Source organism: Brassica napus, chromosome C6, assembly GCF_020379485.1.
Source record: "Brassica napus cultivar Da-Ae chromosome C6, Da-Ae, whole genome shotgun sequence".
Classification (NCBI taxonomy): Eukaryota; Viridiplantae; Streptophyta; class Magnoliopsida; order Brassicales; family Brassicaceae; genus Brassica; species Brassica napus.
The window spans coordinates 7,568,524-7,629,471 of record NC_063449.1 but is presented as its reverse complement, the minus strand read 5'-3'; the positions used below and the strand labels follow the sequence as shown (position 1 = coordinate 7,629,471).

Genomic DNA, 60,948 nt, shown 5'->3' with positions numbered 1-60,948 from the left:
CGATTTTGTCACTCTATTTGGGTCAGCAAATGATTCTGGCAGTTGATTAGCTAGCTTTTGAAGATATATAATCTTTTGGACTTCCATATCACATTCTTTAGTCCGAGGATCTTGCCAAGATATTGATGGTCGAGACCATTCAATTTCTTTGTTCAACCGGCCGTTATCTCCCCCTAAGGTCGGATATGTGGACTCATCAAACTGTGAGTCTGCGTATCTGGCCTTAAACAAATCACCGGTTGTTGGCTCTAGATACTTTATAATGCTTGGGGAGTCATATCCTACGTATATTCTCATCCTCCTTTGTGGTCCCATTTTCGTTCTCTGTGGTGGAGCAATTGGAACGTAGACGGCACATCCAAATGTTTTGATGTGGGACACGTCTGGCTCATGACCCGTGAGTAACTGGGATGGCGAATATCTATGCTCACTAGATGGCCTGATGCGAATCAGTTCTGCTGCATGTAATACGGCATGTCCCCACGCTGATACCGGGAGCTGAGACCGCATGAGCAATGGTCTGGCTATCAGCTGGATACGTTTAATGAATGACTCGGCCAAGCCGTTCTGCGTATGTACATGTGCCATGGAGTGTTCTACACTTACCCCCATGGACATACAATAGTCATTAAACGTCTGGGACGTAAACTCACCAGCATTGTCTAGACGTATAGTCTTTAAAAGAAAGTCTGGAAAGTGTGCTCTCAGTCTTATTATCTGAGAAAGCAGGCGTGTAAATGCCAAGTTCCGTGTGGACAGTAGACATACATGCGACCATCTGGTCGATGCATCAATCAGGACCATGAAATACCGAAACGTCCCACTAGGTGGGTGTATTGGTCCACATATGTCTCCCTGAATCCTTTCCAGAAAATTTATGATCTCTTTAGTAACTTTGGCTGGTGATGGCCTAGTTTTGAGTTTTCCTTGTGCACATGCTGCACATGTGAGATTGTATGGGACAACTCCTTTGAACGTGTGCCCTTGTGAATTTATCATCAACTTTCACATCATATTGGTACCGGGATGGCCAAGCCGGTTATCCCATAAAGTGAAATTGTCGCAGGCATTAGCCTCGATCATACTGACCTTTGCATAGTATAGGCCAGTAGACATTACAGGTAAGGTTTCTAGGATCCTTTTATAGCCTTTGGTGATCGAAATTATGTTAAGGAATTCTTTATTTCCTTCTTCCCATGTTTCAAGATGGAAACCATTCAATCTTATATCCTTGAAACTCAATAGGCTCCTTTTAGAGCTTGGGGAATACAAGGCATTTTTGATCTCTAGATGAGTGCCCTTAGGCATCAATACATAAGCCTGGCCGTGACCTTCAATCAGGCCGGCTACACCTGCAATGGTGTGTACGTTTGCACTTTGCATTGTGAGATTTAAGAAATATCTTTTGTCTCTAAGTATTGTATGATTTGTGCCACTATCCACCACGAGTATGCTCATCTCATCATTCATTTCTATAAATAAGATTTTATTTCTCAGAGACTTCAAAACTTTCATTTATTAAAGTTCGAAAGCACCAAAATTAAAAACACCAAAACAATCATAAAACACTCATAAAGAAATAAAATAAGTCGTATCAAAAATTTTAGTCTTTGAGACAATCAGAAGTCTCAAAATCCATCAGGTCGTCATTTGCAACATTGGATTCTTTATCAGCCTCATATCCGGAATCATGGACCATATGAGCCTCCGGGTTCTTGTCCTTAAGACTTTCTTGGTAGAGCTCACATAAGTGCTTTGGAGTTCTACAATTCTTGGCCCAATGGTTGCTCATCCCACATCTGTGACAAACGGATTTGGTCGAGTAAGACGGTTTGGATATACCGCCTCGGCCTCGGCCATAACCGCCTCGGCCACGGCCGGGATTGGAACCACGACCACGGTTATTGTGGTTTCCTTTCCGGCCGGCCAAGTACCTATCTCGGCCGTTCGAGTAATTGTCACGGTTCCTGTATCCACCACGGCCTTTGCCGTGTGATCTCTTATCATTCTGGATGTAATTGCACTCGTTGGGATTTTTCTTTTCAATTTCATTGGCCTCTGGTAATGGAGCTGTTCCGACAGGTCCAGCTTCACTGTTCTTATCAGGAGCTCATTGTTTGCCTCGGCCAGTAGCAGGCACAAAATCAGATCAGTGTATGTGGCAAAGCCTTTCATTCGGTACTGCTGCTGCAGAATTATGTTTGAGGAATGAAACGTAGAGAATGTTTTCTCGAGTAACTCTTCTTCGGTTACTACTTCACCACAAAGTCTCAGCATGGAGACCGTCTTAAACAAGACCGAATTGTACTCATCCACTGACTTATAATCCATGAATCTTAGATTCTTCCAGTCATTTCTAGCCTTTGGGAGTAACACCGTTTTCTGGTGATCATATCTATGCTGTAAAGCATCCCAAAGCTCTAGTGGATTTTCCATCGTAATTTACTGATCTTTTAGACCTTCAATGAGGTGATGGCGTATAATACTTATAGCCCTGTACCGATTCTTATCGGGCTCATTGTTGCCCTTGATGATTGTATCACCAAGTCCTTTTGACCTTAAGCTGATCTTTGTATCTAGCGCCCACTGCAAGTAGTTATCTCCGGAGAGATTAAGGGCTGCGTAGTCTCTATTTGAGATTTTTGACATCTGAATCACATCATCATTTCAATTTAGGTTCACAATGTGATCATGTGGCCGCATGGTATAACAAGCTCGGCCACAAACTTGTCTTACGCATCTATGAGAAAAACAATCAATCTAATCGACCATGGTGCGAACAATCAAGCCGCACGGCCATGTAGTCAAGCAATAGGATTGGACATGTAAAACTAATTGACCATGGTGCGAACAATCCTAATATATGATTCTACATGTGCTAGAGAGATTAAGGCCACACGACCATATGATATTTCAATGCAATCAGATTCGAATTCCTATGTTTCTACATGCTGGTCGATTTCATTAATCAATATGAATGCAATTCAATTCAGATTTATATGTAATGCAAACAACCTTAGCATTTTGATTTATGAATTTAGGGTTTCAACTTTAAACACTAAGGCTGCCGGTTTTAATTAAGGTTTCAAGGCCTTTAGGATTCAAGTTCTAGATCAGATTACTTCAATCAATCTAACAATCCTAAAACCTCAAATCAACAAACAATTCAATCAATTAAAATCGAATTCAGTCCTTTAGGGTTTAGGGTTTCGATTCCAAAACTTAGGGTTTCTTAAAATCAAAGGAATCGATTTCTATATTTCTAGTTAAGAGATTGCCGATTTTAACTTGTAGGTTTTTAGGGTTTTGATCAAGATCAAAGTTTCCATAATAATGGATTAGGGTTTCTGATCAATCTAGGTTCTCAGATTTAAGTTATACCTTTGCTTTGTAGAGGTTTAGAACCGGACCACCTTTAGAGAGAGAGAGAGGACCGATCGGATGCAATCGGGTCGCGGAACCGGGACGATCGCGGGCTGGAGGCGTCTCGGATGCGAGCTGCGCGAAGATCGGGTCGTCTCGGGTGCGATCGCGTCTTCGGGTTTGATCGCGAGCTGGACGGTTCTTCTGAGCTGAGGACGTGAGCTGAGAACGTCTAGGTTTGAAGAGGGATCAACTGAGTTCTTTGATGAACTAAGAACGTGATTAGGGTTTTAGGTGTGGTCGCCGGTTTTGGCTTTTAGGGTTGAGAGGTTTCGATTTTGTCTCAGGGATCTAGAGACGATCGTGCTGATAACGTGTTGTAAAAGAATGGAGAAACTGTCTGTGTATTATTAATGAACAATAGATGTTCCTTATATAGGAATTACAAAGTATAGGAAAAATAAAATTATCCAAAACCTAATACAACATGAAATAGGAAAAGATCTTAAAAAGAGAAAAATGGAAAACGTCCTAAGACTAAAGTCGGCCAAGAGCCGACTCTCTCTCCTCGGACGACCGTCTCTTTCTCTCCTCTTTTGGCCACGGATTAGATCTTGTCTTGGTCATTGGTTATGGCTCATCCACTTAATGATTTATAACAGTTTGGGTTTACTTCAAGTTTTCTGTTTTTTGGATTTTGGGTTTAAACCCGAACGAGATCTAATCGTAATTAATTCAATTATGTTTCAGATTTTACAAAAAAAAAAGCAAAGTAAAATTAAAAAAATGATAGTATGGAAAGAAGTTTGGCACTTTTATAGTTCATCCTGTTGTATGAATTATAAATACATAATAATGGTTAAAAAAATTCAAGAAATGTTAGATCAGATCAGCCTATAGAATTACATATCAATATTCAATAGTATATATAGTAAAAACATCAGAAGAGGAAGATCCCAAGTGAAAATGATTTGTTGAAGTGTCTTCTAATGGTCATAGCCAAAGGCTAGCTCGAAGATCTGCTCATATTCATCGACGAAATGAACATCGAGACCTTCTTTAACACTTTCCTCAAGATCCTCAAAATCTCTCCGGTTAGCCTCTGGGAATATTATCACCTTCACTTGACTCCGCCTTGCAGCCATAGTCTTCTCCTTAAGCTGAGAAATATAGATGTTTATCACTTAAAGAATCTGGCAGCTAAAAAAACCAAGTGACAAAAAAAAAAGTAATTCTAGTGTGTTAGTTGTTTACTTACGCCGCCAATTGGAAGAATCCTACCGGTCAGAGTGACCTCTCCGGTCATTGCAAGATCCTTTCTTACAGGCTTCTTCATGGCAAGTGAAAGCAAGGAAGTGATCATTGTGCAGCCTGCGCTTGGACCGTCTTTTGGCGTGGCTCCTTAGGAACATGTAAATGAAGCTTGGAGTTCGCAAAGAAGAGGTTGCCAGGATCTTTATCAAACATTATTCTTCTGGAAACTGTGTGAGCTATCTCTGCACTTTCTTTCATCACTCTCCCAAGGTGACCCGTTATGTGAAGACCACCTTTGCCTTCACCTTCTTCAACAAAGGTTGTCTCTATGTACAATGTTGAGCCGCCCATGGCTGTCCAAGCTAGACCCATTACAACCCCGACTGGCGTCTGCTCATAGATCTTTTCTCCGCAGAAAACCGGTTTGCCTACATAATCTGAAAGGTTTGATGCGTCAATAGTAAACTTTTCAGGTACTGCTCTACTCTTCTCGCTCACACCAAGTGTGTATTCTAATTCCTTTAATCGTAAATATTCATTGTAAGACTTTAAATCGGTCATAGCCGCTTTGGTGGATGCTTGTTGGCGTCCAAGTTTAAGAGCAATCTGTTAATAAACCAATATAATTTCAGATTGCGTGGTATCCAAGTTGAAAATACTTTTGGAATATATAGTGTAATTTTTCAGCTACCTCTCTGCTCTTCTCCCTCGTTGGACCCCCACCAACTGCGTATTCGAATACCTTAAGAACGTCAGCTAATCGTAAATATTCATTTGTCAACTCAATGGATCCTTCAGCAGCGGTTTCCGAGGACTTTAAATCGGTCATAGCCGCTTTGGCGAATGCTTGTTGGCGTACAAGTTTAAGAGCAATCTATTAATAAACCAAAATAATTTCAGATTGCTTGGCATCCAAGTTAAAAAAGTTTGGTAATATTTTAGTGAGCTTTACCTTACGAAAAATCTTCTCAATATGCTTCTGGAGATTTCGAACTCCTGCTTCTCCGCAGTAGTTCTCTATCAAGGAAAGAAGAGCCGTGTCGCTCACATCAACCTGTTCAGGCTTAATTCCACATTTTCTTTTTACATTTTTCAGCAAATAGTCTCTAGCAATATGCATTTTCTCATCGGTAGTGTACCCTGCGAGTTCAGTAACCTCCATTCTATCTAGCAGTGGACCCGAAATCTTATATGTATCGTTTGCTGTGCATACAAACAAAACCTGCAACAACAAAACTCATATGCTTAAACCAAATTTTGATCGTTAGAAATATTATTTGAGGAACAAACCTATCTTCAATAGTGTACAAAATGATAAATGAAAGTAAACAAAAATGGTGAATAATATAAAGAGAATACCTTTGATAAGTCGATAGTAACATCAAGAAAGTAATCTAGAAAATGTGTATTTTGCTGTGGATCCAGAAGCTCCAACAACGCACCCTCTGGATCGTCTCTACTACTCTTTCCAAGCTGCCAAAGAAACAAATGGCGATTGATGCAAATAATCTCAAAATTTAAAAATCTAATTCAAGTCCTAGCTTAACTACCTTATCAATCTCATCGAAAAGAACAAGAGGATTCTCTGTTCCCACTTCCTTTAGACATTGCACCATCTTTCCTGGAGCGGCACCAATGTATATTCCACGTTCCCCCTATAGGTGCCACACATTGTAGATGATGACATGTTATAAAATTATTTCACTTCTCTAGTTTTTTTGTAGGAATCCCTTAAAATATTTTACATATTACTTAGTTAGAAGTTTGCGATATGGAGTTCTTTTCTCTATTAGTTTTTGTCAATAATCTTATAAGTGAATTGGCCCAAATTTCTTATATATTAATTAGTTAAGAGTTTGCTATGTGAGATATTTTCTCCAATAGTTTTTGTCATGCAGTTGTATGTATACCTTGATCTCCGAACTATCAGATAGTCCTCCAACAGCGAGCCGAAAGAACTTGCGGTTAAGAGCACGTGCGACAGAACGAGCAATACTTGTTTTTCCTACCCCAGGAGGGCCAGAGAGACAAATAATCTTTCCTGTTTGACACACAAAAAAAACAGTTCAGTTTCACAATTTATAGAAAGAGAAAGTGAACCCGAAAAGGCAAAGACACGACCTTGTGGATTGCTCGTAAGTGTTCCGACAGCAATAAACTCTAGTATTCTTTCTTTTACATCATGTAAACCGTAGTGATCCTCGTCAAGAATCTTTTCTGCCCGTAAGACATCAAAACTATCATTACTGCAAAACAAATAAATCAAATTTTATATAACTCTCTTAAGAATAACCATCAACATATGAAGCAAAATGGCAAACCTGCATTCTCCCCAAGGCAACGCTGTCAACCAATCAAGGTAGTTATAGATACTATCGGTGCTACGGCAATCTTTTTCTCCCCTATCAAGTTTTTCGAACTTTTCTTCCATGACTTTTACTACATGTTTTGGAATTTCCTCCAAACTAAGTTTTATGTCAACCCTTTCCCTAAACTTGTCTGAAGAAAATAACAGACTTTATTAGCTTCAATTGCTTGATAAAAAAATACTCCTAGAATACTATAGTAGTAGACTAACCAGAAGGTCGAGTTTTTTTGACGTATTTAGCAGAACCAGACTCCTCCTGCAAAACATCATACGCTTAACATAAATGTAAAATGTTGAAAACCTTTGTGTCTTCAACAGTTTTTGCTGTGGATTCCTATATATGAATGAAAAGAGATGAGGATTCATTCTATATAAAACATATAATAATTTACTATAAAAAAATCTTGACCAGCTGAAAACCTGCTTGTCTTCAACAGTTTTTGCTGTGGATTCCTATATATTATGAATGAAAAGAGATGAGGATTCATCCTGTATAAGAACATATCATCTACAAAAAAATCTAGTAGCATGAGTCACCGGAAAAATGGAGGCATGAAACACTTGAATTTTGTTAACTTCCACTTGTTTTTTAACCAAGACCAGACGCTTATGAACCTAGATTGAAAGAAACCAATATGAGAAGCTTACTAAAAATAGAATACCATAGTAATTTCAGCATAAAATGGTAATAGTTAAACTACTTACATCCAATTCTTCAAGAACCTCCTGAATTTTATGTTTGTTAGCACCGGAGATCCCGGCCCCAAAATCGGCTAACTTTTTATAATTGAGGTCATTAGCGTCAAAGACCCCAGCTCCAAAACCGGTTAACTTTTTATAATTGAGGTCATTAGCGTCAAAGATCCCAGCTCCAAAACCGGTAAACTTTCTTCTTCTTTTTTGTAGTATAGTCTCGGCCAACTTTCGATAGTTGGAGCCACCAATATCCTATAGAATTCAAAAAAAATCTACTAAATATTCGATTCTGCATTACAACTATGTAGTTTAATGTGCGTTTGCAGCTGTGATATTCTCCGACATACATAATTTGTGCTCAGCATGCAGTACCATATTTGGAGAGAACATACCTGTGTATATGTCTGAACTTGATCCCTCCAGAGTGATGTTGTCTCTAAGACATCCCTAAGCATAGAAATAACTTCAAAGTATGTTGCCTTGATGATGACCTCATCGTCCTTGTCATATGGCTTATCCTGCAAACAAAGAACACAAACGCACATATGAAAAGGATTATAGATGCTTTTTTTTTTTTTGCATGTAAGGAAAGGCTTGAAAACAGAAACACACCTTTATATGATGAGTTTGGACAGTTAGAGGATCTTCACTCTGCTGTATAAAAGACAAAGCGCATGGTTACTTTTAATGAACTTTTAAATGAGTAAAGTTGAAGAATGTTTCTCCATTAACTTACCATCTCTGTTATTTGAAGTCGTTTGCGACCAATAAGGATGACTTGCTCACCTTGGATACTTAAAATCTGGAATTTTTTTGGCAAATGGTTAATATTATTTCAAATAGAGACAAAGAAAAAAAATACAGTGCTAACGTATGGTATGTAACCTGAGCAAGTGTGCCCACTTGGTGAATTTTGTTAAGCGACTCTTTGCCTTTCAACCTATCTAGGATATTCACTGTTTCAAAGCTAGAAGAAGATGAAGCAGTTGAAGAGTATTTGTCATCCTTCAAAAGGAAAGCTCCTGCATATGGAGCTTGTCCACTTTTGCTCTCTTGTAAAGCTGCAAGTACTTTAGGATCGTTGACAAAGAGTGGCATGTAAAAACCAGGAATAAGAGGCTTGCGAAGCAACGGCAATGCTACAACCTGCAAGTTAACCAACACAAAGATTAGAAAAGAGTTGTACCCAACAGTAATGTTATAGAAGTTTCTAGCTTTTAAGAGAACTTCTACAAACCGTTTGACAATCCTCGAGGCATGGTTTAGCAGAGACAGTGTCGGTAGGCTTGGAATCGGTTAGTGTCGAGAAGAAAGCTCGACGAGCCAATTTGTGGGAATTCCTGTTCCTACACCGGCTAGCTACGTGATGGGATGTGAAGAGCTTCAGCATGAGGAGAGAGGAAGATATTGAATTAAAAAAATAGGGAACTTTAGGGTTACGCTTCGCCTTAAGAAGCAAGGAACTCGAAGAATGTAGAGGAAGAAGACTAATGGTGTCAACAGTCAAAACACTGCAAAATAATTAAAAGAAAGGTATTTAAAAAGTATGAATTAATCGCCGGAAGTTAGTATGGTAAAAGTTGCTTCACAATGAAACCGGACGAAGCAGTTGAACGTAAGAAGAAGACTAATGGTGTCACAAGCAAACAATCCCTTTCATAAACACTTCCAAAAAAAGGGAAACAAAAATGGAAACAAAATTTAAGAGGAAAGTAGAAAAGCGTATTAAAGAAAGAAAGAACGATACAACATTATTTCCATTTATATCAGTCATTCTTAAAAAAAGAAACTTGAACCTGCTTTTATATAGGTCTAGCCGTCGGCAGCAAGGGAATTTTTTATTGTGTATGCCCTAGTGGCTTTCGTAACACCAACGCTTTGATTTCTTTTCTAATAATTTTTTTTCTATCATTATGGTTTTATTCTGGTTGTTTTTCTCAAAATTTCTAGAAATATTTTCGTTTTCTTCCAACTTTTGTAATAGGAAAACATACTCGTTTTATTCTGATTTTCGCTTGTAATGGTTATTCAAATTAATCGAGTGGTTTTACAGCAAACTTAGTTGAAGCGGCTTCATCTGAAACATATTTTAACCAGAACAACTTTTCAGGTATGCAATCAATCTTTAAATGGAGAACCGATCTCAAACCCTTCTATATATCTAAATTACACTAAGATATTATTGAGTACCTAATATAATTGTCTAGTACATGACTAACTAATTCAAATACTTAGGCTAATATATTATGTTTTAACAATTGTATGTGAAGTTCACTACAAATAAGTTTGACTTTAAAGTTAAAACAATAATTTTAAATAGTATTTCTTATATTTATAGAGTAAATAGTTGTTAATTTTAGTTTGTGTACATTTCATTCGCACAAATCTTTGGTTTGTCATGAATATATGTCTGATGTTTTCACATATAGTTCAAAGACGACGTTTGTGTGGTTGACAGACGAGTCTCCCAAAATTATTTAAAAGGACAACAATATGGTTCGAGGAAACCACGTACACAAATTTATTGAAAATATTAGAAATAGATTCAGTTTAATCAAGTACATGCAATTTAATATTTTTGAACCGACAACTTGATTTCTATCCACAATATATTGAAACTATTTCAAGCTCAACAAGTTCTTGGAAATGTAACTAAACCCAAACCAAACCCGATTAAATTCAAACAGAATCAGACAAACCTGAATGAGCCCCAAACCAAAATCCGCGAGTGCCCAATCCTGATTATCACAATAGAGATATTTCTAATTTCAACGCTACAATTTTTTTTTTGAGAATATTTAGTATAACTATATTTAAATTGTATGGTAGAGATCTCATATACACTAGATAATATAATAAAATAATATCAAACTCGAATTTATAAAAGGTAATAAATATATAAACTGTAAATCAACTATAAAATTTAATAAATCAAATTTACAATATATATATATGTGTATATATATATATATATATGTATATATATATATATATCTAAAATGTAGATATCTGAAAAATGATTTTTTTTATACTAATAACTCGATAAATTAATAAAATACCATAGTCCCATTATTATTAATATATAGTGTTTTTACTATAAACCATATAAAATATTGGATTTGATAAAGAAAGTCAATTAATAAAAAATTGTAAAATTCATATACTTTTTTTTTGTCATCAGTAAAATTCACGTACTTATATTTGTATGAGATTTTATTTTTTTTCTTGCAAGAAAGTCCATTTATACAAAATAGTAAAAAAGGTTGATGGCAAATAAGGAGTTGGGGGACCAACGACAGAGGATTATATTAAGTGAAGAGTATGGTAATCTTCCTGATAATATTCTACAAGCCAACTTTAGTTGTATATGCATCTATACGCCGCCTCTGCCAGTTCCTATAAGTGTTGATTAATCTGAGTTCATTAAGTAATAGTCTGGATGAGAAGATTAGGACAAAGACTATGGTTATGAGAGCAAAGTTTGATGAATATTGGGAAAGTCTAAAATATATTAATAAATTGTTGTTTGTGCCAGTGTCTTTGATTAGAGGAATAAAATGAAGTTTACCGGTCTTTGCTTTGATTAACTTTATGGAAAATATAGTATACTGTCGAAGGATCTCAATGACTCAATGGGTAATGTTACGAACATACATTTTGAAGAGTATAATGGCTTTAGAGCATCATCTAATGATCCAACAGTTGGGTCATCATCTTTGAGTGGACAAGAGTCATTCTGTGGCAAGTGATTTGTTTGATAGGATGGAAGTAGTAAATGAGTGTGGACATGAAAGAATGGACTCTGTGTACAAGGACATAGTTGCTGTGAAACTTAGGATTTAAAACTGTAAGTTTCTATCTTTTATTAATCATAAAGTGTTCCCTTTATATAGGGGATTATAAGATAGATAAAAAGGAAAGATTACAAATCATAAACATAAAGGAAAATGAAAATCCTAATCATACAAGGAAAAGGAAATTGGGTTTCCTTTTCTCCTAAACCATGTAGCCGCCTCTCTCTCTCTCTCCAAGTCTCGCGGCTGCCTCTCTCTCTCTAGGGTTGGGCCGTCTCTCTCTAAGTGTATGGGCAGGTTATGGACCGGAGCGGTTATGGACATCCATCAATTGATTTATAACCCTCCCCCTTGGATGCCATAACCATACATGGATTGTAATACGCTTAATGTTGCCTCATTAAAACCTTATCAGGAAAACCCAGTGAGACAAAACCATGATGAAAGAAAAAGAGTACAACACGTACTACTCCCCCTGATGTGAACCTCAGTGGAGGTCCTTCAGCCTACGCATCCCAATCTGATGCGTGAGCTTCCTGAACGTGCAAGTCGGAAGTGACTTAGTGAATAGGTCAGCTAAATTATCGTTGGACCTTACTTGGACGACCAGGACTTCGCCGGCTTTCCGAAGCTCGTGCGTGAAGAAGAACTTAGGTTATATGTGCTTCGTCCTGTCTCCTTTGATGTAACCGTCCTTGAGCTGAGCAATGCACACAGCATTGTCCTCATACATCACGGTTGGCTCTTTGTCCTCCGACATCCCGCAATCAGCTCGGACGTATTGGGTCATCGACCTCAACCAAACACACTCGCGGCTGGCCTCATGAATGGCCAAGATTTCCGAGTGATTAGACGATGTGGCCGCGATGGTTTGTTTCATGGAACGCCATGAAATAGCCGTACCTCCATGTGTATAGACATAACCTGTCTGTGATCGAGCTTGATGTGGATCTGATAGATAACCAGCATCAGCAAAACCAACTAAACCATCTTTGTTATGGTTAATATAATATAGACCCAAGTCTTTCGTTCCTTGCAGGTAACGAAGAACATGTTTAATCCCGTTCCAGTGCCTCTGGGTCGGACAGGAGCTAAACCTAGATAGTAGGTTCACGGCAAAGCTTATATCAGGCCGTGTGTGAGTTGTCAAGTACATTAAAGCTCCTATGGCACTGAGATATGACATTTCGGGACCTAGGACATCTTCATCGTCCATCTTGGGACGAAATGGGTCAGTGTCCAGACTGAGAGATCTCACGACCATGGGACTGGTCAGTGGATGGCAATCGGCCATATTAAACCTCTTGAGTACCTTTTCTGTATATGCCTTTTGATGCACAAGGATACCATCTTTTATGTACTCAAGTTGTAATCCCAAACAGAATTTTGTTTTCCCGAGATCTTTCATCTCGAATTCTTTCTTAAGGTATTCAACCGTTTGGGAAATCTCTCCAGAGGTTCGTAGGATATTCAGATCATCAACATACACTGCTATGATCACGAATCCTTTGTTTTCGAATTTCTTAATGAAAATACATGGACTGATAGGGTCATTTCTATATCCCTCTCTCACTAGGTACTCACTGAGTCTATTGTACCAAATTCGTCCGGATTGTTTCAGTCCATAAAGAGATTTATTTAACTTAATACAATGCTGTTCTCGAGAACTCTCTTTGTTTTTCAATTCGATACCTTCTGGAACTTTCATGTAAATTTCATTATCCAGTGGACCATATAGGTATGCGGTTACAACATCCATTAACCGTAAATCTAGACCTTCTCTCACGGCCAGACTCATTGGGAATCTGAAGGTCGTAGCATCCACCACAGGGGAGTATGTCTCCTCATAGTCTATTCCTGGTCTCTGTGAGAATCCTTGTGCAACAAGCCGGGCTTTATACCTCACGACTTCATCATTCTCATTTCTATTTCGCACAAAAACCCATTTGTATCCAACTGGTTTGATATCATGAGGTGTCCGGATTATTTGGCCAAATACACCTCTTTTTCTCAATGATTCTAACTCCACGTTTAAGGCTTCTTTCCATTTAAGCCAATATGGTCTTTGCATGCATTCATATATAGACGTGGGTTCATGATCCTCATTATCAATAAGTTCAAGTGCTACTTCATAAGCAAATATATCATCCATGTCGACATGTTTTCTGTTCCATTGTTTTCCAGACAAGACATAGTTTATCGAGATCTCGTTATTATCTGGACCATCAGTACCATGAAGCAAGGCGTCCCAAGCAACATTATTTGGCACATCAGGGCCGGCCACATCAGTGGCATCAGTACCGGCCATGTCTAAAGCCGTAGGGTCGGAGACGGCCACATCACAGGCTGGATCGGCCGTGGCCATGTCTGGTGTCTTATGAACCTCGGTTTCATTTTCTGCACTTTTCTTTGTTTTCCGAGGGTTCTTATCTTTGGAACCTATTGGTCTACCACGTTTCACACGTTTTCTAGACTCTGTAGCAACTTGATTGTGTCCCTCTTGAACATCAATTCTTATTGGTGCATTACCAGCTGGTATGTATGACTTAGTCACACTTTTCGGGTCAGCAAAGGAATCTGGCAATTGATTAGCTATCTTTTGTAAATGAATGATCTTTTGAACTTCTAGATCACATTCTTGAGTTCGAGGATCTTGCCAAGATATGTATGTTTGATTCCATGAAATTTCTTTTACCATTTTACTGCTATCTCCCCCTAATGTTGGAAGTTTGGATTCATTGAAATGACAATCCGCGTATCTGGCCTTAAACAAATCACCCGTAGTTGGCTCAAGATACTTTAAAATCGTGGGGGAATCAAATCCAACATATATCCCCATCCTCCTTTGAGGTCCCATCTTTGTTCTCTGTGGTGGAGCTATTGGAACATAAACGGCACAACCAACAGTCTTAAGGTGGAAAATGTCTGGCACGTGACCCGTAAGTAATTGTGATGGGGAATACTTGTGTTCACTAGATTGCCTGATGCGTATGAGCTCGGTCGCGTGTAGGACGGCATGTCCCCACGCTGAGACCGGAAGTCTCGACCTCATGAGTAATGGTTGAGCTATGAGCTGTATGCGTTTTATAAATGATTCGGCCAGACCGTTCTGTGTATGTACATGTGCCACGGAGTGTTCCGCACTTACCCCTATGAACATACAATAATCATTAAACGCTTGGAAAGTGAACTCACCAGCATTATCAAGGCGTATAGTCTTTAACGGAAAATCTGGAAAATGAGCTCGTAATCTAATTATATGAGCAAGTAACCTGGCAAATACCACGTTTCTGGTCGACAGGAGACATACATGCGACCATCTAGTGGACGCATCTATGAGGACCATGAAATATCAAAATGTCCCACAAGGTGGGTGAATTGGTCCACATAAGTCTCCTTGAATTCTTTCCAGAAAGTTTATCATTTCCTTAGTGACTTTAACTGGTGATGGCCTAGAAATTAGTTTCCCTTGGGAACAACCAACACACGATAGGTGCTTAGGGGTAATTTGTTTCTTTTTAAGGGAATGGCTGTTTGTGTTCGGGATTAATTTACGCATCATGGTCAAACCGGGATGGCCAAGCCGGTCGTGCCATAGAGTGAAGTTGTCGATTTCCTCTTTATTAAAAATGGCATTAGCTTCGATCATACTGACTTTAGCATGGTAAAGACCAGTAGATAGTGCGGGAATGGATTCTAAAACTTTTTTATTGCCATGGACGATTTCAATGATCTGAAGGGATTATTTGCTTCATTCGCCCGTGGTTTCAATATGAAAGCCATTCATTCGAATGTCTTTAAAGCTTAATAGATTTCTATTAGATTTGGGTGAATACAAGGCATCTGATATCTCAAGATGTGTACCCATAGGCAACAGGATGTTAGCCTGGTCGTGACCCTCTATGAGACTAGCTATTCCCGCAATGGTGGAGATGTTGGCGTTTTTCAGAGTTATGTTTATGAAGTATCTCTTGTCCTTTAAAATCGTGTGGCTTGACCCACTATCCACAACGAGTACATCCTTGTTCTCGTTCATTTCTAAAACAAGATTCAAAAGAATGCTACGTAGAGACTTCATTTATAAAAGATCATTTATTTGTTATTAAGTTTCAGAGAAATGACAACATTGGAAATGAAAAACACCAAATCAAAGAACACCAAAATTTAGATTACAAATGTCGAAATCAATTTTCAGTCTTTAAGACAATCTGAAGTTTCATAATCCATAAGATTGTCCTTTTCATGATCAAAGTCATGTTCTCCATCTTGATAAGTCATATGGGCTTCAGGATTCTTCCCTTTCAAACTCTCTTGATAGAGGTCAACTAGATGCTTGGGAGTCCTACAAGTTTTAGCCCAATGGTTTCCCATTCCACACCTATGACACACTGATTTGCTTGAGTTGGTCGAGTGTTGAGGTTTGAATGAAGATCCACGGCCGCGACCATGACCTCTTCCAAATGAGCCACAGTCACACCCATGGTCTCTACCATGTTGATTCCCTCGCCCGCGGCCGAAGGTGTTTCGTCCACGTCCACGTCCGTTCCACTTTCCTCGACCACGACCATTATGGCCATTTCCTTGGACATGATGGGATTCTTTATTGTCCTATATCGTGTGTGCTTCAGGTAGTAGAGCTGATCCAAGAGGTCTCATCTGACTATTTCTCATTAGTAATTCATTGTTCTGCTCAGCGAGCAAGAGACAAGAAATAAGATCAGCATAGATTTTGAAACCTTTCTCACGGTACTGTTGTTGTAACAATACATTGCTTGTGTTGAAAGTCGAAAAGGTTTTCTCAAGCATATCCTGATCCGTAATACTTTCACCACACAGTTTGATTTTAGAAACGATCTTAAACAGTGCAGAGTTATACTCGTCCACAGACTTATAGTCTTTGATCCTGAGATTCGACCAATCAAACCGAGCTTTTGGTAAGATCACCGTTCTCTGGTGATCATATCTCGATTTCAATTCAGTCCAAAGATCTAGTGGATTCTCAATGGTTAGATATTGATCCTTGAGACTCTCAGCTAGATGATGATGAATGATCAAGATGACTCTGTAACGATCCTTCTCACTGGCATTATTGTCCTCGGTGGTACATTCACCGAGACCTTTGGATTTCAGGATGATCTTAGCATCAAGCGCCAATTGAAGGTAATTATCTCCAGAGAAATTTAGGGCAGCAAAATCCAGGTTATTGATTTTGACATCTGAAATCATAGATTAATATATTTTAGATCTTTTAGGAATTGATTTTAGCGTTTAAACGATTAGGTGTTATGTTCAAACAATCAATCAAGCCTTACAGCCAAGGTATACAAGGTGAGCCACACGGCTATGGATGCAATCGGTTCACTCTTATGCATTTAGTTTGTCATGTAATTGCAATCCTAATATGGTTTCTATTAGTTCATACATGATGCAATCAGACAAGCAAAAATCTCGGCCAAGCAAAAGAACAAGTCACACGGCTATTTTATTTGATTCAATACTATTCCTAGAATAAGTTCTACGTGTAATTGCAATCAATCAGTGTGATCAGATTTATGGTATGAATGCAACAAGGCCACACGGCCACGAGTATGATCAAGTCCCAACATGTACTTTCGGATTTCTATTTTAAGACAATCTAAACTAGGTTATTAGGGCTTCTGTTTAAACAATCCAAACAATAGTTCAAGGTGATCAAATCAATCAATCAATCTTCAATTTCAAACAATAAAATCGATTTTCAAAATTAGGGTTTTAGGGTTTCAATTTGATTAACAAGCAATTTCAATTTCAGGGTGATCAAACTCAATCTCAATCAATCATTCAATCAGATTTAATTAATCAGTTTTCGAATTAGGGTTTTTTTGAATTAGGGTTTTCGAAAATTTGATCTTAGATCAAAGGGATTTGATTTGAGATTAAAAACCATAAAGGACTTTGATTTTAATTGATCAATGAATCAATCTCGATTCTAGGGTTTGGGGATCGAACTTTTGAGCTTCGATTTACTCAATTAAGTTTTGAATCTATTATCCTATGGTTTTATTTTAGAGATTAGGTTTTAGGGTTTTATTCTTTACAATCAATCCAAATTCGATTCTCATGTTCTTAGAATTCGAAATACCTTAGGTTTGTAGATTGTAGAAACCGGACCACCAAGAGAACCTCGAGCTGGGTAGGAACGAGACGCGAGCTGAGGCGTGAGCTGGAACGAACGCGAGCTGTCTTCTATCGGGTCGCGAACGGCTCTGATGCGAACGTGAGTTGATGCTGTCGGATCGCGAGCTGTCCTGGACGTGAGATTGAGCTGAGTTCGTCTAGGATCAGGAACGCCTTGGGGCTGGAGCTGATCAGGTGGTAACAAGCTGGAACGCGAGCTGGAGCGGATTAGGGTTCGTTGGGTTAGGGTTTAAGGTCGCCGGCTAGGATTAGGGTTTAGGAGTTTTCGATTTTAGGCTCAGGGTGTTTAGATGCTATCATGCTGATAACGTGTTGTGAAACTTAGGATTTAGAACTGTAAGTTTCTGTATATTATTAATGAATAAGTGTTCCCTTTATATAGGGGATTACAAGATAGATAAAAAAGAAAAATTACAAATCATAAACATAAAGAAAAAGGGAAATCCTAATCATACAAGGAAAAGGAAATTGGGTTTCCTTTTCTCTTAAACCGTGTAGCCGCCTCTCTCTCTCTCCAAGTCTCGTGGCCGACTCTCTCTCTCTAAGGTTGGGTCATCTCTCTCTCTAAGTGTATGTGCCGGTTATGGACCGGACCGGTTATGGACATCCATCAATTGATTTATAACAATACTGAATTAGTTAGGATTCTTTTTTTGAATTATACAGGGGTATTCTGGCCCCACAGAAATGGTCCAGACTAGTCACATGTTACCACGTGTCGGTTCCATGTCCTTGGTGATGCCGAAATGTTAATTCCTCAGTGGCCGGGACTCGAACTCTGGTGGTTTACCGTATTGGGCTTTTGCCCTCAAGTTAATCACCACCAGACCACAAATCCTGGTTTTATTAGTTAGGATTTGAGGATGCAAGGACTGAACTAGTTCCTGTTATACTTGAAGGAGAAAGCTTAAAATCTCAAACGGTCAAACCCAATCTTCTTGGAATTGTTTAAGATGTTTTAAGATGGTGGAGGATCAACAGTTCAAAGTATCGTATATTAGCTTCAATAGCTAAAGATGTTCTAGCTATGCAAGTCTCTTCTTGTAGTTTGGTTTGTTATTTGTTTTTTTTTTGGTTTACTTTGGGTTTTCGGTTTTTTTGGATTTTTGGGTTTAAACCTGAATCTGATCGAATCATAATTAATTCAATTATGTTTCAGATTTTACATAAAAACAGAAAACAAAACAAAGTTCATCCTGTTGTATAAATTATAAATACATAATAATGGTGAAATTTTTTTAAGAAACGTTAGAAGATCAGCCTATAGAATTACATATCAATAGTATAGATAGTAAAAACAACAAAAGAGGAAGATCCCAAGTGAAAGTGATTTGTGGAACTGTCTTCTAATGGTCATCGCCAAAGGCTAGCTCGAAGATCTGCTCATATTCATCGACAAAATGAACATCGAGCCGTTCTTTAACACTTTCCTCAAGACCCTCAAAATCTCTCCGGTTAGCCTCGGGGAATATTATCACCTTCACTTGGCTCCGCCTTGCAGCCATAGTCTTTTCCTTAAGCTGAGAAATATAGATGTTTAGTATATTAAAATTCACTTAACAGAAACTGGTAGCTTAAAAAAAACAACAAAGTAATTCTAGTGTGTTGGTTGTTTACTTACGCCGCCAATTGGAAGAATCCTACCGGTCAGAGTGACCTCTCCGGTCATTGCAAGATCCTTTCTTATAGGCTTCTTCATGGCAAGTGAGAGCAAGGAAGTGATCATTGTGCAGCCTGCGCTAGGACCGTCTTTTGGTGTGGCTCCTTCAGGAACATGTAAATGAAGCTTAGAATTCGCAAAGACCGTCTTTTGGTTCTTTCTCAAACATTATTCTTCCGGCAACTGTGTGAGCTATCTCTGCACTTTCTTTCATCACTCTCCCAAGGTGACCCGTTATGTGAAGACCACCTTTGCCTTCTTATACGAAGGTTGTTTCATTGTAGAACGTTGAGCCGCCCATGGATGTCCAAGATAGACCCATTACCACCCCGACTGGCGTCTGTTCATACAGCTTCTCTCCTTCGAAAACTTGTTTACCTACATAATCTGAAAGGTTTGATTCGTCAACAGTAAACTTCTCAGCTACCTCTCTGCTCTCCACTCTCGTCGAACCCCCATCAACTGCGTGTTCGAATACCTTAAGAACATCAGCCAATCGCAAATATTCATTTTTTAACTCAATGGATCCTTCTGCAGCGGTTTCCGAGGAGTCTAAATCGACCATAGCCGCTTTGGCGGATGCTTGTTGGCGTACAAGTTTGAGAGCAATTTGTTAGTAAACCAAAACAATTTCTCATCGGCAGTGTACCCTGCGAGTTCTATAACCTCCATCCTGTCTAGTAGAGGACCTGGAAGCCTATCTATATTGTTTGCTGTGCATACAAACAAAACCTACAACCAAAATTTTTGATTAGAATGAAAGTTCAAAAACAAAAAGGTGAATAAGAAAAAGAGAGTACCTTTGATAAGTCGATAGGAACATCAAGAAAGTGATCTAGAAAATGTGCATTTTGCTCTGGGTCAAGAAGCTCCAAGAACGCACCCTCTGGATCTCTACGACTCTTTCCAAGCTGCCAGTGAACCAAGTGACAATCGTTGCAAATAATCTCTAAAGACCAATTCAATTCAAAAACACTAACAACTCATCCTAGCTTAATTACCTTATCAATCTCATCGAGCATTCTCTGTTCCAACTTTCTTTAGACATTGCACCATCTTTCCGGGCGTGGCAGCAATGTATACTCTACGGTCCCCCTATAAGTGAACACATTTTAGATGATGACTTAAGTTATAAAATATGTCACTTCTCTAGTGTTTTTTTTTGTTGGAGAAAAGACTCATATCGAAAACTTAAGAAAAGACAAGTAATTATATAAGTGAATTGGCCCAAATTTCTTATATATTATTTAGTCAGAAGTTTGCTATGTGGGATATCTTTCTCCAGCTATTTTTGTCATGCAGTAGTATGTATACCTTGATCTCGGAACTATCAGATAGTCCTCCAACAGCTAGCCGAAAGAACTTGCGGCCAAGAGCACGTGCGACAGAACGAGCAATACTAGTTTTTCCTACCCCAGGAGGGCCAGAGAGACAAATGATCTTCCCTTTTTGACACACACAAAAAGAAAACAGTTCAGTTTCACAATTTTTATAAAGAGAGAATGAACCAGAAAGACAAAGACACTACCCTCTGGATTGCCTGTAAGATTTCCAACAGCAATAAACTCTAGTATTCTTTCTTTTACAACACGTAATCCGTAGTGATCCTCGTCAAGAATCTTTTCTGCCCGTAGGACATCAAAGTTCTCATCACTGCAAAGGGAGAGTGTTATATAAAGAGTATCTGGTTGATTGAGTTTCTCACAGAAATTTTTAATATTTAAATTATAATACCATTGACAATTTAACACTTGTAAAAATGTCTCTAGAGAAGTAGTATGTTCATTGACAATTCAAACCTTTTTTTGGGAAAATTTCATACCAATTTTATATTATATTCTGTTAAAAAACCATGACCATATGAAGCCAAATAGCAAACCTGCATTTTCCCCAAGGCAACGCAGTCAGCCAATCAAGGTAGCTATAGATACGATTGGTGCTACCATAATCGGCTTCTTTCCTATCAAGGTTCGCAAGCTCTTCTTCTATGACTTCTAGGACATGTTTCGGAACTTTTTCTTTAATAGGTTCAATCCTTTTCCTAAACGTGTCTGCAGAGAAAGAACATAATTTATAAGCTTCAATCACTTTTACACTCATCGATGCACAACTCTCGGAACTCAAACTACAGAAAATACTCCTATAGTAGTAGACTAACCAGAAAGTCGGTTTTTTTTGACGTATTCAGCAGAACCATATTCCTCCTGCATTGAGACACTTAAATTGTCATCACCCAATAATACAAAACATAATACACCAAACATATATAATTGTAAATTTTGTGTGGAGAGCTGAAAACCTTTTTGTCTTCAAAAGTCTTTCCTGTGGATTCCTAAAATACGAATGAAAGGAGATGAGGATTTATTCTATATAAAACATATATTGTTTGCAAAAAGAAAATCTTGATGAGCTGAAAACTTTTTTGTCTTCAACAGTAGCATGAGTCACTGGGAAAATGGAGGCATGAGTAACAGAGTAAACAGAGAGATAAGTGATGAAGAGTAAATTAAGTAAATTAAATTGAGAATAAGAGAGTATGAGTATCAAGAGATTATAGAGATTGACAGTAACCAAGAGAGAAGAGAATGGTGAAGAAGAAAGAGGAACTCTCTTCTTTCAGCTTAGATTATAATTGATTACAATGAAAGCTCTTTATAGCCAACACACACACTAGACAAATGAGAGGAAGAAGACAAAGAGAGATAGATCTGGATTCAAAATGAATGGTTGGGATGGGAGGATCTGAATTAATTTGAATTGGATGGCTGAGATGCAGGAGAGCTTCCAATGTGATAGTGACAGCTCCTAACAGCCATCACTCTTCTTTCCAACATGTTATTTTAATCCCCACTTGTCCAGCCTCTCTCTCCAAAGGTCAGAACCTAATTTGAATTCAAATTTGCCTCTCAAGTTGAAGTTGCACGAATTTCACACTTAGGCACTCAAGTCTCAAGTCTGGCACTCAAGTCTCAAGTCTGGCAGCTTACATCTCAAGTTTGGCAGCTTCCTTCTCAAGTCTGACAGCTTAATTCTCAAATCTAGCAGCTTCATTCTGCTTCATGTCAACACTCCCCCTCAAGCTTGACCATAGGAGATCCTTGGGCAAGCTTGGAACTGAGAGTACTTGCCTCATTAAAAACCTAAGCATAGAAAACCCTTTGGGATAAAACCACACTTACGAAAAGAGTACACGCCTCTCAGCCTAGGGATTGGCCAGTGAGTTTATGAGCCTTATGATGATGTTGAGGGACTCATAAACTCTGGATCATGGCCTTACTTCAATGGCAAGTAGACTCCAATGCCTTCCTTGCTTCACACTTAAAACAACCTTTGAGCTTCTTCTTATGACCAGAGCTTGTCTCCCCCTTTCTTCTAGCTTCTTGCTTCCATTTAGGGTTGAATCCCATCCTGCCTTTTCTCATGAGCTCAATAGGTACCTTGTAAACATTTCTGGAATGCTGGTGAGGAGTACTGAACACTTGAATCCCTCACACCAGCTGCTTCTCAACCAGTCTGTGCATTGTCACTCTTGAAGCTTTCAACATGTAGGGGGACGTTGCAACTCCATGATCTACCAACATCATGTGATTGCTCAGCCAAGAAAATCCCTAGTTGAATACTCCTTGTGTCCTTGCATATATGTGGCTAGATTGTAAATCACCATTTGCTGGCTTCCTTAAACTTCATCAACTAGGTACAAGCACACATGCTATGGGCTGATTCAAAGCTTCCCAACTGAAGGTATCTGTTCTAACTCCATATAGTAGCTGATCCATAGCTTCCAACCAAAAGGTATTGTTCCAACCGAAGGTAACTGCTCTAACTCTATATAGTAGCTGATCCATAGCTTCCCAACCAGAAGGTAACTGTTCTAACTCCACGCCTTGGGCTGATCCATAGCATTCCACTCAGCTCCACCTGATTTTCTTATCAAGTAGTCTATGATGGCCATCTGTTCTAACACCAAGTTGTTGCTGTCCATGTTGATGTTTCTTTGTAGTGGGTTCTAGATGGCTGGTGAACTCCACTTCAACTCCACTTCTGATCTCTGGTGAGGCAATGGACGACTTGAACCTTCAGGAATGATGCTCACCATTACCCCTCCTCAAGCTTGACCCGGAGAGTATAAGTGAAGGACCAAGCTTGGAAAGTGAGCAATACTGAACCTAAACCAGGAGCACAACAGTACCAACACCTGCGCTTAAGCCAACTGATCCACCCTTGGTCTCTGCTCCAATGCCTTTAGAGGTAACTGAGGCAACAAATGACTTGGACCTTCAGGATTGCTCACCATTACCCCTCCTCAAGCTTGATCCGGAGAAAATGAGTGAAGGACCAAGCTTGGAAGTGAGCAACACTGTGTCTTGAAACCAGGAGCGCATCACCCTACCAGCTGCGCTTAAGCTAACTGGTTCCTCCCTTGATCTCTTCTCCCTGCCTCTTGTAAGTCTTTTGAACCAGGAGCTCAACAACCAAACGGTCTGTGCTTAAGTCAACTGGTTCTTGCAATTCATGAGGAGATTCAGCCTGGTGGATGGCTGATCAAACACTGGCTTGCCTCTCCATCAATACTCCTTCCTGAAGTATCTTCAAAGCTCAGCCATATTCTATCTCAGCCACGACTTATTACCATCTGGACTCCTCACACAAACAATCTCTCCATGGTCAGGAATATACACACTGTGTAGGCTCTGGATCATACAGGAATGTACACATGTGTAGGCTCTGAATATCATGGGAAAAGTCTTCGTCTTTATCTTGATTTGATGATGGACAGAGAACAACACTTGTATACCTGAAAGATCACTCAAACTCCAACAAGAATCAGACCACACACACTAGGATCAGACCTTGGTAACTCACCAATCCCTATCCCAATGTTTTAAGGAAATGCAATAGATAGAATCTAGACAACTCATTCAGTTCAAATCCATGCAAACTATTCACTAAATGCTCAGGTATGATAACTCATCAATTACAAGGCATTTAGGCTATTTTTAATGACCATTTAAGTAACAACATGATTAATTAAATGTCAAAACATGGACTAGATAACTCATCTAATCATCCCAAGCAGTTCATGAATGCATCACAGGACCAGAAACAACATATGGATGCAAACAAGACTAGAAACATCATATAGTTGCATTACAAGACCAGAAAACTCTCCTAGACTTCTAGCAATGCAACAAGACACAAAACAGGTTCTAGACAACTCGCCTAGACCTTACACAACTCAAACAATTGACCTAAAAAAATAACTAGTCATAACCATGCTGGTAAACTTAAAAATAATTTAAAAATAGAATCAACAAACACAACTTAAGTATCTTGAGACATGAACTAGGTTCTTGAGGCTTAAAGACTTGTATACACCTTGCCTTAGAGCTGGTTGTGGGTTCTTCCTTCTTGGAAAACCTTTGGACCGCTGGACAAAAGGTTGTACCAGACTCAGATGAAGATGAACGGAGAATGAATTAGATTTGCGGAAGCTTTTGTGAGGTTCAGGAGCTTAAAGCTCTGATACCATGTAAGAAAAGATGATTAATATGAGAGTAAAAGATAATGAGGAACAGAGAGATAAGTGATGAAGAGTAAATTAAGTTGAGAATAAGAGAGTATGAGTATCAAGAGATTATAGAGATTGACAGTAGCCAAGAGAGAAGAGAATGGTGAAGAAGAAAGGGGAACTCCCCTCTTTCAGCTTAGATTATAATTGATTACAATGAGGGCTCTTTATAGCCAACACACACACTAGACAAATGAGAAGAAAAAGACAAAGAGAGATAGATCTGGATTCAAAATGAATGGTTGGGATGGGAGGATCTGAATTAATTTGAATTGGATGGCTGAGATGCAGGAGAGCTTCCAATGTGATAGTGACAGCTCCTAACAGCCATCTCTCTTCTCTCCAACATGTTATTTTAATCCCCACTTGTCCAGCCTCTCTCTCTAAAGGTCAGAACCTAATTTGAATTCAAATTTGCCTCTCAAGTTGAAGTTGCACGAATTTCACACTTAGGCACTCAAGTCTGGCACTCAAGTCTCAAGTCTGGCACTCAAGTCTCAAGTCTGACAGCTTACATCTCAAGTCTGGCAGCTTACATCTCAAGTCTGGTAGCTTAATTCTCAAACCTAGCAGCTTAATTCTGATTCATGTTAACACTAAGATACTGGATACGATCCTGCATTATTAGTGTATACTTTTGTTGTGTTTACAGTTAGTTTATCGGGTGATATTTTCTGACATATATCATTTGTGCTCAGCAAGCAGTACCAAATATGGAGTAAACATGCCTGTGTATAGGTCTGAGGCATCAGATATGAGGGGAATAAATCCTACCATAACGTCCCATGAGTTGAATGTAGATCCAACCATCAAGCCTGTTCGCCAAAAGAGACGCAAGCTTGGCCCCGAACGAAGCAAGGCCGTGAACGAAGAAATCTAGCGACTCCTCGCAGCCGGTTCAATCGCCGAAGTACGATACCCGGAGTGGTTGGGCAACCCGGTCGTCGTCAAGAGGAAGAATAGAAATTGGCGCGTCTGCGTCGACTTTACCAATCTAAACAAAGCATGTCCCAAAGACAGCTACCCAATTCCACATATCGATCGACTGGTCGAGTCGACCGCTGGAAACGAGCTCTTGACTTTCATGGACGCCTTCTCAGAATACAATCAAATCATGATGCACCCAGACGATCGAGAGAAGACAGCGTTCATCACCGATAGAAGGACGTACTGTTACAAAGTGATGCCCTTCCGCCTTAAGAACGCCGGTGCGACTTACCAACGACTCGTCAATCGAATGTTCGCCGACAAATTGGAGAACACGATGGAGGTCTACATTGACGACATGCTGGTTAAGTCACTCCGCGCGGCGGACCATCTAAATCACCTAAAAGAATGCTTCAAAACGCTGAATGAGTACGGAATGAAACTCAACCCGACAAAATGCACCTTCGGCGTCACCTCAGGCGAGTTCTTGGGATATATCGTCACCCAGCGAGGAATCGAGCCGAATCCTAAGCAGATCACAGCCATACAAGATCTCCCTAGTCCAAAGAACATCAGAGAAGTTCAGCGGCTCACGGGGAGGATTGCAGCATTGAACCGCTTCATCTTGAGGTCCACGGAAAAATGCCTCCCCTTTTACAAGCTACTGCGTGGAAACAAGCATTTCGTCTAGGACGAGAAGTGCGAAGAGGCATTCGGACAACTCAAACAGTATCTTACGACTCCTCCCATGCTATCGAAGCCAGAAGCCGGTGATACACTCTCCCTTTATATTGCAGTATCCTCCACCGCGGTCAGCAGCGTCCTTATCCGAGAGGATCGAGGAGAGCAGAAGCCTATCTTCTACACGAGCAAGCGGATGACCGACCCAGAAACATGATACCCCACACTTGAGAAGATGGCTTTTGCAGTTATCACGTCAGCGAGGAAGCTGCTTCCTTACTTCCAACATACGATCGAAGTACTAACAAATCAACCACTCCGCATAGTAATGCAAAACACCAACCAGTCTGGATGATTATCGAAGTGGGCTATCGAGCTCAGCGAGCACGACATTGTGTTCAAAAATCGAACAGCAGCAAAATTCCAAGTCCTTGCTGACTTCCTGATCGAGCTCGCACCAGAGCTAGAGCAAGACCTAATCCTTCCAAGTCAGAATTGGATACTTCACGTCTACGGATCATCAACAAACAAAGGATCAGGAGCAGGAGTCCAACTGTAGTCTCCAACATGCGAGCTAATCAGACAATCGTTCAGTTTCGGCTTCACCGCTTCAAACAATGAAGCGGAATACGAGTCATTGATCGCAGGACTATGACTCGCTAAGGCAGTCAAAGCAAAACGCCTCAGTGCATACTGCGACTCACAACTCGTTACCAGTCATTTTAGCGGCGACTACGATGCTCGTAACGAACGAATGGACGCGTACCTTAAAGTCGTTCAAACACTCGCTAAGGACTTCGAATTCTTCGAACTCACCAAAGTCCCCAGAGGAGAGAACGTGTGCGCCGACGCCCTAGCTGCCTTGGGTAGCAGGCTGCGCGATCAGGTGAAACGGACCATCCCCATCAACAAGATCGACAAGCCAAGCATCGAGCTCCCGCCTAGCGAAGTGACCGTCGTAGCACCGATAACTGAAGCCATCCCCATGGACGAGGACCCCACAATGGAACAAATTGAAGCTACCGACTGGAGGACAGAATTCATCAACTATCTGGTCGATGGAAAGCTACCTCCCGAGAAATGGATTGCAAGACGACTCAAGACAAGGAGTGCCCACTACGTCGTCTTGGATGGAGAACTCCATCGATGGACCAAAACCAAAGTACTCTTGAAGTGCATCAATAGCGAAGAAACGCATCTTGTCATGGCCAAAACGCATGAAGGCGCTGCAGGAAATCACTTCGGAGGTCGAACACTCGCTTTAAAGGTCAAAAGCCTCGGCTTTTACTGGCCAACAATGAACGCGGATTGCGAGGCATACGCTCAAAGATACGACCAATGCCAGTGACACGTTTCGACAATCCATACCCCGACAGAGCTGCTGCGGACGATGACGGCACCATACCCTTTTATGCGATGGGGAATGGACATAATCGGCCCTATGCCAAGCTCTCGACAGAAACGCTTCGTCCTTGTGCTAACTGACTACTTCACAAAGTGGATCGAGGCGGAAGCTTTCGCCAGCATAACAGAAAAAGAATTTCAACGGTCGTGTGGAAAAACATCATCTGTCGCCACGGCCTACCTTACGAAATAGTGACTGACAATGGCTCCCAATTCATATCGAACAAGTTTCGAGAGTTCTGCGAAAGATGGAGAATCCGACTCAACACATCGAGTCCGCGGTACCCGCAGAGCAACGGTCAAGCTGAGGCATCCAACAAGATCATAATCGATGGGTTAAAGAAAAACCTCGACTTGAAAAAAGGATGCTAGGCCGATGAACTCGACGGTGTTCTTTGGTCGCATAGAACGACTCCTCGAGGAGCAACGAAATCAACTCTTTTCTCAATCGCCCACGGAGTCGAAGCTATGGCTCCCGCCAAAGTGAACGTAACCAGTCTACGTCAGTCAAAAATGCCACAGAACGTTGAGCTTAACAGCGACATGCTGCTCGATGCTTTGGACGCTATCGATGAACACACGACCAAGCCTTGCTCCGTATCCAGAACTATCAGCATCAGATCGAGAGCTACTACAACAAGAAGGTCAAGTCTCGACCTCTCGAACTGGGCGATATTTTACTCCGCAAAGTGTATGAAAACACTAAGGAGCTTCACACATGCAAGCTTGGAACTAACTGGGAAGGACCATACAAGATCACCCAAGTCATTAAGCCAGGAGTCTATCGACTCGAGACATCAACATGCGAACCTGTTCCCAGAGCATGGAACTCCATGCATCTCCAAAGATACTACTCTTGAGAACGTATCTAACTATCGAGCGACTGCCATTTTATCTCGATCAGACCTCAAAACCAACGAGTTAATGACAATCAGTCACTTTCACTCGCCTAAAAAAAAAAACTAGTGAATTCGCATCAACTGCCACTTTCGCTCATCAAAAAGGAACTACGAATGACTTGATCCTCTCCCATTGGTACGTAGGCAGCCTTAACCGGTCCAGCTATAACAAAAAAAATCAAAACAAATTCCCTCGACAAGAGGAAGTGCGAATTGTTTTGGTGATGCTTACGTACGAGCACGACCCTGTCTCTCGGACGACGTACTAGCATTCTCACCCACTAACGAGCATGTCCTGATCAGACACGTGCTCGGGGGACTCCAGGTCGTATCACGGTCCCAGCCGACACGATCGAGACGACGGCTTTCGATCATCTTATGATCCTTTAAAGTCAGATTTGGCCAACTAAATATTCTAGGATTACATTGAGATCGGTTGAGAACCGCTGTCTCTCGAAAAACAAACAATTCTCTTAGAAATTCGAAATTTTAAATTTTCGATGACCCGAACTGACGGCACAACGCGTCAAAACTCGATAAACCATCTGATCAGCCTTGAGTGTTACTTCGAGATGCCGACCATATTGCCAGATTAAAATCATTAAAATCTAAAGTCAGAAACAAAATTCGACGACTCGTCAAAAGACCTTTGGCAGTTCCGAGTCCAAGAAGCCTCGTTTCACGACTAAGGCAAACTTCGTTTGAAAAAATTCTAAGTCCAAAAACGATCATAAGGCTTACTGAAGGTTCAAAACGAAAAACAAAGCCACAAAACAAAGCCACAAAACAAAGAGGTTCGGAGTTACAACACAAGACCTCGAAGGGCCAAAAGACAAAACAACTAAGAAAGATTACAACAAACATAAAGAGTCAGCCCTCGACATGGCCAGGGTCGTCCACTAAAAGTCGAGGAACCGGATCAAGAGCATTCTCGACAACTCCCGCGTCGGAAATGGGTGGGTCAGCCTCCAGTGACCGGCTTTCAGGTTCCTCAGGGACTTGGGCAATCGCGTCCTCGCTCCCTCGCTCCCCCCTCTCACCTGATGATGCATTCAAATCTTCCCCTACTCCGGGAGGTGTTCCGTCGCTGGACTCGTTCTGACCGCTTCTTTCGATCAAAGAATCAGACAACTCGACCAGGTCATCAAGACCGGGTCTCGTTTCTCTTCCTTCGGCGGGGAGGACCGGATCTGCGTCACCAGGACCGACCTCTCGAGCTGGTGCTTCTTCATCAACAATAGAGCTTGCTCCTAAGGGAGCTGAACCAGGATCACTCGAAGGAAGTACGGGAGGAACTGTCGATCCCTCGACCAACGGAACCGCCGATCTCTCTGCTGATGGCTCGCCTTCCGAGCTGGTTGGAGCCTGAAGGATAACAGCGGTTCCGGTATCGATCAAACCAGCATTCGACCCATACGGATCGATCGCCGCCAGGACGTCCTCGTTGAGGAACTTAGACGCCAGAGCGAGAGGTGACAGGCAGAGATACTCTTCAGGAATTTCACCCACATCAAGGCGAGCGGCTTCTTCACCATACTCTTTTTCCTGCCTGGCGAATAGATCGATCGACTCCTAAGGGATGTCGATCCCATTCGCCTTAAGCGCCTCAAGACATTTTTTCGTCCCGAATGCTTGACTTTAGAGACACCTCGCAGTGTCGAAATCATAACGACGAGCCTCCCGCTCGCGAATGTTGTTGAAGCGCCTATTGCACTTCGTGATCATCTCAGTCTGGACGCGGACCCTCTCAAGGGTAACCTCGTAGCTTCGGGAGTCCCTCAACCGGTTAATCTCCTTCAGATGCCTTAAGGCCGTAGCAGCCTTCTCCTTCTCCCAAGCGGCCTTCTCTTCCTCAAGAGAGGCTTTCTCTCGCTCAAGAACTCTGATTTTCTCGCCAGCAGTCTTGAATTTGCCCTTCAGCTCTCCAAACTTCTCCATGAACTTCGCCTTCTTGGCCTTCTTCTCTGCGAGTAATCGACTCTGCTCTGCCTCAGCCTTCTCGATCACTGCTTTGAACTCACTCGTTTTACGGTTAAGAGCTGAGTCCTTCACTCGCACGAGCCTATCAGCGTTCTTCAACTTGGAGATAGTTTCTTTCAAGGCCGTGTCGTACAGCTCAACGACGTAATTCACGCTACCATCACTCTGCATAAACAAAGATTGAGAGTCAGGACTAGAAGCATTAAAAAGACAGAAGGAGGAAAGCAACCCTTACTAGAACCTTGGTCCTTTCCGCATCGACATAAGCATCCTTGAAGATAAGGTCAATAACCGGCGGCATATCTTTTGCACCGCCTCGGAATTGGCGAACTAACTCGGCGCATTCCTCCGGGGCGTAGGCGAACGGTGCGTCACCATCGTATTTGAACTCCACGTGATCAGGGAACTTGACGGGACCTTTATTTCGAGTAGAGCTCCCTCCGGGAGCCGACGGCATAGAGCGAGGTGTGGTGGCAGTGATCGATTGAGAAACTCCTGCTTCGCGCCTCCCTTCGGGCGTCTTAGAATGGTCTCGACCGTCGGAACCTCGATCAAAATATGGTTCCCTTCTCCCCCTTTCCAAGGGAACGAACGAAAAACTTCTGAACCCGTCATCAGTCAAAGCCGCGTTACCTCGACTCGACTCTTCGTGAACCACGAGCTCTCGATTCTCTGCCCCGACACTCGGTACCGGGTCCTTTTCAGCAGGCTTCTTCTTCTTATCCTTCTTCTTCTTCTTTTGGGGAGGTTCATCTTGACAAACCTCGGCAGCAATTTCCGATGAACCCCCCTGAACCACAGTGATAGATGCGTCAGGAACCGGTCTCTTCTTTCCTTTCTTCTTAGTCCCCGCCGACTCGTCGACTTCTGGCACCAAACTTTCCCTTGAAGGTTCAAAACCGACAGGGTCAGGAACCTGCGATGGTCGAATGACTGCAGGAGGAGACTCCCTGCGATCAACTCTGTCAGGAGTCCTCGACGGCACGTCACTAGACGAGCCACTCAGTCTTTTCCCAATGATTGCACTTAAGTCTGGAAGGGCCTTCATCTCTCTTGCAGTGGTGATCTTTCTCTGTTCCGCTCTCGTGAATAACGAAAACCGACGTTTGCGACCAGTCACTAGTGGCAAAAGATCAGATCTCCAATCCTCTGCGAAAGATCGAAAAATAAGAACGATGAAATAAAAAAAGAAACGCGAGTTAAATAAGAGAAAACTCACTTCGCGAGATCCTGTCGATGACACGCCGAATCCTTTCCACAGTAATGTTATCCCAACTTTCTTGAGCGAGCAATGCGACAGTCCGAGCGTTCTCTATAAATTCTTCGGGATAAGCTGCCGTATCCGGATGATCAACTGCATTCAAATGAAAACTAGTAAGATCAGGGAAGCAATCAATTGCGAGTTATCAGAAACAATCTACCAAGTTCATAGTTCCATAAAAAACGAAAGGTGTCGCCGGGCGGCTCCTCGAAAGCAAACTCATCCGACTTGACGTAGAAATAAAAACGCTGCCAGTTGTTCGTCCTGTTGGGATGCCCGACGATAACATTGTAGTTCGGCCTCATTTGGATCGAGTACAACCCTTCTCCCATCGACTTAAGATACGTCAACTCCTCGAAGGCTCGAACATTCATCGACACGTCAATCTCAGCCGCCATCACTAACAATGCTACCGGGAGACGAAATGAACCATTCAAGAACTGACTTATCTCCGTATCACGACGCCTCACGTAAGACGTGACGAGCTTAGGGATCGGGAACCAGAGCCTGGTCTCAATCTGAAAATAGGATTCATAAACACATTGGAATCCCACCGAGGGTGACCATGGCCTCTGGGTCTTAGTTGGAAACAGAAAAGTCACCCCGATTCCAACACACTCCCTCAACAGAATCTTCACGCTGCTTGGAATCGAACGAGTGGCCTCAACATTCTCCCACGATTGTCCCTCCACGACCGGAGGACGTAACAGCCCCGGTGCCAACGCCGGGAGATCTTCGAAAATCCCCTCAGGATGATAGCAGCATGGAACAAAATCAGGAGGAGAAATCTCTCCGTCGGGGGCTCACCTCGACCATCTCTCGCACAATCTTGCGTGACTGACCCAACGGTCGCCCTTTCCTCGCGAATTAGGCGCGCCGACTCGGCAACCAGGACCAGCTGGGACGTATCCATATTCGTCGTATCGATCATGGCCTCACGGTGTATCACCTCAAAATCAGAAGGCAGGGTCGAGTCGACGACTCGTACAAAGCTCGTCTCCGTCGCCACAGCCTTCCCTTTCTGTTCCTTGGAAAGCCTACCGCCCGACGACATGGCAAGTTTCTAGGAATCTATGACTAAAAAGGGGTAGAGAGAGAAGCAGAGAGAAAGAGAGAGAAAGTATCTGAGTCGGGTGAAGAATGAAGAAAATGAGAGGCGAGAGGGGTATTTATAAGAAGAGACTGCGCACCCCGAGGTGTCATCATTAGACCTAGATGGGCCTATGTAGGCCCGTTTAGGCGCGTGAAGTTCACCGGATCTCGCGACGGTTCGACTTCTCGAGGTAAACCGGAACCAGTTTAGAGCAAATCCAGCGATTGCAACCAAAGCCAAAGGAAACCGCCGGTTCGAACCAATCCAATGAAACTTTGAGTCACGAGCAAGCGAGTCGTCCGTGTAGTCGAGCAGTCGAGCGGGATCACGGGTCCAGAACAATTATCTTGTAAGCCCTACTTCCAAATTCGTTGAGTCGGCTACGCTACTCACCAGCAAACTGGGGGGACTTACTGTTGGGTATGAGCCTGACCCTCCCAAAAGGTCCACATGATCAAAACAGATGAGCTCGGTTCGTCGACTCGCGAGCCAGTAGTCAACTCGACTTCGGACTACTTTTAGCCGGCAGAGCGAACGACCGTAAGTCTTCAGTTTGACGACTCGGTTCAGCGGCCCGACACCTCGGCCCAATCGTCGAGTAGGCCCGTTAGGTCAAGTCGAATTAGGTCAACATAAGACCGTCTATAAAAGGAGGAGGAGAGACAACGATGAGGGGATCCGCAAATCACCATACACTTACTTTCGGCTAGAAACTAGGGTTTTACATCTTATTCTCGCCGATTTGTATTCTCCGGCAAACCAGCTTTCGCCGGTTCATTTCCTCGTTTTCCCCTCCTTGTAATACGACTGAGTGTTCACTTAATCTAATAAAACACGTTTTTGTCTTGATCCACCGACGAGAACTCGTCATTTTCTCTTTACTAGTTTATCGACAGTCTCGGTTCAAACAGCGTACAAGTTTAAGAGCAATCTGTTAATAAACCAAAATAATTTCAGATTGCTTGGCTCCCAAGTTAAAAATGTTTAGAATATTTAGTGTAGTTTTAGATTGCTTGGGATCCAAGTTAAAAAAAAGTTTGGAAATATTTTGGTGAGCTTACCTTACGAAAAATATTCTCTATATGCTTCTGGAGATTTCTAACTCCTGCTTCTCTGCAGTAGTTCTCTATCAAGGAAAGAAGAGCCGTGTCGCTGACATCAACCTGGTCAGGCTTAATGCCACATTTTCCGCTGACAATTTTCACCAAATAGTCTCTAGCAATATGCATTTTCTCATCGGTAGTGTACCCTGCGAGTTTAATAACCTCCATTCTATCTAGGAGAGGATCTGGAAGCCTATCTATATCGTTTGCTGTGCATACAAACAAAATCTGCAACCAAAATTTTTGATTAGAACGGAAGTAAAAATATGGTCAATAAGACAAAAAGAGTACCTTTGATAAGTCTATAGGAACATCAAGAAAGTAATCTAGAAATTGTGCATTTTGCTCTGGGTCCAGAAGCTCCAACAACGCACCCTCTGGATCGTATTTACTACTCTTTCCAATCTGCCAAAGAACCAAGTGACAATTATTGCGAATAATATCAAAATCTAATACGTTCTAAACAAGTCCTAGCTTAATTACCTTATCAATCTCATCGAGCAGAACAAGAGGATTCTCTGTTCCCACTTGCTTTAGACACTGCACCATCTTTCCGGGCTTGGCACCAACGCATACTCCACGGTCACCCTATAAGTGAACTCATTGTAGATGATGACATGTTATAAAATATTTCATTTCTCTTGTGTTTGTGTTGGAGAAAAGACCCATATCAGAAAATTAAGAGAAGAATAAGTAATATATAAGTGGATTGGTTTAAAGTCTCATTTACTTATTCAGAAATTTGAGATGTGCAATTTTTTTTACATCCAGTAGTATACCTTGATCTCAGAACTATCAGATAGTCCTCCAACAGCAAGCCGAAAGAACTTGCGGTCCAGAACACGCGCGATAGAACGAGCAATGCTTGTTTTTCCTACCCCAGGAGGGCCAGAGAGACAAATGATCTTCACTGTTCAACAAAAAAATGTTCAGTTTCACAATTTATATTTCAGCTCAAAGAGAGAGTGAACAAGACACGACCTTCTGGATTTCCCGTAAGTGTTCTGACAGCAATAAACTCCAATATTCTTTCTTTTATATCAGCTAATCCATAGTGATCTTCGTCAAGAATCGCTTCTGCCCGTAGTACATCAAAATTCTCATCACTGCAAAAAAAAAAAAGTGTAATATAAAGGCATCAGCATTGGCTGATTGAGTTCTCACACAAATCTTTTAATATTTAAACTAGATCTTGACCCGCGCAATCGTGCGAATGTTCTTTTTCGGTTTTATAAACATATACATATTTATTTTAGTTCATTAGTGGTATACAATTTTAACGTTAACCATATATTTAAATGTTTATATACCTATTTCAAATATAACAATTTTATAGTTTACATGGTGTAACAATCAATAGTTTAAAACCATCACATATTTTTGTCACTTCTTATTATATATTTATGTTACTGTATTTGGATTTTGTTATTAAACAAATTAATATATGCATGAAAAAACATATTTGAAAATTATTTTGTATCAAATTTATATTCAATTCTAACCCGCCAACCTTCAAAGTCGTATTTCCTTATAGCAATACTTTTTTACGTTTATTCATTTTTAAACTTTACTCTTTGTATATACAAAACTCTAAGATATGTCAATTTTTATACATGTACCATATAGTTTTCGAATGTTAAGTGGTTATGTCATTGAATTATATTTTTAGCATAAATATATTATATTTATGAAAATAAAATTATAAATTTATCAATTTTATATAATTTATCATATTTAATTCAATATAGTACTTTTACTTTAACATGAATTATTATTATTATAAAATAGATAAAAATAAGATATAATTTTTATGTTTCATTTTATAAATGATAATTGAATACATATTAATGAATAATAATAGTTCATTGCTAATTACAAAATTAGTTAAAATATTTGCATACACTTCCTGAAAATTAAGATATTGTTAAAATATTTTTCAAAAGATTTGTTAGAATTATATATATATATATATATATATATATATATATAGTTAAAATGAAAAGATATCATAATTAAAATAAATACAAAGATTTTTTATATTATTAGTTTTAATGAAATACATGTTAATTTTTATACATGTATTATATAGTTTGCTAATGTTAACCCCTGTTGCCAACATACTATATTCTGAACATAAATACTTCTGAAAATAAAATATATAAATCTAATAATTTAATATAGTTTATCATGTTTAGTTCAATATAATAATTTTCTCTTAATATGATTTATTATGATTATATAATAGGTAAAATAAGATAAAACTTTTATTCTTCATTTTATTAAATATATTAATGTATAATAATATTTTAGAACTAATTACGAATTATAAAAAATATTTACATAGAATTTTTGAAAATTAAGATCTTGTTAAAATCTTTTAAACAGATTTGTTAGATTTTTAAAAAATATATATTTATATTTAAAATTAAAAGATATCAAAAGACATTATGACTAAAGTAGTTCAAAGATTATATATATTATTAATATTCATAAAATAAGTTTAATATTTTTTAAAAATGGTTCAAATTAAAAAATCACACATGAAAGAAGTCATGATTTCTATTTTAACACAACTCATTATATATATATATTGGTTAAATTATTTAAATCGGTTCAGTATTTTGAAGTATACAATGGTTTAAATTACTACTATGTATAATTTATTAAGGAATCAAATATGTGTTTGTTAACCAATCCGGTTTTATAGGAGTCGATTGTTATATTATGAATGCTATATTATTAAGCCATATTGTTAGGAAAAAATGAATGATAACTGATTTCTAGTGAGAGTCCATTTTTTAAAATATCACAAATGAATCAATGTTGTGACTTCTGTTTTAATATATAAGATATTATTTCTTATATTCTACAAATTACAATAATTGTCACTTTGACTTTTTGTTTTCTTGTTATACAAAATTGTCATTTTAGAATATCAATAATATTTATACTTACTTTAAACTAAATATTAATTGTAAAATGCATTGATTTTATAAATAAATTTATTTATCTCAAATATTATAGATTAAATAGTTGTAATTAATAAAAACATAAATGTATTTTAATCATTTTGTAATCTGTGCAAGAAATGTAGTCATATTCTTTATGAAACATAAGAGTAATAATTATCGACAATTTAACACTTATAAAAAGAGTTTCCAGAGAAGTTGTGTGGTCTCTCGTATGAAATATTTTTTAGGCTTTTTTTTTTATCTATTTTAAATTTATATTATTGGTGCTCGGGACAAAAATCTAGCAGGCTCCTAAACAAAAAAAAAGTAATCTGTCAGACTCTTAATGAGTCTACATACTCTCGTACTTTTAATGAAATAATGGAATTCCGATTTTACCCTTTTGTTTTCCGACCAAAACAAATTTTGAATTTCGAATTTTATTTTTTCTTCAAATTTCCAATTTCCATATCTCAATAATCGATGTAAAATTTTACCAAGTTCTATAGTTTTACAAAGTTCTCAAGTTATACCAAGTTTTAAAGTTTTACCAAATTATACATTTTTATAATGTTTTAAAGTTTACCGAGTTCTAAAGTTTTACAAAGTTGTACTTGAACGATTCCACAACTTGATAAAACTAGGAAACAAAGTTTTACTAAGTTGTACCATTGTCGAGTACACTTGGTAAAACTTTGTACTTAGTTTTACCAAGTTCTATAGTTTTACAAAGTTATACTTGAACCATTGTACAACTTGGTAACACTTTGTTTCTGGATTTTAGTTTTACTTTTGCATTTTTCATATATTCATGTAACATGATAGATCTAGATCCCCAAAGGAAGAAATCAAATAAGAAGAAGAAAAAATTGACAGATAATAAAAAAGGAAGAAGTAATCAAAGATAAATGGAAAAAAAATGATAACATATTTTGCGAAAGAAATGAAATGTGAGAAGAACATATTCGAAGAAGAAAAGAAGATCTGGAATCTGAGAAGGAAAACATATTTCGAAAAAGAAAAACATATTTCAAAGAAGAAATAAGAGATTCAAGAAGGAGAACATATTTCGTAGGAAGAGAAAAAATCAATGAAAATTCATAGAAAAAGTAGAATAGATTTTCAGAGATTTTGAAGAAGAAGAGGAGGATTTGAGAGAAGAAAAAGATGAGATTTGAGAAAAGAAAAAAGTATAGAGAGCAGAAGAGAGAATAAGGAAGGGGGTAAGGTTTAAAGTAAGAATGATATAGTTTGTAATTAGATTGATGTTTTAAGGGTTTTTAGTCTTTTTTGTCAAATTTTGGAATTAAAAATAAATAAAAAATAAATGAAAAAAAGAAGAAGAGAGCATACGAGCTATTCACCAAAGCAGGTGCTCTAACTCAGTGGCTGGACTATGGGGGAATGAGTGGGGCAGCTGCCCCCCATGATTTTTTTTTTGCTCTAACTCTACTAAAAACCATGAACGTATGAAGCAAAATGGCAAACCTGCATTTTCCCCAAGGCAACGTAGTCAACCAATCAAGGTAGCTATAGATATTATAGGAGATATATGTCATTAGGGTCATAACTGTAATTAGTCAATACCTAATCACTTATGTACTCTGTATAAATACTGTACTTGTACATATTAATAAAGTATTCAGCCTCCATTCATACATGGTATCAGAGCTCACGATACCTTGAATTTTTTTTCCGCCGTTCTTCACACCCTCTTCTTATTTTTCTCTTCTCTTCATCCTCTGTTTCTCTTAACTCTCTGTTTCACATCATCTCTCTCTCAACAATCATGTCCAACGAATCTCCTGCTTCATCCACTGAGACGATCATTGTCTCCAACACTCGTACGTTGCTCAACGTTAATATGGCTAACATCACAAAGGTGACATCTACAAACTTCATTATGTGGAAGCGTCAAGTAAACTCTCTCCTTGACGGCTATGGTCTAGCGGGTCATGTCGAAGGATCCATTGAGATCCCACCACCGACTCTTACGGTTGATGGTCAAGTCACTATCAACAATGAGTACTCGCTGTGGAAGCGCCAAGATAACCTCATCTACAGCGCCTTACTTGGAGCCATCACAACACCGGTGCAAGCGCTCCTCTCAACCACCACCACTGCTGCAGATATCTGGATTACTCTCTCTGCAACCTATGCTAAGCCGAGTCGTGGTCATATCCTCCAGCTGCGACAACAACTCAAACAGTGGACGAAAGGAACCAAGTCCATTGATGAGTATATGCAAGGACTCACAAATCGCTTTGATCAATTGGCACTCCTTGAGAAGCCGCTGGATCATGAAGACAAGATCGAGTTCATTCTCACAGGTCTCCCAGATGACTACAAGACAGTGGTCGATCAGATTGAGGGCAGAGACCCCACTCCTCCCCTAACAGAGATCCATGAAAAGCTCATTCAACATGAACTGAAGCTAGCGATGAAGTCTGAGACACTATCTCCTCTGCCGGTTACGGCGAATGTGGCTAATTACCGTGGTAATAACAACAACTCCAACAGCAGTCGAGGTCATGGCAGATCCAACAACCGTGGCTCTTACAACAACAACTGGAGAAATCGCAGGAACAACTCCAATAATCAGGGTTACTCCCCGCGTCCGTATCAGGGACGTTGCCAAATCTGTGGTATTCATGGCCACAGTGCTCGTACCTGTTCTCAGCTCCAACTTCATGGAAGTTATGGAAACTCGAACCAGTCATCTGTGTCCTCCTATGCTCCTTGGCAGCCTCGGGCTCATCTTGCGTCTGCAGCGGCATACAATGCTAGCAACTGGCTCCTAGACAGCGGAGCAACACACCATCTCACCACAGACCTCAACACCTTGGCTCTTCATCAACCCTACAACGGTGGAGAAGAGGTCATGACTGCTGATGGCACTGGCATGCCCATCACGCACACTGGTTCAGCACTTCTTCCTACTCCTCATCGCTCTCTTACTTTGAATGATGTGTTATATGTACCGAATGTTACGAAAAACCTGATCTCGGTTTATAAAATTTGCAATACTAATGGAGTCTCCGTTGAATTCTGTCCTGCACACTTTCAGGTGAAGGATCTCAGCACGGGGGTTCAGTTGCTCCAAGGCAAAACTAAGAATGAGTTGTATGAGTGGCCGGTTCAACCTTCCTCTCCAATGTCGTTGTTTGCTTCATCTTCGCAGAAACCTGATCTTCTCTCTTGGCATGCTCGACTTGGTCATCCGGCCTTACCAGTCTTAAAGTCTTTAGTTTCGAAATTCTCTTTACCAGTCTCATTGTCGTCTGCAAACGATTTGTCTTGTTCGGATTGTTCTATCAATAAAAGCCATAAGCTACCATTTTACTCAAACACAATTTCCTCTTATCATCCTCTTGAGTATCTGTATACAGATGTGTGGTCGTCTCCAATTGTGTCAATTGATGGCTACAAGTACTATCTTGTCATTGTTGATCTGTACACTCGCTATACCTGGCTGTATCCACTCAAGCTGAAATCGCAAGTCCATGACACATTCATCAGATTCAAGGTGCTGGTTGAGAACAGATTCAAACACAAGATAGGTACTCTATACTCCGACAATGGTGGTGAATTCATTGCCTTGCGTCAGTTTCTGTCGACTCACTGTATTACGCATCTTACTACTCCTCCTCATACACCTGAGCTGAATGGCATATCAGAACGGAAGCATCGACATGTGGTAGAGACTGGTCTTACCCTACTTGGTCAAGCTTTAATGCCAAAGACGTACTGGAGCTACGCCTTCACTACTGCTGTTTATCTCATAAATAGGATGATAACTCCAGTTCTTGGCAATGTCTCTCCCTATCAGAAGTTATTTGGTCAGCCGCCTAACTACCACAAGCTACGTGTGTTTGGATCAGAATGCTTCCCTTGGCTGCGCCCTTATACCAAACACAAACTGGAACCCCGTTCAGCATCTTGCGTGTTCATTGGATACTCTCTGACGCAAAGTGCGTATCTCTGTCTTCATCGCGAATCTGGTCGTATCTACACGTCGCGACATGTAGTCTTCAATGAGAAAAGGTTTCCGTTTGCATCTCCTGTCTCAGGTACGACTGCTTCAGCTGATACTTCAGATCAGAGAACTGGGTTTGCTCCAACGACATTGGTACCGGTACGGCCACTCATCAACACTTCGCCCTCGTGCTCTGCTCCTCACCAACACAGTCCGTCTGCAACTCCTGTACCAGACGCGATTCCGTCTCCGATATCACCACAACAACACCACACTCCTCCGGTGCTTCAGACGCAACAAGCTCCTGAACCTCAACCACAAACATCATCACATACCCAACCTACCGCATCCCTTAATTCCTAGACCTCACCGAGCCAAGGCTCTTCTACCTCACCCTCTACATCCTCTTCCCCTCCATCTCCAACCCCACCTCCACCAGCTCCAGCTCCACAACCAAACCCGAATCTCCATCCTATGAAAACTCGTTCAAAGAATAACATTTCAAAGCCTAAAAACAAAACCTCTCTCACTGCCACCATACCAAAACTCCGACCAAAAATTCCCAAAACCGTGGCTGAAGCATTCAAGGACACGAACTGGAGACAAGCAATGTGTGACGAGATCAATGCTCAGTTACGAAATGGCACTTCTGAACTTGTTCCACCTGAAAAGTATCAGAATGTCATTGGTTGTAAGTGGGTATTTACGCTTAAATATAAAGCTAACGGTGAACTTGACAGGTATAAAGCTCGTCTGGTGGCAAAGGGCTTTCATCAGCAACTTGGACACGATTTCACGGAGACGTTTAGCCCTGTTATCAAGTCCACCACCGTCCGTTCTGTCTTCCATGTCGCGGTCACTAAGGGTTGGCGTCTTCGTCAACTTGACGTAAATAATGCTTTTCTGCAAGGAACTCTGGAAGAGGAGGTCTATGTCACACAACCACCAGGATTTGTTGATCAAGATCGACCACACTATGTCTGTCGCTTGAAGAAAGCCCTCTATGGGCTCAAACAAGCGCCACGCGCATGGTACCAGGAACTCAGGTCTTATCTTCTGACTGTTGGGTTCTTGAACTCCACTGCAGACACCTCTCTCTTCACATATCACCGCGGCTCTGACATTATCTATGTTCTGGTATATGTTGATGATATGGTAATTACGGGCAACAACAATCGTGTCATTGATGCGTTCATTGCGGCCATTTCAACTCGGTTCTCACTTAAAGATCTCGGTGAGCTTAGCTACTTTCTCGGCATAGAGGCAACCAGGACCTCCAAAGGCTTGCACTTGATACAGAAGAAATATGTGCTCGATCTGCTCACTCGCACGAACATGATAGATGCGCGCCCGGTCTCCACTCCGATGTCTCCAACGCCCAAGTTGTCTCTAAATTCAGGAACCCCGATGGATAATCCGAGTGAATATAGAGCGGTTCTTGGGAGTCTGCAATACCTTTCTTTCACTAAACCAGACATTGCCTTCCCGGTAAATCATCTAGCTCAATTTATGCAGCGACCTACAGACCTTCACTGGCAAGCAGTCAAGCGAATTCTTCGCTATCTGACTGGTACGTCTGCTCACGGGATTCTCTTTCGTCCTGACACACCATTGAAGCTCCATGCATACTCCGACGCCGACTGGCCAGGCGATGCTGACGATTATTGCTCCAGAAACGCCTATATCGTGTACCTTGGGAGCAATCCAATTTCTTGGAGCTCAAAGAAGCAAACGGGAGTGGCTCGCTCGTCTACGGAAGCCGAATACAGGGCTGTCCCCAATGCAGCAGCGGAACTACTCTGGGTATGTTCGCTTTTCACTGAGCTGCGTATACCGTTACCAGAGATGCCAGTGATATACTATGATAACGTTGGTGCTACCTACCTTGCTGCCAATCCTGTATTTCACTCGAAGATGAAGCATATAGCCCTTGATTTTCACACCATGTGCAATCTGGAAAGCTACGAGTCTCCCATCTCTCGACTAAGGACCAGTTGGCTGATGCTCTCACTAAACCACTTCCTCGACCTCGCTTCCAAGAACTTATGTGCAAGATTGGAATCACTCATGTTACTCCATCTTGAAGGGGTGTATAGGAGATATATGTCATTAGGGTCATAACTGTAATTAGTCAATACCTAATCACTTATGTACTCTGTATAAATGCTGTACTTGTACATATTAATAAAGTATTCGGCCTCCATTCATACAGATATCACTGGTGCTACCATAATCAGCTTCTTTCCTATCAAGTTTCGCAAGCTCTTCTTACATGACTTTTAGTACATGTTTCGGAATTTTCTCTATTATAGGTTCAATCCTTTTTCTAAAGGTGTCTGCAGAAAAAAGAACAGAATTTATAAGCTTTAATCGCTTTACACTATCGTAGTAGACTAAGACTTACTAGAAATTTTAGTTTTTTTAGCAGAACCAGACTCCTGCATTGGGATATGATTGGTAGTTGCTGTAGGTGCTGTCCACAGCCCTATTTATTTTCACAGCCCTATTTATTTATACAGCACCAAATTCAGAGCAATCAAGATTTAAATTTTTTTTTGAAATCACAGCTCTTGAAATAACCTACAGCTGTACAAGTGTTCTGCAAAGCCAAATATCCAAAGTAATTTTTTAGTGCTTTTCATAAAATTCTACAGCAATAAAATCTAAAGCCACAGCAAAAAGTCTACCGATTTTTTTCTACACCAAAAATTTTAAAGCTACAACCATTACCAATCGGACCTATATAATAGTCATCAGACATTGGTATATAAAAACATCGTAAATGTAAATTTTGTGGAGGAGCTTAAAACCTTTTTGTCTTCATCAGTTTTTGATGTGGATTCCTATATACGAATGAAAAGAGATGAGGATTCATTCTATATTAATTATAATCGTTTACAAAAAAAATATTGACGTGCTGAAAACCTTTTTGTCTTCATCAGTTTCTGCTGTGGATTCCTATAATACGAATATAAAGAGATGAGGATTCATTCTGTATAAAACATATCATGTACAAAAAAAAGGGAGAGTTACCGGGAAAGCAGAGGCATGAAATTTTTTAATTTTGTTAATTTCTACTTGTTTTTTAACCAATTGCAGAGTCAAGTCCAGAAGCTTATGAACCTGAAACCAATATGAGGAGCTTACTAAAAATGGAATGGCGTTGAGTTTTGATGTAACTTCAGCATAAAAAGGTAATAGTTAAACTACATCCAGTTCTTCAAGAACCTCCTGAATTTTATGTTTGTTAGCGTCAGAGATCCCGGCTCCAAAATCGGCTAACTTTTGATAATTGAAGTCAAAAGCCTCAAAGATCCCAGCTCTGGAATCGGTTAACTTTCTTCTTTTTTTTTAGTAGAAACTCGGCTAACTTTCGATAGTTGGATTCACCTATATTATCCTATAGAATTCAAAGGAAATGTACTAAGATACTTCGGCACTAGTGTACTTTATTGTTTGATTGCAGTTAGTTTATCCGATGATATTTTCCAACATAATATGGAGAGAACATGCCTGTGCATAGTTAGTTTATCGGTTGAAATTTTCTGACATATAGTAGTACCAAATATAGAGAGAACATGCCTGCTTATAATTCTGAACGTGATGCCTCCATAGTTCTGTTGTCTTTACGACATCCGTAATCATAGAAATAACCTCAAAGTATGTTGCCTTGATGATGACCTCATCGTCCTTGTCATATGGCTTATCCTGCAAAGAAAGAACACAGGCACATATGAAAAGGTTTATAGATGTTTTGTATCATGAAAGGAAAGGCTTGAAAAAAATTAAACGCACCTTTAGATGATGGGTTTTGACAGTTAGAGGATCTTTACCCACCTGTATAAAAGACAAACCCCTTACTTTGTGTAACAGTAAAACGTACGCTTCAATATAGATTGTAAAACTCGATCCAATGAATATACAAAGAATCGACCTCACCAAGCCAAGAGTATACACGTAGAAACAACTCAAGAGCTTCGAAAGGATAAGTCCAAATGTTTACACAGAGAAAGACGAATAGCAATTACACACACTTTTTGAATGAATACAAAATGATCTTCTTCTCCTCCTTTTATTCTTGATTCTGTTTCTCCTCCGTTAATCTTCGTAACAAACTTCTCAACTGCTCGTTCATTGCTCTACACGTGTCCTCGTCGAATAATAACACTCTCCTCAGCTCCGTTTACACGTGTACTCCCATTTCCTATAGCAAATCCTCCCCTCCAAGAGAACCTTGACCACAAAGTTCAAAGTTTGGATACTTCTTCTTCATATCAAAAAGAAACTCCCATGTAGCTTCCTCTTCACCTTTATTCTCCCACTTCACTAAGACTTGAGTCGCGGCCCTGTTTTGTCTCTTCACCATTTTACGAGCCAATATCTTCTCCGGTGTCTTAGTCAGCACATCAGTGATCACCATTGGAAGATGTTGAGTTGTTTGAACATTGCCCACCAAAACCTTCAACTGAGAGATATGAAACACCGGGTGTATAAGGGATGAAGCCGGTAACTCAAGTTTATAAGCAACAGACCCACAGCGATCAATGATCTTGTATGGCCCAAAGAACTTAGGAGAGAGCTTGTGATTTGACCGCATTACTGTAGATTGTTGACGGTAGGGTTGAAGCTTTACGAACACATAATCCCCAATCTCAAAGCTCCTTTCTGTACGATGCAAATCCTCATTTTGCCTCATTCGATGTTGAGCGCTCAACATCGATCAACAAGTGAAACTGAAGCAATAGGATCATCTCTTCCCTGTCCTGTAATGATCGAGTAACTACCTCCACCTTGGACTCTCTAGGAAGATAAGGAAGATGGATAGGAGGTGGTCTACCATAAACAGCCTCGAATGGAGTAATTTGAGTAGCTGTATGATATGTCGTATTATACCAGAACTCAGCCAATGGAAGCCACTTGCTCCAAAGATGTGGTCTTTCACTTGTCATGCAACGAAGATACGTTTCCAAACATTTGTTGACAATCTCTGTCTGACCATCACTCTGTGGGTGATAAGCCGTGGAGTAGTTCAATGCCACTCCTTGCAATGTAAAGAGTTCTCTCCAAAAATCACTGAGAAATACACTGTCCCTGTCACTGACAATCGATTGTGGTAAGCCATGTAACCTGAAGACCGTATCAAGAAAAGCCTGAGCCACAGTAGCTGCAGTATTAAGATGACTGAGTGCCTTGCTTAGCCGATCAACCACAACAAATATCACAGATTTCCCAAATGACTTAGGCAAACCCTCAATGAAATCCATCGAGATATCAGACCAAATATCTGTTGGTATTGGTAATGGTTGGATCAGACCAGGAGAAGCTACTGTCTCATGCTTGCATTGTTGACAAGTTGAGCAACTGTGAATGAATTGTTGAATGTCCTTGCTCATTCCCTTCCAATAGAATAAGCTCTTAACCCTCTGATGTGTGGCATCACGACCAGAGTGACCTCCACTACTAGACTTATGCAACCACTCCAGTATTGTCTTCCTCAGCTCCAGATTATCCGGAATAACCAGTTTACTCTTCCTTCTCAATCTGTTCTGTTTCCTGGTAAAATGCTTCTTCATACCAGATGTTTTCTTCAAACCTTCAATCAACTCCTTAATACTAATATCATTCTCATAACTGTTCTGAATCTGCTTCATCAAGTCACATTCCGTCACTGAAATTGCCATACTGATAATAGGTTTTTTGCCTATTGCAAATGTTGTAGTATAGTGGGGTGAATGTCGAACCAGTCCTAGTGATGTGAATCAGTGAGAATACAAGTCATTTCTTAAGCTAAGTAGATTCAATAGTGGTGAGTGTGTGACAACTAACAATAGCAAACAGAGCAATACAACAAGGTTTTAATCAATTTAAACAAGTGAATCCATGGGTATTGGGAATTGACTTCAAGTAACTAAGATCCAATCTAGGTGACAAGCTTTCAATCAAAGTAATCTCTTAAGTCTAAACACAATTTTAGACAAGTCCTATGTCTAGGTAAATGTCCATTTGCTTAGAAATCATTAAACATCAAATGTCTTTGGCTTAATTCAATCAAGCAATCTTTAAGTTCAAGTTTAATAACTATCTAGCAATTTTAACATCAAGTGTCCTTGGCTAATCTCACTAGAGCTTAGTTGAGTTGATTCAAACACTTCATCTAATCATGTCTGATGAGAAGTGTTTAGAAATCAGGTTTAGAGTGATCAAGACTAAACAAGCATTAAAAATACTCAACAAGCAAGTTCATACAAGGATCTAATACAATAACACCATAGATCTTCACTAAGTTACTCTAATCTCCCTAACCCATGAATTCTTAAGGAAACTACTCACTAATCTCCATGAAAACACTTAATCTCATAATAGATTGAAGCATATTCAAGTAGATACAACAGAGAATAAAGATAAACAAGGATTAAACAAGCAAATTCAAGAGAATAAGAAGAAAAGAAACTAAAGATTCAAGCTTTCTCTCTCAAGAGTTCTTGTGTTCTTCATAAAAAAGTAGATAGATCCCCAATTATTGTCTGAAAAGTAGTTATATATTACTAAAACTCGAGCTGGGGTTGACCCATAAAAACAGATATTTTTCTCCGTAGTGACCATAAAAGGTCGCTACAAGAGGTCACTACGCCTGTAGCGACCTGAAATGCCCGCTACGGGTGGCCGCTAGGACACTTAGACGATTTTTTCGCATTCTTGAACTCATAGCGACCTCATTATGCCGCTACGGAAGACCGCTACAGAAAGCGCTTCAACTATAGCGGTCTCTCTAACCCGCTACACACTCCCGCTACGGTACTTAGGCGCCTCAGCTCTATCTTCTGTAGCGACCATCTTTTGCCGCTACGCCTGGCCGCTAGGAATGTCATATTGATATGTGTGTAGTATTTTGATCATAAATCCCTCAATACAGCTCCAAACGACTTGAAACCACCTCCATTGTAAAGCTAACTCAATTTCCAGTGTCTCCACAAATTTTGAGCTTCAGAAGAGATCTTTAAGGCCTTCATCCGTGTTCATCTTTCACTCTTTGGACTCAAAATCCCTCCAATGGTCTTCTAACTCATCCATGGTGCTCTCCAACACCTGATATGTACAAATGCAATGATATGCAACCTAAATGTGCCTAAATGATACTCTAAATGACCAAACCATGCAAGAATAAGAAGTTAAAAACATGTAAATTCACAAGATATCAACTCCCCCACACTAGTCCTTTACTTGTCCTCAAGTAAACTTTCAAGTCCTAAGAAGGAAGAAGTTTGAAAAAGGGAGCTCATAGCCAAAAGACACACATCCTAGCTCTTCTACAACATTCCAAATGATCATAGCAAACAATCATTGGTCATTCTTTTATCAGTCTAGCTTCTCAATGCCTATCAAACTCTTTTTATTTCTTTATACAAAGTGCAATGCTCATCAATCAACAAGTAACTTCAACCAATTCTCACATTCATTCACACACACACACACAAGGTGGATTCTCACAAATGGGCACATGATCTCAATCACTTGGCTTGGTAGATTAATGGTCTTTTATGAATGAAAAGAAAGGTTCAAATACAATCTTTTTAATGGTGGTAATCACTCAAGAACAAGGAGCATGATCATTATGCAAAATTTATCTAAGACTAGGAGCAATTCATGCATACATAGCTCATTCACATCATTCTACTCTTCTTCCTAAGTGATTACAAATTCTACCCATCTTTTATATTTCAAAACCCAAGTATATACACTTCACTCACATTTCTCACCAAGTGAACTCTCTCTTTTTTTTTTTTTTTTTTTTTATTTACATGATCAACCAACTAAGAACTTGACACTCTTTTTCTTTCCCCATTATGATTTTTCATTATTTTTTTTTTACTTTGGGGAATTCTAATTGACACACTTAAGAGTTTTTCTTCTTTTATTTTCTTGGTTCCTATTGGTTTTCTTTTCTTATTGACACTCTTTGATCTTTTTCTCTTCTCTCAAACCCAAGATATAACAACTTAAAAACACACAAACTCACTCACCATCCTAGATGCTAGTTCAAATGAGGATCTTATGCTAGCAATAGATGAGAACAAACATATGTCGCTCCCAATACTCTCAAGATTTTGCACATGACAAGCTATCAATAAGAGACCTCACTCAACAAATCAATATTGGTTTCAAAGAATGGCAAGGGTTTAAGGGTAGGGGAGTGCCATTCGGGTTAATCAAAGGATAATACATGGAATAAGATAACCCAAATGTGTATGAAATCCATGATCAAGTATGCAAGTGCCCATATGCAAGAGAGATTAAATTCATTATGCCCAAGTTCAGTTTGTAATTGGTTTCAAGAACAATGTCAATATCATATGAGCAACATGTTTCAAAAAGAGTTTTCAAGGCTCAAGAGATGCTTGTAGATATGTTCTTTTCATGGCAATTTCAATCATGGCTCCCTATGCATAATTCAAAACACACAACTCTTTTTAATTTTTTTTTTTTTTAGAAATCACAAGAAAATCCAAAATGCAAATCATTAAAATCCACACAAATGCAAAGTGCTAGATATGTCAAATGCAAATCATCCAAATAAAACCAAGCAAAATGATCAGTTTTTATAGTACCCCCACCACACTCGAATCACACAGTCTCTTGTGTGACTTTGAATTTGGAGTGGTTTACATGATAAGTAAAATAAAAATTACTAGAGATGTGGAGAGATTTTAAACCGGATTAGAGTACTTACCTTGTGACTGTAGCGACATGAGCATGTCACTATGGATATGTCGCTACGGTCCTTAGCCAAATATTGCATTCTCCTCGTTTGGTCGTAGCAACATGAGGATGTCGCTATGCACGTCGCTAAGGTTGTCCGTAAAGGGTTATAGCGACATGTGTGGGTCGCTATGAGCATGTCTCCACAGCACTTGTGTTTCTTTCCTAGCCTCTTTTGAAACCTTTCCTTTTCCTGAGCACATTCCAAACTGAAATCACACACAATTCACACAAACAAACACACAAACAAGGATAGTTCACACAATTTATTAAAAACATTCACACATATATACAAAGGATACTCTTGGGATTTCCTCCCAAGTGAGCTTGTTTTAAGTCTCTAGCTTGACTTTGCCTCCTTTAGGTTAGACTGTGGTTGGATCGGAAAGTGGAACTGAAGTTCCCAGGTCTTCCGATTTGGTTCCCAAGTAAAGCTTAGCCCTTTGTCCATTGATGGTGAACTCTCTTCCATCAGAACTCCACAAAACTATTGCTCCATAAGGTTTAACCTCTTTAACTTTGAAAGGACCAGACCACCTTGACTTGAGCTTGCCTGGAAACAACTTCAGTCTGGAGTTGTAGAGAAGAACTTGATCTCCTTCTTTAAAGTCTCTTTTCAGGATATGTTTGTCATGGAGAGCCTTTGTTTTCTCTTTGTAGATCTTTGAACTTTCAAAAGCTTCAAGTCTTATCTCATCAAGTTCGTTCAGCTGGATCAATCTCTTCTCCTTGGCACTCTTGATGTCAAAGTTCAGCAACTTGACTGCCCATAGTGCCTTGTACTCAAGCTCAACTGGTAGATGGCAAGACTTTCCATAGAGAAGGTTGAAAGGTGTAGTTCCCAAAGGTGTCTTGTAAGCTGTCCTATAAGCCCACAATGCATCATCAAGCTTGATGGACCAATCTTTCCTTGTAACCCCCACAATCTTCTCCAGAATGGACTTGATCTCCCTGTTGGAAATCTCAACTTGACCACTTGTTTGGGGGTGGTAAGGAGTTGCAACCTTGTGCTTCACACCATTCTTCTTAAGGAGGTTTGCAAACAGTTTGTTGATGAAGTGAGACCCTCCATCACTGATCACAACTCTTGGAATCCCAAACCTTGGAAAGATTATGCTCTTGAACATTTTTAGAACCACCTTTGCATCATTGGTTGGACTTGCAATTGCTTCAACCCACTTAGAGACATAATCTACAGCCACCAGTATGTACTTGTTGCTATAAGATGAAGGAAAAGGCCCCATGAAGTCAATACCCCAGACATCAAACACTTCAACTTCTAGGATGGGGTTTTGAGGCATTTCATTCCTCTTGGTGATGTTTCCTCTTCTTTGACAAGAGTCACACCTTGAGACAAAGTCTTGGGTGTCTTTAAACATGTGAGGCCACCAAAATCCAGCTTGTAGCACCTTTGCAACTGTCTTAAATGTAGCAAAGTGGCCTCCATAGGATGATCCATGACAATGTGTAAGGATCCCATCAATTTCTTCTTCAGCCACTGCCCTTCTATAGAGTTGATCTCTACAAAGTATGTAGAGGTAAGGCTCATCCCAATAATATCTCTTCACATCCTTATAGAACTTCTTCTTGGCATAACCTTCAAGGTTCAATGGCTCTTTTCCACTAGCTAAGTAGTTGACTATATCAGCATACCAAGGACCCTTCTCATCAGCCGCCTTCACCTCTTCAAGTTTCTTTCCTGTCTCACAAACAGCTACCACTGCATGAATAGCCATCATTTGCTCTTCTGGAAGTCTGTCATCAATAGGGATTCCACACTCCACCTTCAACCTGGACAGGTGATCAGCTACTCCATTCTCAACTCCAGGCCTGTCCTTGATCTCAAGATCAAACTCTTGTAGCAGCAGAATCCACCTCAATAGTCTTGGTTTTGCATCTTTCTTGGCTAAGAGGTGTCTCAATGCAGCATGATCAGTGTAGACAGTCACCTTTGACCCAACCAAGTAGCTTCTGAACTTCTCAAATGCAAAGACAATGGCCAATAGCTCCTTCTCAGTTGTAGAGTATTTAGCTTGAGCTTCATCAAGGGTTCTACTTGCATAGTAGATCACATGTGACTTCTTGTCTCTCTTCTGGCCTAGGACTGCTCCTACAGCAAAGTCACTTGCATCACACATGATCTCAAAGGGGAGATCCCAATCTGGCGGTTGAACTATGGGTGCACTGATGAGTGCATTCTTCAGGTTTTTGAAAGCTTCCATACATTCCCCATCGAAGTGAAATGCAGCTTCTTTGCATAACAGCCTGGTCAATGGTCTAGCTATCTTAGAGAAATCCATGATGAATCTTCTATAGAAACCGGCATGACCCAGAAAGCTTCTTATATCCTTCACTGTTCTTGGTGGAGCTAGACCAACCATGACATCTATCTTGGCTTTGTCCACTTCAATTCCTTTCTCAGAAACTTTGTGTCCAAGAACAATCCCTTCCTTGACCATGAAGTGACACTTCTCCCAATTGAGCACCAGGTTAGTGTCCTCACATCTCTGTAATACCCTGCAAAGATTTGACAAACAAGTAGCAAACGAAGAACCGTATACAGAAAAATCATCCATAAACACCTCCATTACATCCTCAATAAGATCAGAGAAAATTGACATCATTGCTCTTTGGAATGTTGCTGGTGCATTGCACAGTCCAAATGGCATCCTTCGATATGCAAAGGTACCATAAGGACAAGTGAATGTCGTTTTCTCTTGGTCATTTGGGTGTATAGGGATTTGGAAAAATCCAGAGTATCCATCAAGGAAACAATAATAAGGATGGTTAGCTAGCCTCTCTAACATCTGATCAATGAATGGTAAAGGGAAATGATCCTTTCTAGAGGCTGCATTCAGTTTTCGATAGTCAATGCACATCCTATGTCCAGTTATTGTTCTTGTTGGTATTAACTCATCATTTTCGTTCTTAACAACTGTTATGCCACCTTTTTTAGGAACTACATGCACAGGTGAAACCCAATTGCTATCAGAGATAGGATAGATCACACCAGCATCTAACAATTTGATTATCTCTTTTTTAACAACATCTTTCAAATTAGGATTTAATCTTCTTTGGTGTTCAATTGAAGTTTTAGATTCATCCTCTAGATGTATCCTATGCATGCACAAAGATGGTGAGATTCCTTTAATGTCATCAAGTGAGTATCCTAGTGCTTTTCTATACTTTTTAAGTTCATTTAAAAGCATAGACAATTCATTCTCAGTCAGCTCACTACTCACAATGACAGGATATGTCTCATTAGGTCCAAGGAAAGCGTACCTTACACCATGGGGAAGAGGTTTAAGCTCCACTTTTGGTGCCTTGAGCTCACTCCAATCAGCTTCATGGAGGTTCTCTTGAATGTCTGCTGAGGCAGCATGTTGAGTCATTTGTGGCAACTCCATGAACTCATCTTCTCCATCCTCCTCAAGGTGAACATCTAGCCTTCTTACTAGCTCATCACTCTCTTTGTTTTCAATCATTTGGGTCTCTCTTTCAATGGTCAGGGCATGTTGAAGAGAGTCCTCAATCGCTAACTCCTCAAGGAAATCATCAGCCAAGGCATCCATCTCATCAATGTAGAATATTTCTCCTTGAGTTGTGGGCTTCTTCATCATCTCCTTGATATCAAAATGGAGAATGTGATCTTTTCCAAGGTGGAGATCAATTGTGCCATCTCTCACATTCACCATTGCTCCAGCAGTTGCCAAGAAAGGTCTTCCAAAGATCAAAGGATCTCTAGGCTCTTCATCCATCTCAAGCACTACAAAGTCAGTAGGCACTTCACAATTTCCTATCTTGACAGGAAGATCTTCTAGGATGCCAATGGGGAGCTTGACAGATCGATCAGCTAGCACCAAAGAGATCTTGCACTTTTTATATTGTGTAAACCCAAGCTTCTTGGCAATGGATAGTGGCATGAGGCTGACACTTGCTCCCAAATCACATAGACATTTCTCAAATGTCAAAGGTCCAATGGCGCATGGCAGGGTGAAACTACCAGGGTCTTCTAGCTTCCTTGGGACAGTCAGTCTCTGAATAATGGCACTGCACTCATGAGTAAGAATCACCATCCCTTCCATCTCTTTCTTCTTTTGTTCTACAGCATCTTTCAAGAACTTGCTGTATTGTGGAACCAGCATAAATGCATCAATTATGGGCATGGTGAGCTGAACTTCACTCATTTGCTTGTCAAACAAGGCTTTGTACTTCTCTAGGAGTTGCTTCTTGAATCTTCCAGGAAAGGGAAGCTTTGGCTCATAGGGAGGAGGAGTGAACAATTTCTCCTTTGTTGATGTAGCAGCCTCATTTTTGTTCTCAACTTTCTCCTCTCCAATCTTTCTCTTGCCCTTAGCTTCAACTATCTTCTCCAAGATTTCCTCATTAGTCTTCTCATCCACAATCACCACATCATCATCTACATTGATGACCACCTCCCCACCTTGTTTCTCATTATCCTTAATGAGAACTTTAGGAGGCAACTCTCTTCCACTCCTTAGGGTGATTGCCTTCATTGTCTCCTTTGGGTTTTGTTCAGGCTTTCCAGGTAGTGTACCTTGTTGGCGACTTGAGCTGGCTGTCATAGAGACAAACTGGTTCTCCAAGTTTTTGAACTTGTTGTTTAGATCATGGTAATTCCCATCAATCTTGTTGTGGAGATTTTTCAGCTCATACCCTAATTGTTTCTCACTTCTTGCTTGTCCCTCCAATAATTGTTTCAGCATCGCTTCAGTACTACTCTCTTGTGGAGGTTGTGTTGATGATCCAGCTTGTTCTTGTGCAGGTTGATTTGGTTTTGGTGAGAATCCAGGAGGGAAGTTCTGTTTTGGTTGGTAACCACCTTGGTTGTTGTTGTAGAATGGCTTAGGCTGATTGTTGTAGAATGGTTTTGGCTGGTAGTTGTTGAATGGCTTCTGTTGGTTGTTGTAGAAGGGTTTCTGTTGGTAGTTGTTCTGGTTTTGATAGTCATGTTCCTTCTTGTACCATGTACCCTGAGCATTGACATAGTACATATCTTCTTGGCATTCTACTCCATCAACTTCAGAAACCATATGTAACTCCTCCTTCTTGTTCTTTTCTGATAGTAGCATGTCAATCTTTTCTTGTATTGCTTTCAGTTCTCTTTTTGTGGTCATATCTTCTCCTCCCCCACTTCTGTCTCTTCTGTCATATTCATCATTGTAGACAGAATCACTCTGTGCCATGTTCTCCAAGAGTTCTAATGCATCTTCGACAGTCCTCCCCAAGTAGTTTCCATTGCTTGCAGTGTCAAGCTGGCTTTTGAATTTAGGCAAGACTCCTCTGTAGAAAGTGCTTAGCAAGCTCTCATTGTTGAAGCCATGGTGGGGACATTGAGACAAGTAGGTTCTGAATCTCTCCCATGCCTCTGAAAATCCTTCAAGTCCTTTTTGTTGAAAACCAGAGATCTGATTTCTAAGGTTTGCAGTCCTTGTAGCAGAGAAGAACTTGTTGAGGAAGGCCTTCTTGCATTCATCCCAAGTTGTGATAGTATCACTTGAGATGTTTTTCTCCCAAGTGTGAGCCTTGTCTCCCAAAGAGAAGGGAAACAATCTGAGCTTGAAAGCATCCTCTGAAACTCCATTTGTTTTTGACAAGCCACAGTATTTATCAAATCTGTCAAGGTGATCTAGTGGGTCTTCCAAGGCAAGTCCATGGTACTTGTTGTTTTCAATCATGTTGATGAGGCTGGACTTGATCTCGAAATTGTTGTTGGCAACTGGCGGTCCCCTAATGCCCAACCTATTCCCATTTATGTTAGGTTGATCATATGTACCGATGGCCCTAGCTTGGCGTTGTGGTTGTCTAGGTCGAAGGTTGGCAGCTCCTTGACCATTGCCCTCTTGAGCAGCTCCAGGAGGAACTTCTTGGACATTTTGTCTATGATCATCAACTTCATAGACACCTTCCGGTTGATTCGGGTTTCTCTCCATCTCAAGCCCCAATCTATGTAAGTGGGCTTGCTTTTCTCTTTCTCTTCTCTGTCTTCCCAACTCTCTTTCTAAGGCTTTGATGTTGTCCACTCTTGGTGCAAGATTTGTTGATCCTTTGCTTCTCAAGTTCATGCACCTGTCATCCAAATATATATGAAGATAGATAATTAGTAACTTAAAAACAAAGTAAAACTCAGTCTCAAGCAAAGACTCAAACGCAATGTCACAATCAGACTAGGATCGGCAACGGCGCCAATTTGATAATAGGTTTTTTGCCTATTGCAAATGTTGTAGTATAGTGGGGTGAATGTCGAACCAGTCCTAGTGATGTGAATCAGTGAGAATACAAGTCATTTCTTAAGCTAAGTAGATTCAATAGTGGTGAGTGTGTGACAAGTAACAATAGCAAACAGAGCAATACAACAAGGTTTTAATCAATTTAAACAAGTGAATCCATGGGTATTGGGAATTGACTTCAAGTAACTAAGATCCAATCTAGGTGACAAGCTTTCAATCAAAGTAATCTCTTAAGTCTAAACACAATTTTAGACAAGTCCTATGTCTAGGTAAATGTCCATTTGCTTAGAAATCATTAAACATCAAATGTCTTTGGCTTAATTCAATCAAGCAATCTTTAAGTTCAAGTTTAATAACTATCTAGCAATTTTAACATCAAGTGTCCTTGGCTAATCTCACTAGAGCTTAGTTGAGTTGATTCAAACACTTCATCTAATCATGTCTGATGAGAAGTGTTTAGAAATCAGGTTTAGAGTGATCAAGACTAAACAAGCATTAAAAATACTCAACAAGCAAGTTCATACAAGGATCTAATACAATAACACCATAGATCTTCACTAAGTTACTCTAATCTCCCTAACCCATGAATTCTTAAGGAAACTACTCACTAATCTCCATGAAAACACTTAATCTCATAATAGATTGAAGCATATTCAAGTAGATACAACAGAGAATAAAGATAAACAAGGATTAAACAAGCAAATTCAAGAGAATAAGAAGAAAAGAAACTAAAGATTCAAGCTTTCTCTCTCAAGAGTTCTTGTGTTCTTCATAAAAAAGTAGATAGATCCCCAATTATTGTCTGAAAAGTAGTTATATATTACTAAAACTCGAGCTGGGGTTGACCCATAAAAACAGATATTTTTCTCCGTAGTGACCATAAAAGGTCGCTACAAGAGGTCACTACGCCTGTAGCGACCTGAAATGCCCGCTACGGGTGGCCGCTAGGACACTTAGACGATTTTTTCGCATTCTTGAACTCATAGCGACCTCATTATGCCGCTACGGAAGACCGCTACAGAAAGCGCTTCAACTATAGCGGTCTCTCTAACCCGCTACACACTCCCGCTACGGTACTTAGGCGCCTCAGCTCTATCTTCTGTAGCGACCATCTTTTGCCGCTACGCCTGGCCGCTAGGAATGTCATATTGATATGTGTGTAGTATATTGATCATAAATCCCTCAATACAGCTCCAAACGACTTGAAACCACCTCCATTGTAAACCTAACTCAATTTCCAGTGTCTCCACAAATTTTGAGCTTCAGAAGAGATCTTTAAGGCCTTCATCCGTGTTCATCTTTCACTCTTTGGACTCAAAATCCCTCCAATGGTCTTCTAACTCATCCATGGTGCTCTCCAACACCTGATATGTACAAATGCAATGATATGCAACCTAAATGTGCCTAAATGATACTCTAAATGACCAAACCATGCAAGAATAAGAAGTTAAAAACATGTAAATTCACAAAATATCACATACTCAACACCTCAGAGCCCTCCACTCTGGACAAGGCATCAGCTGCCACATTATCCTTCCATTGCCTATACTGTATTTCATAATCAAACTCCAGCAGTTTAGGCAACCATTGTTGCTGAATTGGTGTGTTGAGGCGTTGTTCAAGGAGATACTTCAAGCTCCTTTGATCAGTGCGAATGATAAAGTGACCATGGAGTAGGTAATGTCTCCATTTTTGAACAGCAAACACTACAGCCAACAACACTTTCTCATAAATGGAGAGATGGAGCTGTTTACCATTCAAATGGCGACTTATATAAGCCAAAGAATGACCTTCCTGCATCAAGACAGCTCCTATCCCACTTCCACATGCATCAGTTTCTACTACAAACTGCTTCGTAAAGTCTGGTAATGCAAGCACCGAAGCATTACACAGAGTAAACTTCAATTCTTCAAATGCCTTTTGAGCCTCTTCTTGCCATGTAAACGCCTCCTTCTTTGTCAATATTGTTAAAGGCCTCGCAATTGCTCCAAAGTTTTTTACGAATTTTCTATAATACCCTGCCAAGCCAAGGAACCCTCTCAACTGCTTCAATGTAGCAGGTATTGGCCACTCTTTTACCGCCTTGATTTTTTTTGGATCTGTAGACACACCTCGAGCTTCAATAAAGTGACCAAGATACTCCACCATTGTCGTCGCAAAATCACATTTGCTCCTCTTTGCATACAAGCTATGCTTCCTCATTAAGTCAAAGACTTGTTGCAAGTGATGAACATGCTGATCAACTGAGCTGCTATAGATAAGTATGTCGTCAAAGAATATGAGGGCAAACTTCCTTAGAAATGGCTTGAAAATCGAGTTCATCAGCTGTTGAAAAGTTGCAGGAGCATTGGTTAAGCCAAATGGCATCACCAAATACTCATAATGGCCACTGTGAGTTTTGAAAGCTGTTTTGTGGACATCTTGAGGATGCATTCTCACTTGATGATAGCCTGCTCGCAAATCAATCTTCGAGTATATCAGTGAACCTCCAAGTTCATCCATCAAGTCTTCAATCAATGGTATTGGAAAGCGGTCTTTGATAGTCATATTGTTAAGACCTCGATAATCTACACACAAACGCCAAGCATTATCTTTCTTTTTGACCAAGACCACTGGAGAAGCATAAGGGCTAGAACTCGTTTGAATAGTCCCTGCATCAAGTAGACTCTGCACCATGTTATCTATTTCAGTCTCTGATACACTGCGTATCGGTATGGTCTGATTCACCGGATTAGACCCCTCCAAAAGTGGTATTTGGTGATCATGCTTCTCTCTGTGAGGAGGAAGCTCCTTTGGTTCCGCAAATATACCTGCGTAAGACATTCCGTCTTATCATCACCAACAGCAATAGAGTAAATCCCTGGTCCTTCTTCTTCCTCTTTTTGCTGAACATAGATCATCGATATGTTAGCATTCTCAGTTTGAATTTTTAACTTTGTAGCTTCCACCTCCTTCACACCTGTCTCTTTGATCCCATGTAGGACTACTCGTTTATTTAGATACCGAAATTGCATCTCCAGCTTCATAAAGTCCCAAGTAATGGGTCCCAATATAGATAGCCATTTCACTCCGAGTACCATATCACAGTTTCCTAAAGGAATAATCATCATATCTTGTGTGAATGTTGTGTTTTGAATCGTCCACTCAAACTGGTCTACACTTCCTTTCACCATTAACTTCCCACCATCAGCCACTGCTACACGAGTCATCTTCGGTGGTTTCACAACACATTGTAGTTTCTCAGCAATCTCAGGGTCCATGAAATTATGCGTTGATCCAGAATCGATAAGAATATAAAGAATCTGTTTCCCATGAACTCCTCGGACCTTCATCGTTCTATAATTCTCTATAATCCCCGCAACCGCACTGACTGGTATGTGTGCTATATCACCCTCAGTTACCTCCCTTGTAACACCATCATCTGCCTCAAAAAACTCTTCATCATCATCAATCTCCATCGAGTATAGCTGAGTCTTTTTGTGCTTCAAATAGTGTCCTGGAGTGTACTTCTCATCACAGTAATAGCACAATCCCTTTGCTCTCCTATCACTCATTTCTTCCTGAGAAAGGAACTTCTGTGGTTGTCTCACCAGCTCCTTGGATTTGTCGTTACCCTCAACCACATACTTCTTAGTCTCAAATGGTTTCGGTTGAGGTAAGATGCCTTTGTTAGTATTAGGATTGTTTGACTTCCAACTCTTAGACGTCTTGTGTGGGTGAGCTGTTTCATAGAGGCGTCCCAACATCAAGCATTCACGCACAGATTTGGATTGAAACATCCTAACGTGCATCTGTGTATCAGTGTTCAAACCCGCTAGATACGCATTGACCAGATAGCTCTCACTCAGCTTCACTCTATTGCGTATGAGCTCAAATCTAGCGTGATAATCACTGATGCCTGCAGTTTCTTGCAGTCTTTTCAGCTCTGCAATTGGATCATCAAGCACATCCTCAAATCGTTCCTTCAACAAGATTTTGTATTGTTCCCAATCTTCAATTACATACGCGTCTTGTTCTGATTGTGCCAGTGATTGATGCCACGCCGCCGCCGTTTGATCGAAGTGTATCGCTAATCGAACTTTCAGCTCAACCGGAGTATTATCAATCCCAAAGAATTCTTCAACCTTAAACATCCATTCCTTCACATTATCGCCGTTGAATCGCGGAAAATCAACTTTCGCGAGTCGCGTCATACCGTTGTAATTGTATTGATGACCGTTACGATGCCGGCGATATTGATCATTTTGTTGCGTCTCACTCCTCGAAGCATTCATCGGATTGTTGCTCGTCATTAGCCTGAATGTTTCGATCATCTCTCTCATATTCTCGTCGGTCTTCGCGTGACACTCATTTTGCAGCTCGATCGCTTTTTCTAAAGTCGTTTACGACCGACAACGATGAATTGCTCACCTTGGATACTTATAATCTGGAAAATTTAGCAAACTGTAAGTATTTCTAAATAGAGACAAGGAAAAAAAGACAGTGCTAATGCGCGGAATGCAACCTGAGCAAGTGTGCCAACTCGGTGAATCACAGGCGAACCTGTTGAAGTGTCTTTGTCATCCGTCAAAAGGAAAGCCCCTGCATATGGAGTTTCTCCGCTTTTGCTCTCTTGCAAAGCTGCAAGTACTTTAGGATTCGTTACATAGAGTGGCTTGAAAAAACCTGGAATAAGAGGTCCGTCTTGCAATGGCACTGCTATAACCTGCAATTCAAACAACAGAAAGCTTCAACAGTATTGTTATAAACTCTGAAGCGAATTTCTACAAACCGTTAGATAATCG

General features: G+C 40.2%; 2 protein-coding genes, 1 non-coding gene and 1 pseudogene across 3 annotated transcripts; 1 reads left to right on the top strand and 3 right to left on the bottom strand.

Moving 5' to 3' along the window:
• Nucleotides 1-2,636: 2,636 nt before the first annotated feature.
• On the bottom strand, nucleotides 2,637-6,257 carry LOC125588714 (annotated as a pseudogene).
• On the bottom strand, nucleotides 5,246-13,840 carry LOC106377649 (lon protease homolog 4, chloroplastic/mitochondrial-like). Its single transcript, XM_048759595.1, has 15 exons — nucleotides 13,662-13,840; nucleotides 8,919-9,192; nucleotides 8,567-8,827; nucleotides 8,418-8,483; nucleotides 8,294-8,335; nucleotides 8,074-8,199; nucleotides 7,691-7,933; nucleotides 7,196-7,241; nucleotides 6,939-7,116; nucleotides 6,718-6,863; nucleotides 6,528-6,658; nucleotides 6,168-6,272; nucleotides 5,977-6,090; nucleotides 5,570-5,839; nucleotides 5,246-5,491 (listed from the first exon to the last, which is right to left on the bottom strand). Exons 1-15 carry the CDS (start codon nucleotides 13,838-13,840, stop codon nucleotides 5,246-5,248), a joined length of 2,427 nt encoding a protein of 808 aa, XP_048615552.1.
• Nucleotides 13,841-18,348: 4,508 nt separating this feature from the next.
• On the bottom strand, nucleotides 18,349-25,377 carry LOC106377650 (lon protease homolog 1, mitochondrial). Its single transcript, XM_048760421.1, has 3 exons — nucleotides 21,192-25,377; nucleotides 20,904-20,965; nucleotides 18,349-20,757 (listed from the first exon to the last, which is right to left on the bottom strand). The coding sequence occupies exons 1-3, from the start codon at nucleotides 21,410-21,412 to the stop codon at nucleotides 20,564-20,566; spliced, it is 477 nt and encodes a 158-aa protein (XP_048616378.1). The 5' UTR covers nucleotides 21,413-25,377; the 3' UTR covers nucleotides 18,349-20,563.
• A 29,873-nt stretch (nucleotides 25,378-55,250) lies between these two features.
• On the top strand, nucleotides 55,251-55,357 carry LOC125589369. Its single transcript, XR_007325559.1, has one exon. It is a non-coding gene; the product is annotated as a small nucleolar RNA R71 (small nucleolar RNA).
• The last annotated feature ends 5,591 nt before the right edge of the window (nucleotides 55,358-60,948 follow it).

What these genes read in the sequence shown, in the direction of transcription:
- LOC106377649 (XM_048759595.1), bottom strand. Translation starts at nt 13,840, where the DNA reads ATGGCCACGGCCGATCCAGCCTGTGATGTGGCCGTCTCCGACCCTACG. An exon ending in AAGTGGGCACACTTGCTCAG is followed by an intron (nt 8,484 to 8,566) that starts GTTACATACCAT and finishes AAAAAATTCCAG; the next exon opens with ATTTTAAGTATCCAAGGTGA. An exon ending in AAGTTCAGACATATACACAG is followed by an intron (nt 7,934 to 8,073) that starts GTATGTTCTCTC and finishes TGAATTCTATAG; the next exon opens with GATATTGGTGGCTCCAACTA.
- LOC106377650 (XM_048760421.1), bottom strand. Translation starts at nt 21,412, where the DNA reads ATGAGTGTAAAAGTGATTGAAGCTTATAAATTATGTTCTTTCTCTGCA. An exon ending in TTGCCTTGGGGAAAATGCAG is followed by an intron (nt 20,966 to 21,191) that starts GTTTGCTATTTG and finishes CTCCCTTTGCAG; the next exon opens with TGATGAGAACTTTGATGTCC. An exon ending in CGAGGATCACTACGGATTAC is followed by an intron (nt 20,758 to 20,903) that starts GTGTTGTAAAAG and finishes TGTGTCAAAAAG; the next exon opens with GGAAGATCATTTGTCTCTCT.